General features: G+C 44.7%; 1 long non-coding RNA gene and 1 pseudogene across 1 annotated transcript; both read right to left on the minus strand.

Moving 5' to 3' along the window:
* Positions 1 to 13661: 13661 nt before the first annotated feature.
* Positions 13662 to 21631, minus strand: LOC102724066 (uncharacterized; annotated as a pseudogene).
* A 2593-nt stretch (positions 21632 to 24224) lies between these two features.
* On the minus strand, positions 24225 to 45217 carry LOC107987386 (uncharacterized). Its single transcript, NR_171660.1, has 5 exons — positions 44980 to 45217; positions 39674 to 39838; positions 38721 to 38810; positions 26284 to 26349; positions 24225 to 24514 (listed from the first exon to the last, which is right to left on the minus strand). It is a non-coding gene; the product is annotated as an uncharacterized LOC107987386 (long non-coding RNA).
* Positions 45218 to 72089: the final 26872 nt, after the last annotated feature.

A 72089-nucleotide genomic window follows, 5' to 3' on the forward strand; every position in this document is an offset into this window, starting at 1 on the left:
GAGAGTGTGGACACAGCCCTTCCTCCATCTCAATCCCAGGGAGTTCGGGTGTAGACATGACTCTTCCTCCATCCCAGCCCCGCGGGGTAGACATAGCCCCTCTTCCATCCCAAAACCAGTGGCTGAACAGTTTGGTGACGTCCCCATTGTACCTGATCCATTTTGTTGCACTGGGTCCGCAGCATGAAATCTCTATGTCTTTATGGAACCCAGGATTAACCCCCCAAAAGTTGTTTAATCTTCAGCTGTCCCATATCTGGGGATGCATCTCCTGGTATGAAATCTCTGTTGTCAAAGTAGCCTTTTTCTTTCCAGAATCCCTATTGCACTGTTTCTTTGTTGTGACCTCTGTGTTTCTTGGTGGAGCTGGAATCCTCCGGGCTCCCCTCCCAGGGAGCCTGGCTTGGCCTCCCTCCTCCTCCCCCTTGCAGCCCGTGCCAAAGACCCTTCGGTTTGCGGCAGCCCCTTGTTTTTTATTATTTTAATTGGTGCTTGAGCCCTGCAGGTTTACGACCCCCGTGTTTACACTAACTGTACTTTAATAAGTCGCCTAAGAGGTAACAGGAGCGTAGGGCTCTATAAATGTTTTAATTCACACAAACCCACCCAGCTATTTCCGTCCACACCCAGTGTGGTTGGGACGTGAAAATCAACAGGACCAAGGTGCTGGATCCGGCCCCCAGCTCCCCCGGCCGCCTCTTCCCACTTCTTTAAACGTTTCCAGCAGCCTCTCACTTTTATGTTTGCGCTTGTCTAAACGGCACTCTGAGGCCGTTCACACCCCCCGGAGCCCCATAAGCCAGCGCTTAGGACAATCTCCTTTTACCAGCAGCCCTAGGAGATGGGCAAACCCCACATATACAAACCCCACTGTCTCCAGAGCTCTCTTAGGTAAAGAAAAACGCATTTGGGGGGCTCAGGAAGACAGCTAGACGCCCAGGAATCTGTGCCTGAAGCATTTCTTCTTGCAATGTGTTTGCGTTTTCTCTGTCCGTCCTCATATTTCTTATCCTAAGACAGATTTCTTATCCTAAGAAATTACCCATCCTAAGAAATCGGGCTTGGCTGTGGGATGTTGGAATTTTACAGGACAAGGGTATGGTGCCAACTGAGGGGACATTGAATGTATTTATTATTTATGTATTTATTTTGAGATGCAGTTTCGCTCTTGTTGCCCAGACAACAAGAAGTCGGGCTTGGCTGTGAGATGTTGGAGTTTTACAGGACAAGGGTATGGTGACAACTGAGGGGACCTTGAATGTATCTATATATCTATCTATGTATCTATCATCTATGTATTTATTTTGAGACAGAGTTTTGCTCTTGTTGCCCAGGCTGGAGTGCAATGGCACGATCTCAGCGCACTACAACCTCCACCTCCCGAGTTCCAGTGATTCTCCTGCCTCAGCCTCCCAAGTAGCTGAGATTACAAGCCCATGCCACCACACCTGGCTAATTTTTGTATTTTCAGTGGAGATAGGGTTTCACCATGTTGGCCAGGCTGGTCTCGAACTCCTGACCTCAGGCCATCCACGCGACTTGGCCTCCTATAGTGCTGGGATTACAGGCGTGAGCCACCGCGCCCAGCCTCGTTGAATGCACTTATAGGATGCCAGGGATTTGGGGGCCTAGGCATGGCACATTGTTGTGCAAAATGCCAAGAACCCAGCTTGGGAGATGATGGTGCCTTGGCATGAAGGGTAAGGAGACGTGTGCAGCTGGGGACTTCCTAAATGTTGGCTTGCACTTTAACAGCGGCATTAAACATGGGCTTGGAGAGAACGTTGAAAATTGACTCTTTTAGAGATTTCAAAATGTGAAATGTATATAAGCCTATGTCAAAACGTCACACTGTATCCCATAATATATACATTATAGATCCTAATTTCAATTCATTATATATATATATATATATATAATAGGCTATATATGCGTGTGTGTATACATAATAGGGTATAATAATATATATTTATTTTATTATACATCTAATACATATAAATACATATAATAAATATGTACATGTAAATGCATATTTATATATTATATATTATATGATATATGATACATTACATACTGTATTATTTTATTAATTATGATATATAACATGTATAATTATGTAATATATAATTGTAATATATTGTAATATATTATATTTTATATATAATAATATATTATGTTTTATAATGTTATATAATATATTATAATAAAACCTAATATATAATATATTATATTTTATGATGTTATATAATGTTATAATAAAACATAATGTATAATAATATATTGTTAAATTTTACAATGTTATATAATATATTATAATAAAACAATATATAATAGTATAATATATAACATGTATAATTACTATATAATATGGTACATAGTATATAGTATGTGTATAATTATAGAATATATAATTAATATAATATATAATATATACGATTGTTATGTAATATAGTTAAATATATTACATATCTTTAAATATGTATATTTATACATATAACATACATAAATATACAATGGGTACAATGATATATATTTATTTTATTTTAATATAATAAATCAATACATATAAACATGTATTCATATGTAAATATATTTAAAATATATGTATTGATTATATTATACATATATTATGTGGTACAATAGTATTTATATTTCATTTTACATATAAATAGATGTATAAATATATGTATTATATTATATATAATTTAAATTTATACATTTTATATATTCTATATGTCATATTATGGGGTACAATGATTGCATATTAAATACATGCAATTATTATTGGTCAGTGAAAAGTAAAATATGAAAAAAGAAAGGGAAAGAGACAGATGAAACCTGTGGTCAGCTCTCGTGGGAGTGCAGAAAGCAGGTCCAGATCTCAGAAGTGTCTCTTCTTTTCTGTGGCTTCACGATGCGGCACCGCTATGAGGAAGATATGAGGAATATCTCTTGGCTCAGAGGATAAAGACAGGCAGCTGTTGGCATGAAGACAGCAAAGGCCTTTGGGTCACATCTGCAGAAGAATACATGTGTTTCACATGAATGCATTGTTCTTCTTGGCCAAAATCTATCCACAGAAGATATGGTATGAGTTCTACTCTCTGCTTCTATGAGTTTGACTATTTTAGATTCCTCATATAAGGGAGATCATGAAGTATTTGTGTTTCTGTGCCTGGCTTATCTCACGAAATATAATGTCCTCCAGGTTCACCTGTGTTCTTGCAAATGGCAAGATTTTCTTCTTTTTCAAGGCTGAGTAATATTCCCATGCATGTACATTATTGATGTCCCAATTTCTTTATCCATTCATCCATTCATGGTCTCTCGGTTTGGTCCATGTCTTGGCTATTGTGGATTATTCTCCCAATTTGTTTATCCATTCATCCATTCGTGGTCACTTGGTTTGGTCCATGTCTTGGCTATTGTGGATAATTCTCCCAATTTCTTTATGCATTCATCCATTCATGGTCACTTGGTTTGGTTGCATATCTTGGCCCTTGTGGGTAATTCTCCCAGTTTCTTTATCCATTCATCCATTCATGGTCACTTGGTTTGGTCCATGTCTTGGCTATTGTGGATAATTCTCCCAGTTTCTTTATCCATTCATCCATTTATGGTCGCTTGGTTTGTCCATGTCTTGCTTATTGTGGATAATTCTCTCAATTTCTTTATGCATTCATCCTTTCATGGTCACTTGCTTTGGTCCATATCTTGGCTATTGTGGATAATTCTCCCAGTTTCTTTATCCATTCATCCATTCATGGTCATTTGGTTTGGTTGCATGTCTTGGCTATTGTGGATAATTCTCCCAATTTGTTTATCCATTCATCCATTCATGGTCACTTGATTGGGTCCATTTCTTGGCTATTGTGGATAATTCTCCCAGTTTCTTTATCCATTCATCCATTCATGGTCACTTGGTTTGGTTGTGTGTCTTGGCTATTGTGGATAATACTTGGTTTGGTCCGTGTCTCGGCTATTGTGGATAATTCTCTCAATTCCTTTATCCATTCATCCATTCATGGTCGCTCGGTTTAGTCCATGTCTTGGCTATTGTGGATAATTCTCCCAATATCTTTATCCATCCATCCATTCATGGTCACTTGGTTTGGTCCATGTCTTGGCTATTGTGGATAATTCTCCCAATTTCTTTATCCATTCATCGATTCGTGGTCGCTTGGTTTGGTCCATGTCTTGGCTATTGTGGATAATTCATCAATGAGTATGGGAATCCATGTATTTCTTCAAGATTCTCATGTCAGTTCTTTTGTGACAAAAATAAAGCTGTTTGATATGGTTTGGCTGTGTCCCCCGACCCCAAAACCTTATCATGAATTGTGGTTTCCATCCTCCTTATGTGTCATGAGAGGGACCCAGTGGGAGGTAATTTAATCTTGGGGACAGTTACCCTCATGCTGTTCTTGTGATACTGAATGAGTTCTCACAAGATCTGATTAATTTTTTTTTTTCTATTTAGACGGAGTCTCACTCTCTCGCCAGGCTGGAGTGCAGTGGCATTATCTTGGCTCACTGCAACCTCCACCTCCCGGGTTCAACTGATTCTCCTGCCTCAGCCTCCCAAGTAGCTGGGACTACAGGTGTGCATCACCACGCCCGGCTAATTTTTGTATTTTTAGTAGAGATCGGGTTTCACCATGTTGCCCAGGATGGTCTCGATCTCTTGAGCTTGTGACGCTCCCACCTCAGCCTCCTAAAGTGCTGGGACTACAGGTGTGCACCACCACGCCTGGCTAGTTTTTGTATTTTTAGTAGAGATGGGGTTTCACCATGTTGCCCTGGATGGTGTCAATCTCTTGACCTTGTGATGCACCTGCCTCGGCCTCCTGAAGTGCTGGGATTACAGCTGTGAGCCACCTCACCCGGTCCAGACACAGTGTACTCATTTCCACTTGATTACAGTAGGATGAAGATACATGGAGGGGTTGGGACAAATGATGACTTCCTTCTCTCTCTGCCTCCTCTTAAACCTGCACACACCTGCTCTTCAGGATTATCATTTATTTGCTTGGTCTCAACCAACTGGGATGATGCCCCAGAAGAATTGAGCAGAGAAATGGACACCGTTTCAGGACCAGCATTTCTGTAGCCTTCTCAGTTCCGGGAAAAATATGGTAACAAAACTTTTTTTTCTTTGAGACGGAGTTTTGCTCTTGTTGCCCAGGCTGAAGTCCTTGTAAGAAGAGGAGATGAGGACACAGACACACACACAGAGGGAGGACCACATGAGGACTCAGGGAGAAGATAGTGTCTACAAGCCCAGGAGAGGGTCCTCAGAAGGAACCAGCCCTGCCCACACCCTGATCTCAGACTTCCAGCCTCCCGAGTAGCTGGGACTACAGGTGTACACCAGCACGCCCAGCTAATTTTTGTATTTTTAGTAGAGATGGGGTTTCACCATGTTGCCCAGGATGGTCTCGATCTCTTGACCTTGTGATGCACCCACCTCGGCCTCCTAAAGTGCTGGGATTACAGCCGTGAGCCACCGTGCCTGGCCCAGACACAGTGTAGTCATTTCCACTTGATGTAGGATGAAGACACATGGAGGGATTGGGACAAATGATGGCTCCCTTCTCTTTCTGCCTCCTCTTAAACCTGCACACACCTGCTTTCCAGGATTATCATTTATTTGCTTGGTCTCAACCCACTGGGATGTGGGAGAATCAATGTCTGTTGTTTCTAAGCCACCCAGTCTAATGGTGATCTGTAATGGCAGCCTAAGATGGACTAAGACATCCCATAAGAAGAGGAGATGAGGACACAGACACAAACAGAGGGATGACCATGTGAGGACACAGGGAGACTATGGTGTCGGCAAGCCCAGGAGAGAGGCCCCAGGAGGAACCAACCCAGCCCACACATTAATCTCAGACTTCCAGCCTCCAAGACTGTGGGAGAATCAATGTCTGTTGTTTATAAGTCACCCAGTCTATGGTATTCTGTGATAGCAACCTGAAATGGACTAAGACATCTCATAAGAAGAGGAGATAGGACACAGACATATACAGAGGGACAACCCTGTGAGGACACAGGGAGAAGACGGCATCTCCAAGCCCAGGAGAGAGGCCTTAGGAAAAAACAGCCCTTCCCACACCTGGATCTCAGACTTCCAGCCTCCAGGACTGTGGGAGAATCAATGTCTGTTGTTTTTAAGCCACCGAGTCTATGGTGTTCTGGGATGGCAGTCTGAAATGGACTAAGACATCTCATAAGAAGAGGGGATGGGCTGGGCACAGTGGTTCATACCTGTAATCTCAGCACTTTGGGTGGCTGAGGCAGGTGGATCACAGGGTCAGGAGTTCAAGACCAGCCTTGCCAACATAGTGAAACCCTGTCTCTACTAAAAATACAAACAAACAAAAAAATTAGCTGGGTTTGGTGGCACGGTCTCAGCTCACCGCAACCTCTGCCTCCTGAGTTCAAGTGATTATCCTGCCTCAGCCTCCCAAGTAGCTGAGATTACAGGCACCCACCACCAAACCCAGCTAATTTTTGTATTTTTAGTAGAGATGGGGTCAGGCTGTTCTCATGTTGGTCAGGCTGGTCTTGAACTCCTGACCTCAGGTGATCCACCCGCCTCGACCTCCCAAAGTGCTGGGATTATAGGCATGAGCCACTGTGCCCGGCCTGTCAACAAAACATTTTAAGGCTGGCCACAGTGGCTCAAGCCTGTAATTCCAGCTCTTCAGGAGACCAAGACCTGCAGATGGCTTGAGCTCAAGAGTTAGAGACCAGCCCGGGCAACATGGTGAAACCCTGTCTCTACAAAAAACCTAAAAACTACTCAGATGTGGTTGCGTATGCGTATAGTTTCAGCTACTTGGGAGGCTGAGGTGGGAGGATGACCTGAGCCTAGGAAGTTGAGGCTTCAGTGAGTCATGATTGCTCCACTGCACTCCAACCTAGACAACAGAGCATGACTCCATTTAAAAAAAATTTTTTTTGGCCGGCCACGGTGGCTCACGTTTGTCATCCCAGCACTTTGGGAGGTGGAGGCAGGCGGATCACCTAAGGTCAGGAGTTCGAGACCAGCCTGGCCAACATGGTGAAACCCCGTTTCTACTAAAAATACAAAAATTAGCTGGACATGGTGGTGGGCACTTGTAATCCCAGCTCCTCGGGAGGCTGAGGCAGGAGAATCGCTCGAACCCAGGAGGCGGAGTTTGCAGTGAGCCAAGATCTCACCATTGCACTCCAGCCTGGGTGACAAAGCAAGACTCTGTTTAAAAAAAAAAAAAAAGAAAGAAAGTTTTCACATATATTTTATAATCAGGCAGCTACCTAGCTAGGTCACCTCTTACTCCCTGATGTTTGAATTTTATGATGACCTGCAGGGACAACGGACAGAAGTTGGAAAAACCCCAACTTGAAATAATTCATTTGTTTTTATGTCTTTTTTTTTTTTAATGCTGGACCGTATGTATTACCATTTGTGTTCTGATTAGCAACCACCCCGCTAATGGAGTTAGCATCCATGGTTCATAAGCAAACCCTCCCTTTTTACTGTAGCACTTTGGGAGATGGAGGCAGGCGGATCACCTAAGGTCAGGAGTTCGCGACCAGCCTGGCCAACCTGGTGAAACCCGTTTCTACTAAAAATACAAAAATTAGCTGGACATGGTGATGGGCACTTGTAATCCAAGCTCCTCGGGAGGCTGAGGCAGGAGAATCGCTCGAACCCGGGAGGCAGAAGTTGCAGTGAGCCGAGATCTCACCATTGCACTCCAGCCTGGGCGACAAAGCCAGACTGTTTTTTTTTTGTTTTGTTTTGTTTTGTTTTGTTTTGTTTTAAAGAAAGCTTTCACATATATTTTATAATCAGGCAGCTACCTAGCTAGGTCACCTCTTACTCCCTGATGTTTAAATTTTCTGATGACCTGCAGGAACAACGGACAGAAGTTGGAAAAACCCCAACTTCAAATAATTCATGTGTTTTTCTGTCTTTTTTTTTTTTTTTTTTAATGCTGGACCGAACGTATTACCATTTGTGTTCTGATTAGCAAACGCCCCGCTAATGGAGTTATCATCCGTGTTTCATATGCAAACCCTCCCTTCTTACTGCAGAGCTAAACACATAGGAAATTAACAAAATCTGTGACCCCACAACTAGCAATTCATAAATTCATTAGATTTAAAAAAAAAACAGGAAAGCAACACAGCCATCCAGCCATCCTGTTAATAGGTTTTTCTTCTAATGTCTAATTTACATTTCTGCCTGCCCTGGTAAAGATATTACTTCATTACTTTTTTTTAAATTTTTTTCCTAAATTAGAGAAATTTTAATGACTTCTCTTATTCATTCTTTCCATATGTAAGTAGTTATGTTTCTTACAAATGGAAATGAGACCTCGAAATTACCACAAATGGGGCCAAGCTGCACAGTCCATGTGTTCCTATTTGAAGACGGCCAAGCTGCCTCCTCAAATTACTGTTAACCCTCCTGTCCATTGAATAGATGGCCCTAATAGGTGGGCTTTGAAAGTGGCTCTTGTTAAATTTATTTGGGACCGCTGAGAACACGCCAGTCCAGCTTCAGCAAATGAGCTCTGATAATATTAACCACCTGGTAAGCCCTGGCCCCCAGGGAACCCTGCGTGGCTGCATCTGACCTCTGGCCCCTTGGCCTTCTGATCCCAGGGCTCAATTCAGACAAGAAGGCGATTCTGAGAAAAAACACCTGTTGGCGTCGCTGACCCCAGAGTCAGGGTTTGGAGGGAAGGGCCGCCGGGTCTTCAGCACAGGTGTTTCCTCCAGCAGGTCCAGGGAGTTTGGGAAGCCACTGGGATGAGGAGGGAGCCGGGCAGCACCGTGTCAGGCAGAGGACGGCACCTTCCACGTCCCAGAACTCTGGGGCACTCCATGGCGGGACAAGATGTGGAAAGGAGGGATTATTCCAGGCTCTACAGAATATCTCATGGACACAGCTTCATGGCTGTGCTTCTGCTAGGCAAAAAAGTGAGAGAAAACACAAGAATAAAACATAACAACCTGCAGGTGGACACAAGGTTAAGACCAACCTTCCTTCCAAAAATGCCTTAGATTAAGACCAACCTTCCTGCCAAACATGGCTTAGATTAAGACCAAACTTCCTTCCAAAAATGACTTAGATTAAGACCGACCTTCCTTCCAAAAATGCCTTAGATTAAGACCAACCTTCCTTCCAAAAATGCCTTAGGTTAAGACCAACCTTCCTTCCAAAAATACCTTAGATTCAAACCAACTTTCCTTCCTAAAATGTCTTCGATTAAGACCAACCTTCCTTCCAAAGATGCCTTAGATTAAGACCAACCTTCCTTCCAAAAATGCCTGAGCAATGACCCTCAGCTACTCAAGGACAGTGAACGATGAAAAGGTGTATGCCAGATTGCAGGGAGAAACCCCAGAAAGTCGATGATGTGCATATTAATTGCAGAGTGCAGGTAGGTTCCCAAAACAGGGGACACTGGAAATCTATATCTATTGTAGAGTGTAGGTGGGTGCCAAGATGGTGGTCACTGGGTTTCTCTATTGTACAGTGTAGGTGGATCCCCTGATGGAGGACGCTGAGTGTGTCTATTGTAGATTGTGGATCTACAATAGAGTGTGGGTGGATCCCCAGATGGGTGTGTCTATTGGAGAGTGTAGGTGGATCCCCAGATGGGTGTGTCTATTGGAGAGTGTAGGTGGATCCCCAGATGGGTGTGTCTATTGGAGACTGTAGGTGGATATCCAGATGGGTGTGTCTATTGGAGAGAGTAGGTGGATACCCAGATGGGTGTGTCTATTGTAGAGTGTAGGTGAATCCCCAGATGGAGGACACTGAGTGTGTCTATTGTAGAGTGTAGGTGTATCCCCCAGATGGAGGACGCTGAGTGTTTCTATTGTAGAGTGTAGGTGGATCTCCAGATGGGTGTGACTATTGTAGAGTGTAGGTGGATCCCCAGATGGAGGATGGTGAGTGTGTCTATTGTAGAGTGTAGGTGTATCCCCCAGATGGAGAATGGTGAGTGTGTCTCTTGTAGAGTGTAGGTGGATCCCCCAGATGGAGGATGCTGAGTGTTTCTATTGTAGAGTGTAGGTAGATCCCCAGATGGAGGACGCTGAGTATTTCCATTGCAGAGTGTAGGTGGATCCCCAGATGGAGGACGCTGAGTGTTTCTATTGTAGAGTGTAGGTGGATCACCAGATGGGTGTGTCTATTGTAGAGTGTAGGTGGATCCCCAGATGGAAGATGGTGAGTGTGTCTATTGTAGAGTGTAGGTGTATCCCCCAGATGGAGGGCACTGAGTGTTTCTATGGTAGAGTGTAGGTGGATCCCCAGATGGAGGACACTGAGTGTGTCTATTGTAGAGTGTAGGTGGATCCCCAGATGGAGTATGGTGAGTGTGTCTATTGTAGAGTGTAGGTGTATCCCCCAGATGGAGGACACTAGGTGTGTCTATTGTAGAGTGTGGGTGGATCCCCAGATGGAGGATATTGAGTGTGTCTATTGCAGAGTGTAGGTGGATCCCAGATGGAGCGCATTTGAGTTTGTTTATTGTAGAATGTAGGTGGATCCCTAGATGGAGGACATTGAGGGTATCTAGTGTAGAGTGTAGGTGGATAAGCAGATGGAGGACATTGAGTGTGTCTATTGTAAAATGTAGGTGGATCCGCAGATGGAGGACAGTGGGTGTATCTATTGTAAAGCGTAGGTGTATCCCCAGATGGAGGACATTTAGTGTGTCTATTGCAGAGTGTAGGTGGATCCCGAGATGGAGCACATTGAGTTGGTTTATTGTAGAGTGTAGATGGATCCGCCAGAGCACATTGAGTTGGTTTATTGTAGAGAGTAGGTGGATCCCCAGATGGAGGACATTGAGTGTATATATTGTAGAGTGTAGGTGGATCCCCACATGGAGGACATTGAGTGTATCTATTGTGGAGTGTAGGAGGATCCCCAGATGGAGGACATTGAGTGTGCCTAGTGTAGAGTGTAGATGGATCCCCCCAATGGAGGACATTGAATGTATCTATTGCAGAGTGTAAGTGCATCCCCAGCTGGAGGACATTCAGTGTATCTACTGTAGAGTGTTGGTGTATCCCAAATGGAAGCCACTGGGTGTGTCTAGTGTAAAGTGTAGGTGGATCCCCAGATGCAGGAGACTCATTATTTCTATTTTACAGTGTAGGTTAGATGTCTCTTGTTGTGCTCACTGGATATTTCTTTGTAGAGTGTAGCTTGCTTCTCCAGGCAGTGAACATGGGCATTTTCTCAGGTAAAGGTTATGTTACAATGTCAGTGTGTATTGGGCTGTGGGACACTGGCTGATTCCATGACAGCCGTCTGTTTGGCCTTGATTGTGCTTAGGTGGCTGAATTTTGCCCTTTCTGAAGGTGTCTTCCATATCTGTCACAGGTGTCTCTTCTGAGCCTCGTCTGTGCTAGTTTGGCATCACCTGGAACAGCCCCTCTGTTTCCAGAGCAGCCTCCTAGGCTTTCCAGTGTGGCCATTGCAACTGACATGGAGCTCCAAATCCCATTCCTCATTTTTGTCGACAGGCTGCATTGTGAAAGACACAGGTTTAATCTCTCTTTTATTTATGGAGGGTCTATGGTGAAACAAGGTCAGAGGGTTGAAACCTAACCTGCTTAAATCCTTCCTGTAATTCCTTCCTTCCTTCCTTCCTTCCTTCCTTCCTTCCTTCCCTCCCTCCCTTCCTCCATCCCACCCTTCCTTCCTTCCCTCCCTCTTTCCTTCCCTTCCTTCTCTCCTTCCTTCCTTCTTTCCTTCCTTCCCTCCCTCTCTCATTCTTTCTTTCCCTCCCACCCTTCCTTCCTTCCCTCCCTCCTTCCCTCCTTCTCTTCCTCCCTCTTTCCCTTCCTTCCTTCCTTCCCTTCCTTCCTTCCTTTCCTTCCATCCTTCCCCCTTCCTTCCTCCCTCCCTCCTTCCCTCCTTCTCTTCCTCCCTCTTTCCCTTCCTTCCTTCCTTCCCTTCCTTCCTTCCCTTCCTTCCTTCCTTTCCTTCCATCCTTCCCCCCTTCCTTCCTCCCTCCCTCCCTTCCTTCCTTCCCCCACTTTTTTTACTTTGACGGAGTCTCACTGTGTGGCCCAGGCTGGAATGCAGTGGCACAACCTTGGCTCACTGCAACTTCTGCCTCCCAGGTTCCAGCAATTCTTCTGCCTCAGCCTCCCGAGTAGCTGGGACTACAGGCACCCGCCACCACGCCTGGCTAATTTTTGTATTTTCAGTACAGATGGTGTTTGGCCATGTTGGCCAGGCTGGTCTTGAACTCCTGACCTCAAGTGATCCGCCCGCCTCAGCCTCCCAAAGCGCTGGGATTACAGGCGTGAGCCACTGCACCTGGCTGAGAGACATTTTTAATCTCTTTTTTATTCATAGAGTATCTATGGTGAAACAGGGTGATGGGGTGGGAACCTAACCTGCTTAAAACCTTCCAGAAATTTCTATCTACACAGATCCCCAAGGTCACGCTCATACACTGGACAGGGCTGCTGCCTCCTTGTTCACTGGGGACTGGCATCACGCTGCCTCACCTGGTAGAGACCTTCCTATGACCCCGGGCACAAACCTTCCATTTCTGGCATCCTCCAAGACTCTGGCATGCTCAGATATTAAACAGCCAATTTTGGACCATTAAAATAAAAAAAAAAGAGTGGGGGGAGAGGAGAGGGGCGGGTGGCTGTGAATGTACTTAGGGAATTCAGCCTGGTCCTGTCAAAAATCATTTCTGATCTGGCCATCGAGAGCTTTCAGGGCCACATGGCTCCCCATCACTCTGGCTGAGGCGGAGCTTCTGTGTTTTGTTCCAGATGTGAAAGATCATCTTAGCAGGGCGAAGATCCTCATTAAGGCAACCAGATTCTTGAAGCAAAATAAAAAAGAAAAAACAAGAGAGAGAGAGAGAGAGATTATTGGCAAGGCCAACAACGCTAGCAATTACCTTCATCTTTCATCCAGCATTTTGGCAAGCACAGGAACTCACATCTGAAATCCATCGCCACAGCCTATCATCTTATCAAAAGCTGGTGCCATCAGGACGCACATTCATGCCGCTGTGTTTTTAAGGTTTAAACAATTTGCAATGTATTTCAGAGATGACTGAGATGCAAACGGAGGGAACACAGGTTTTGTGAGTCAGTCCCTCACTTTTCTCTTGCTGTACATTGAGAACAAGTGAAATCCATTGCTTTCACCCTGCTGGAAGCAAATCCAACTCATCACTTCACATAACACTGTGGGTATGATTCCTGCCACAGCTGATCAGCGGGTCCTGGGGTTGACGAGGCTCCATCAGCCCCAATTAGCAGTGAGGATGTCAACTTGTCTAGTATTTTTAAGGCTGGGAAGCTGCAGACAACCCTTACCAATTTCTCTGGGAAGCCAGGGGCTTGGATGCCCTCCCCTCTGCAACATCTGTACTTTATAGCGTAAGTTAATGTGAAGGCAAATGCTGGGCACTCAGGAAGCTGGGCAGGCAATTTTTTAAGATTATTCCCTGGGGAATCTAAAAGGACAACACCATCGCTGCTTTTCGGAGAAACTCCAGGCTTTTCTGCCGGCAAAATAACAATTAAATGGAAACAGGATAATGAATCATCCCATTTCAATGAGGTTGCCAGTGATGCCTGTTTTAGAGAAAGGCTCTCTGGCTGCCAGGCTACTGGGCTCTCTGTTTGTTCTGCAGGGTTAGAGCTGGGTACCTCCTTTTGGTAATTGTTCTTGCCAATGGAAGGCTAGCAAAGAGACCCTAAAAGGGTGGAAACGACCCTAAAAGGCCCACATCTCCATGCAGGGGAGTTGGAGAATATGATGGAGAACTGAGGGTGTTCAGACGTTCAAAGGCCATATACTTCCAAATCCCTGGACACCAGTGAGTTTTTGGGAGTGCAGCCAGGACCTGTGTTCCACTCTCTGTGACACACATTCTGGAAATGGATGGTTCTCACCAGGGGAGAAAGTATACTAAATGGCTGGGCCACCCCACCCCGTTTTTTTTTTATTTTTATTTTTTGTGAGATGGAGTCTCGTTCTGTTGCCCAGCTGGAGTACAGTGACACGATCTCAGCTCACTGCAACCTCTGCCTCCTGGGTTCAAGCGATTCTCCTGCCTCAGCCTCCTGAGTAGCTGGGATGATAGGCACCTGCCACCATGCCCTGCTAATTTTTTGTATCTTTGGTAGAGATGGGGTTTCATCATGTTGGCCACATTGGTCTGGAACTCCTGACCTCAGGTGATCTGCCTGCCTCAGCCTCCCAAAGTGCTGGGATTACAGGCGTGAGCCACTGTGCCTGGCCTTTTTTTTTTTTTTTTTGGAGATAGAATCTTGCCCTGTCAACCAGCCTGGAGTGCAGGGGCGTAATCTTGGCTCACTGAAACCTCCACCTCCTGGGTTCAAGCAATTCTCCTGCCTCAGCCTCCCAAGTAGCTGGGATTACAGGTGCATGCCACCATGCCTGGCTAATTATTTTTTTCTAATTTTAGTAGACAGGGGGTTTTCACCATGTTGGCCAGGCTAGTCTCAAACTCCTGATCTCAGGTGACCCTCCTGCTTCAGCCTCCCAAAGTGCTGGGATGACAGGCATGAGGCACCTCTCCCAGCTTCTCATCCCGGTTTCTGTAAGGACATTCTGGAAACCACACAGAACTCAGTGTCATCCTGCAATTTCTTACTTACCTGAGTGGACTGCTTTGGACACTTGCTGTTTTCACAGCGTGGACCTGGAAGGGACTCCTGAGTCTAACACAGACTCCAGCCACCCGGGTCCCTCGGAGTCACCAGCACTGGCACAGGTCTGAGTTGAGCATCATTGCCCGCATCCCAGGTGAGTATCTGCACTGGGTGACAGGTTCTAATAATGTGTGGCTGGGCTCCACTCATTCCCTCTGGGCTCATTACTGCAAACTATTATTCACCAGTTAGCAAATTGAAAGTAGAAAAGGCGGCCAGGTGTGGTGGATCATGCCTGTCACCCCAGCACTTTGGGAAGCTGAGGCGGACAGATCACAAGGTCGTGAGTTTGAGACCAGCCTGGCCAACATGGTGAAACCCCATCTCTACTAAAAATACAAAAATTAGCCAGGTATGGTGGCAGGTGCCTGTAATCCCAGCACTCTGGGAGGCCGAGGCGGGCGGATCACAAGGTCAGGAGATAGAGACCAGCTTGGCTAATACGGTGAAACCCCGTCTCTACTAAAAATACAAAAAATTAACTGGGCGTGGTGGCAGGCACCTGTAGTCCCAGCTATTCGGGAGGCTGAGGCAGGAGAATGGAATGGCGTGAACCTAGGAGGCGGAGGTTGCAGTGAGTCGAGATCGCACCACAGCACTCCAGCCTGGGCAACAGAGTGACAGAGCGAGACTCTGTCTCAAAAAAAAAAAAAAAAAAAGTATGCCAAGGAGTTTTACTTCACCCATGAAAGGAAGAAAATGGTCCAGGTAAGACGGCCATCGGGATGTAACAAAAAATTGTCAAAGATCACACCCTATAGAGGTGGCTGATTTGATACAACAGCCAGTGAACTTTTTGACGAAAAATATTGCAGATTGCAAGAGACACTTCTTGTTCACGGAAATAGAAATAAAGCATGGTGTCTGCGCCCGGCTTTCTGCTCTAAGCTGAAGTATTTCACGGCAGCAGGAATTCGGCAACCCACCGTTTACACTCCACCCTTTAAAACGGCTGAGTGGGGTGGGGACCTGCCTTTGGGGAGAAAAGCAAATTTTATTTAAGCCCCTGAAAGAGGAGTGGGTTGGCCAGGCGCGGTGGCTCACACCTGTAATCCCAGCACTTTGGGAGGCTGAGGTCGGTGGATCACTTGAGGTCAGGAGTTTGAGACCAGCCTGGCCAGCATGATGAAACCCCGTCTCTACTGAAAATACAAAATTAACCAAACGTGGTGGCACATGCCTGTAATCCCAGCTACTGGGGAGGCTGAGGCAGGAGAATAGCTTGAACCCGGGAGGCGGAGTTTGCAGTGAGCCAAGATCATGCCATTGCACTCCAGCCTGGGTGACAAGAGCAAAACTCTGTCTCAAAAAAAAAAATAAAAATAAAAATAAAGAGTTGATCTCCTAGGAATTAACACCACAGTGGTGATTACCAGAAGCTGGGGAAGGGAGGGAGAAAGAAGGGATGGAAAGAGGTTGGTCCACGTGTACAAAGTTACAATTAAATAGGACTAAATTACATAGTTTTATTTCTCTTCAGGGTGACAATATTTAACAAGAATATATTGAATATTACAAAATAGTCCAAAGAGAGATTTTCTTGGAGGGAAGTGTGGGAATGGGGTGAAGGATAAAAGACAACAAATTTGATACAATGTATAGTGTTCGGGTGTTGGGCACACCACGTTCTCACAAATCTCCATTGAATAACTTACTCATGTAACCAAATACCACCTGTACTCCAATAACTTATGGAAAAATAAAGTTTTTAAAAAAGATACATATTGCAGAGCATGGTGGCTCACGCCTGTAATCCCAGCACTTTGTGAGGCTGAGGGAGGTGGATCACTTGAGGTCAGCAGTTCAAGACCAGCCTGACCAGCATGATGGAACCCCGTCTCTATTGAAAATACAAAATTAACCAGGCGTGGTGGCACACGCCTGTAATCCCAGCTACTTGGAAGACTGAGGCAGGAGAATCGCTTGAACCTGGGAGGCGGAGGTTGCAATGAGCCAAGATCATGCCATTGCACTCCAGCCTGGGTGACAAGAGCGAAACTCTGTCTCAAAAAAAAAAAAAATGCATATTCCTCAGCCACTGGAAAATGAGATTTCTGAGCAGCTGGATCTGATAATTACCATGAGGTGTCATTACATGATATACACGTGCTTGGAAACATTATATGTCATAAATGTGTACAATCACTATGGAGTTTTTTTCTTGAGACAGGGTCTTGTTCTGTTGCCTAAGCTGGAGTGTGCAGTGATGCAATCATGGCTCAGTGCAGCCTCAACCTCCTGGACTCAAACCATCCTTCCACCTCAGCCTCCCCAGTAGCTGGAAATACAGGTCTACACCAGTCGGTCCAGCTAACTTTTGTACTTTTTTTTTTTAAGAGATGGGATCTTGCTATGTTGCCCAGGCTGGTCTTGAACTTCTGGCCTTGTGATTCTCCCACCTCAGCCTCCCAAAGCGCTGGGATTACAAGCGTGAGCCACTGTGCCTGATCTGAACGATGATTCTTAAAAATAAAATAAAACTTTAGAAGAGAAGAAAATCTAATCGTGGTTTTTGTCTTTTCATTGGCTCTGTGTTACTTTGTAGCTGCAATTTTTCTTTCCTTCATTAAGTCAGCTCCAAATTTGCAAACTCAAGTGAAGGGTAAGTGAGTATACTGTGTATCTTCTTGGCATGGGGTGGTGAGTGTGTGTACGTGTGTGTGTGTGTGTGTGTGTATTTGTATGTCCAGGGTTCCTCCACATCCCTGAAGAGACTTGGGGCTCCTTAATATCCATATAATTTCTATTTTGAGCAGAAAGAGGAAAAGTCAACGTTTTGGAAACTCCAAACTCCACCAGGGGCTTGGCTGAAACAGGTGTGTGTCGTTTCTCCAACCAGCCAGCTCGCCTGCGAATCTCAGAACTTATGTTAATGAGAGTTGCCTGCCCACAGCTCTTCTATGAATAATGTTTTTGTATGTAAAGGAGAAGCAAAAACATTTTTTTGACCTCTTGGAGCACGAAAATCAATAAGAAGTTGATAAAGCAAAGTCTGTGCCTGCTGAAAATAAAACAAGTGTGGTTTATTTACCCACCGAATCCTTCACGTTGTCAGACCTGCATCGAGATGATTTATAGACCAACACCCCACGAAATCATTTAAAGCAGATTAGATTCCTAGGACAATCCTCTCTAATATGACAAGCTGATAGAGGCTGACAGGTAACTAGTTTGTTCAGGATGGCAAGCCAGTCCCAGAAATTCTGATTAAATTAAAATATTAATGGTACCACCAGGAGAGGAAGATTGAGTTGAGGTGGGCGAATTCTGTGAGGACCGAGGTGCAAACACCAAGTCACAGTCGCTGTGCTGGAAGCAGAAGCCTGGGGGTGCCAGAGGAAGTTACCTTTGCTAAATCTGAAAGCAGGGCCTGCATTGCGGTGCTGGGGGCAGGGTGGGGACAACGCACCTGCCAGGCTCAGAAGGGAACACGGAGCTTCCCTAATCACCTCCTCTCTCCTACAGCTGCAAAGGTGATGGCCGGAGACCCTCGTCTCTGCAGCTCTTAATTCTCCAGTAGCCTCTCCCATGCCCTCTGCAAATGCCCGTTTGCAGGGCACTTTAACCCAATCTGAAATTGAGCCTCCAGCACCGTGACTGTGTACAGACTCTCTAGGAAACTGTCTTGTGCCGGCTGGATGAAAGCTTATTGCTGTGTGTGTGTAGTGTGTGAGTGTGTGGTTTTGTTTTTTCCCTGCAGAGAAAAATGCAAAGAATCTTGCCCCGGCCACAGGAAAAGGAGATTCCTGAGCAGTGTACCTTTCTTTCTTTCTCTTTCTTTCTTTCTTTCTTTCTTTCTTTCTTTCTTTCTTTCTTTCTTTCTTTCTTTCTTTCTTTCTCTTTCTTTCTTTCTTTCTCTTTCCTTCCTTGCTTCCTTCTTTCTTTCCTTCCTTCTTTCTTTTTCTTTCTTTCTTTCTTCTTTCTTTCTTTCTCTTTCCTTCCTTCCTTGCTTCCTTCTTTCTTTCCTTCCTTCTTTCTTTCTCTGTCTCTCCTTCCTTCCACCCTTCTTTATTCCTTTCTTTCTCTCTCTCCTTCCTTCTTTCTTTCTCTCTTTCTTTCTTCTTTCTTTCTCTCTCTCCTTCCTTCCTTCTTTCTTCCTTTCTCTCTCTCTCCTTCCTTCTTTCTTTCTCTCTCTCCTTCTTTAGTTCTTTCTCTCTCTTTCTTTCTGTCCTTCCTTCCTTTCTTCCTTCCTTCCTTCGCTTTCTTTCTTTCCTTCTCTCTCTCTTTCTTTCTCTTTCTTTCTTTCTCTCTCTCTCTCCCCTTCCTTCATTCCTTCCTCCCTCCCTTCCTTCCTTCCTTCCTTCCTTCCGTCCTTCCTTCCTTCCTTCCTTTTCTCTCTCTCTCTTTCCGGCTGGCTGGGTGGCTTGGCTGGCTTGGCTGGCTTGGCTGGCTGGCTTGGCTAGCTGGCTGCCTTGCCTGGCTTGGCTGGCTGGGTGGATTGGCTGGCTGGCTTGGCTGGCATGGCTGGCTGGGTGGCTTGGCTGGCTTGGCTGTCTGGCTTGGCTGTCTGGGTGGCTTGGCTGGCTTGACTGTGTGGCTTGGCTGGCTTGGCTGGCTGGGTGGCTTGGCTGGCTTGGCTGGCTGGCTGGCTGGCTTGGCTGGCTTGGCTGACTGGCTGACTTGGCTGGGTGGCTTGGCTGGCTGGGTGGCTTGGGTGACTTGGCTGGCTTGGCTGGCCGGGCGAGCTTGGCTGGCTTGGCTGGCTGGCTGGCTTTGGCTGGGTGGTTTGGCTGGCTTGGCGAGCTGGGTGGCTTGGCTGGCTTGGCCGGCTGGGTGTCTTGGCTGGCTTGGCTAGCTTGTCCGGCTGGGTGGCTTGGCTGCCTTGGCCGGCTGGATTTCTTGGCTGGCTTGACTGGCTGGCTGGCTTGGCTGGCATGGCTGGCTGGCTGGCTAGGCTGGCTTGGATCGCTGGCTGGCTTTGGCTGGGAGGCTTGGCTGCCTTGGCTGGCTGGGTGGCTTGGCTGGCTTGGCTGGCCTGGGTGGCTGGGTGGCTTGGCTTGCCTGGCTGTCTGGCTGGCTTGGCTGGCTGGCTGGCTTTGGCTGGGTGGCTTGGCTGGCTTGGCTGGCTGGCAGGCTTGGCTGGCTAGCTGGCTTGGCTGGCTTGGCTGGCTGTGTGGCTTGGCTGGCTTGGCTGGCTGGCTGGCTTGGCTGGCTGCCTGGCTGGCTTGGCTGTCTTTGCTGACTGGCTGGCTTGGCTGGCTGCCTGGCTGGCTTGGCTGTCTTGGCTGACTGGCTGGCTTGACTGCCTGACTGGCTTTGGCTGGGTGGCTTGGCTGGCTTGGCTGGCTGGGTGGCTTGGCTGGCTTGGATGGCTTGGCTGGCTTGGCTGGCTGTGCTGGCTTGGCTGGCTTGGCTGGCTGGCTGGCTGACTGGGTGACTTGGCTGGCTGGCAGGCTTGGCTGGCTTGGCTGGCTATATGGCTTGGCTGGCTTGGCTGGCTGGCTGGCTTCACTGGCTTGGGTGGCTTGGCTGGCTTGGCTCGCTGGCTGGCTAGGCTGGCTTGGATGGCTGGCTGGCTTTGGCTGGGAGGCTTGGCTGCCTTGGCTGGCTGGGTGGCTTGGCGGGCTTGGCTGGCCTTGCTGGCTGGGTGGCTTGGCTGGCCTGGCTGGCTGGCTGGCATGGCTGGCTGGCTGGCTTTGGCTGGGTGGCTTGGTTGGCTTGGCTGGCTTGGTTGGCTGGCAGGCTTGGCTGGCTGGCTGGCTTGGCTGGCTTGGTTGGCTGTGTGGCTTGGCTGGCTTGGTTGGCTGTGTGGCTTGGCTGGCTTGGCTGGCTGGCTGGCTTGGCTGGCTTGGTTGGCTGTGTGGCTTGGCTGGCTTGGCTGGCTGGCTGGCTTGGCTGGCTGCCTGGCTGGCTTGGCTGGCTTGGCTGGTTGGCTGGCTTGGCTGGATGGCTGGCTTTGGCTGGGTGGCTTGGCTGGCTTGGCTGGCTGGGTGGCTTGGCTGGCTTGGATGGCTGGCTTGGCTACCTGGCTGGCTGGCTTGGCTGGCTGTGTGGCTTGGCTGTCTTGGCTGGCTTGGCTGGCTGGCTGGCTTGTCTGGCTGGCTGGCTGGCTTGGGTGGCTTGGCTGGCTGGCTGGCTTGGCTGGGTGGCTTGGCTGGCTGGGCCTCTTGGCTGGCTTGGCTGGCTGGCTGGCTTGGCTGGCTTGGCTGGCTGGCTGGCTTTGACTGGGTGGCTTGGCTGGCTTGCCTGGCTGGGTTGGTTGGCTGGCTTGGATGGCTTGGCCGGCTGGGTGGCTTGGCTGGCTTGGCCGGCTGGGCCGGCCTGGCTGGCTTGGCTGGCTGGCTGGCTTGGTTGGCTTGGCTTGGCTTGGCATGTGCAGCAGCCGAGGCTGGGGATGTGACTTCTACAGAGGTTGGCACGACGGGGGGCATCCCTGCCCTCCCAGGGTCTGCCTGTGGGTCATGGGGAACATGGTTCGAGGCCCCTCCTGTAGCCACACAGCAGTGTGTTGCCGCGTGAGTGGTCTTGTCTGCAGGCTTTAGACTCAGCCGGGTCGTTTGTGCCACGTGGGGTCTGCGCCGCCCCAGGGGCCGCATCTCTTTCAGCCACAGGATGTGCATCTTAGGGTTGCAGCAGACGGGGCTCCTGTGCCATGTGGGGTCCAACCCCTTGGCCTGAGCAAGGCGGCCAGTGGGCATTGTGCTGGTGACGACCTCTGGCCTCTGCTCCTTCCCCGGCTCTGAGTCATAAAGGCCTCCCAGTCCCACCTGGGAGCCGTGTCTCCTCTAGGAACTGCTGGGCATGGCTGGGTCCTGTCTGCCTCATTCCTGCATCTGATGCCCACCAGTTCTTCCCCAACTCCCCCGTTCTCTATCTCCCCCTTCTCCTCCATCTCCTCCATCTCCCCCGTACCCTCCGTCTTGCCCATCTCCATTTCCTCCAACTCCCCCTTCTCCATGTCATGGCTGTCCAGGCTCCATCCCTCCGCAGGCTCGGTCCCCCCTTGTTCTGGGCAGGGCTCTGGGTGCTGGTCTGGTGCCAGTGCTGGGAGCCTGTGGTGCCCGTCACTCCTGCTCCACCTTGAGGAGCTGTGTCCTGTCCCACGAGGAGGTGCCCCGGGACCTCAGGGCTGCAAGCCATGGCTGGGTCCAGCTCTGCCTCATTCCTGTATCTGATGCCCCCCAGTTCTCCCCCATTTCCCCCTTCTCCATCTCCTCTGTGTCTCCCGTCTCATGGCTGTCCAAGCCCCATCCCCCACCCAGGCTGGGTCCCCTCGTTCTGGGAAGCCCGTCTTGCCATGCCCATCCCGGCCGCCACTCAGGACAGCACTCTGGATGCCAGTCTGGTGCCAGTGCTGGGAGCCTGTGGTGCCTGTCACCCCTGCTGCACCTTGAGGAGCTGTGTCCTGTCCTACAAGGATGTGCCCGGGGACCTCAGGGCCATGGCTGGCATCGTTGCCATGGAGTGGCTGTCACCTTTCATGGTCGTCCTGCAACAGAGCTCCTGCTGCTTCTGGGTGAACCTGGGGCTGCCCCCGTGAACACTCTTGGGTCTGACATGAAGGGACCCGTGAACACTCTTGGGTCTGACATGAAGGGACCATGCGAGGGAGGGGTGGGGTGGGCTGGGTCCCTGCGTGGGGATCGCCAAGGGGTGATGGCCACGAAATGCCGGGGACCCAAGGTTGTCATTCACAGAGGGTGAGGTGGGGATGCCAGAGGCGCCTCTGCCTGGAACACCCTGGCTTCTGTCCTAGCAGGACGCTGGACGCTGGCCACGGTGAGGGTGATGCAGGTGCTTTTCTTGTGGGGTCCCTGGCCCACCTCACACATGAGCTCTCAGGGAAATGGACCCCCAGAACACGTGGAGGGCACGACCGCTGGGCTCTGGGTCTCCCCACAGCGCTGCCGTCCACGAGGACCCCCCACTTCTCCAGCAAAGGTGTGGGTGTGCACGCCCGGCCCTGGCACAGCCCAGAGCATCTGGGGCCGTGGCTGGGGAAGGACGGGGTGCTTGGGGAATGCAGTGGGTATGGGGATGTCGGAGGACACTCAGGCTGTGCAGGAGCCTCACCAGGGATGTGGGTGGGGGACGCTGTCTTTCGTTTCACAGCCCCAGGGAGGCTTCTGATGTCTCAGCCTTGAACCCCAATTGGGGGGCTCCTAGTGTCAGTGTGGGAAGCTGAGGGTCCCAGTCAGAGGTGAACCCCTCACTTCTGGCCCCTCACTCCCATGACCATGGGCTCCAGCTCATAGGTGTGTGTGAGGGGTGTCCTGAGGTGGTGTGGGGCAGACATGCTCTCCCAGATGGGCTTCCCGGAGCTTGGGGCAGGGTGGGCCCTGCAGGCCGTGGCTCCCAGTGTCACTTCCCTGCAGCAGCCACAGTCAGACTCTCCGGCCCTGCACCTGTCCTGTTGTTGGGGACCCTGACCCTTCGCAGACCCAGGTGGGGGCATCCGGGAATTCAGGGGAGCACCTGGTGACAGAGGACACCTTGGGGGCAGCAGCCATTTCCCTGGGAGGTGCGGCCAGTCTACCCACTGCCTGGAGCCCGCACCGTCTCTCCTCAGGGGTCATGGGACCACCCTGTGCATCTACCTCCTTCACAGCCACAGCTGCCAGTAGATTAACGGGGCGTGTGTGCTGCTCTTGGGGTGGTCCCGGCCCGGCCCGGCCCTGCCCTCCCCACCAAGTGCCCAGGGCCGCCCTGCCCACCTGTGCCCTGCCCTGTAGATGCTGCCACCTCCCTTTCCTGGGGGAGCATTTTGTCTTGTGTGAGGACGGGGTCATTCCCATGGTCACCACCTGTGACCCTCCCCTGCCTGCAGAGGGAACAGAGCTGGGCCTGGGCTTATCCATGTCGGGTGCCCCTGGGGGACCTGGGGGCTCGTGGCCTCCCCTGCACACAGGGCTCCTCCTGGCGGGGCCTCCGAACCCCCTCATTTAGGTGTCGCTGCACGTGGCTCCCAGGTGTGGACGTCCTCACTCTGGCAAGGGCTCCTTCCTTCTGGGGTTGTTTGTGGAATGTGGCCTGGGTCCGTGGCTCTGGGAGGGAACAGCCCAAGGGTGGGGCCCCCCTGGCTGGGGAGGACGCCCCTCAGAGAGGCCCAGCCTGCATCCCGATGCATCTGGCGTGGCCGCGGTCCCCCTCCAGCACCGACGTTTGTAAATTCTGAAAGGAGCCATGCTGTGGCTGAGGGAGCCAAGCCCGTGACTGAAAAATCCTCCAAACATTCATTCAAAAATACAAGTGTGATCGCCAGAAACGCTTTTGTACATTTACACAAAACATTCATACAGGCCATGGCGGAGACTCCTGTCTAGGACTGGCAAGGCGCCCGGGAGCCGCCGGTCACCCTTGTGCCCACACAGACCCTTTCCAGAAAGACGCAGGCCCCGGAACTGAGGCCGGGTCAAGTCGGGAACGGCAAGTGCCGGAGGGTGTCAGTGTGGGAACCTGTCCTGTTCACGAGCGGCCCTACGTGTCCCCTGGGCACAGAGCTCTAGGCAGGTCCAGCCACGAACCCACAGCGGCAATCAACACGCTTCTGTGAATAAATAAAAATTTATCATTCCATGCAAACACACTCATTTTCCACAAAAGACAACAGTTTTTACACAAGCGGCGGTGTCCCAGTGGTGGCCGTGGCACGTGTGGAGCGGCCCCGCAGCGGCTTTCTCATGGGTGGCGTCACAGTGGCTCCAGGTCCTCATCCCCGCATGCATACTCGTACAGGTCCACGGCGCCCAGGGGTGAGGGCACCTCGAAGAAGGGCCTCTGGGCCAGCGGGGACTGCAGCGCACTCAGCTTCTGCTCCACAGGTCTGAGCTTGGCCTCAAACCTGCAACGAGGGGATGGTGAAGACGTGGACAGCGGCGTGGAGCAGGCCCTGGGCCCTGTTTTCCGAGAAATGCAGGCTGCTCCGCAGCCAACCTCCAGCACGAGAAAGTCCCCTGAGCCGACCTTGAGCTCCAGCCGCTGACCCCGCAACAGGCTCCTGGCTGAGAAAGCCGGCTCCACCAACACTCCCGGGGGAGGGGCCAGCGGTGCAGGTGAAAACCCACCCAGGACGGGACGGAGCCCCAGGCATGAGGTGCACAGAGAGGAACCGGGCGGGCTCATCTTTTCCCCAAAGCGACACGACGGTGACTCTCAGAGGGCAGCCTCTGAGCTGCAAGGGGCCTGTGTTTACACAACTGGGTCATGGTGTCCACACAGGATTGGAGAACAAACGGGACCACGGTTTGGACAAATTCTCCCAAAGCACAGAAGCTCCTAGTGGAGGCCACCACTTCCATTCTGACCAGAACACACAGCAGTGCGAGGACTGGACGCGCACCTTCCATTAAGGTCTCGGCAGTGACATCGGGCGCTACTCCGGGGAAACCAGCGCGGCCACCGACAACACAGAGTCTCATAGAGATCCTGCGGGGACACCTCTGCTTTCCAAGATGCCCCCCACAGCCTGGCACTGAGCTCCCACTGCCGGAGCAGGCATGGACACGGTGAAGGCAGTCAACCCCAGTGTGGTGCTGGCCACTGGTCAGGTGTGGAGCAGAGGTGACAGACGGTGGTGGGGACAGGTGCACACCCATCCAGGCTATGTCTGGGGGACACAGCTGCCTCAGGGTGTCTGGCAGGAGAAGGCAGACTGGGAAGTTCTGGGGAAGTGGGGACCCAGAGGTGGGCTGCCAGGTCAGAGCCACTGTGCAAATAACTGATCACAAGGAGGACAGACACACAGGACAGACGGCCCAGGGTAAGAAATTTCCTCACGAAAGGCTCTGGTAGAGGAATCACAGTTAGATGAACCAAAGCTTCAAATTCTACATTTTCATAAATATATATATATATATATATATATATATATATATATATATATATACACAACTTTAGCAATAAAAAACAGGTAGACTTTAATACTCGTATACTTTATAATTCATTTTGGAACTGCCTCATTCTCCCTTTAGCTGGTCACTGTGCACCTCGTGTTCTCAGTCTCTCCACCAAAAAAAAAATTTCCTCAGGAAAGGCTCTGAGAGAGGAATCGTAGTTAGATGAACTAAAGCTTCAAATTCTACATATATATATATATATATATATATATATATATTTAGCAGTAAAAACAAGTAGACTTTAATACTCTTATACTTTATAATTCATTTAGGAAAAGAAGGAACACCTTTGCAGCTACTCCTGCTAAGTTACCAAGAGTTTTTTCAATACTAATCTTCACAATTCATATTCAAATACTAAGAATCCCTAATCCCTTTAAAAATACATTTGTATTTCCAATAATTTGATATAGGCTCTCAAAAAGTCATTACATTTTGAGGGTAAAATCGAAACAACCTAAACATTAATGCCAAGTAATGAATATAATAGTTCACACATATTAAACAGTTAATTCATATGTGTAATACATTGTTACATATATACTTATACACAAAAACAAACATGTATGTGTATAAAATCTCAACAAATCCGATAAGAATTATTAGAACTAGTAATTAGACACTGTTGTTCTACTTCTGTAACCCATGATCTTAAACCATTATAGAATAAACCTTAAAAGCAATCATTATTTTCAAAGACAATTTTGAAACTTGCCTTGTGCGAGTTAGTAAATAACTGTGCTCCTTGGTTTCCTCATCTGTTACATGGGTAGAACCTACACTGTTACATAAAGATTAGAGCAGTTAATAGATAGAATATTTTAGTATTTATAGATCTAGAATATAAAAAGGAATTAATAAGTTTTAAGGAGAAAAAATAAGGGAAAAATAGTCTCATTTTCAAGCCTACTAAACATAAAATGTTTCTTACATTTAATTTATACATGCAGGGTAGGTCACTATACTAAAAATAAAGCACATTTAATTTGAAATTTTAGAAAGGGTAGATTGTTCTTATTTAGAGAATTGCAATACATTTTAATTTGTGAGCAGGAGGTCATGGTGTTATTTAGAAACAGTGACAAGAAACTTTTTTTGGCTATTATAAATGGAAATGGAAAAAAAGAAAGAAAAGCCAAGAGTAGTCATTTGACTCCAACAAGTAGTTTTTAAAAACTATTTCATTTGATTATCAGCTTCAGTTTCAAACGTTATATATCTGATAAACAAAACACAAAGGAAAAGCTTGATAATTAACAAAAAACTCTATAGTATCTCCTTTTTTTCATCTTTTTCCAGGTCAGATTCTTGCAAGCACTGGGAAATTAGTGTTTATTTAAGATTTAATGACAATGTTAATGCCACTGTCAATCTGTATTCTTTATCTAGAAAGGCAAATCTGATTTACATTAACCTGAACACCTTAATAACTAATTAAAATCTCAGCCTTCTGGCTAAGTTCTTAGACATTTATTCTGTTTAACTCAGCAACAAAATATTATTAGTCACTTTCTTTTGAGAAAGGTGAGTCTAATTTATTGGTACTATTTATTACCAATACATTTTATAATCTGCAACCTAATTAGCCTTAACAAAGTATTTTGTACTCAGCATGACTCAAATATTTTACTGAACTTACTGAAAAATAATGCTGCCGTTGCATTTCCACTCTAATATACTGCAGTGATTTTGTGTTTGCACATATTTGTCCATGTCATATGTTTGCTTGAAAGAATGTAAAACAAAGAATGCATATAGATTATTAAAGAAATCCTCCCAAATTTGTTCACATATATTAGATCCTAAAACTAAATAGGTGTTTTTTCTGAATTGAAATAGATTAACAGAACATATTAACTGAAATAACTGTCCTATTATTTATAATTCTTACCAGACACGTGCAATTGAGCCTATGACCGAGGATGAAGACTCTATAAAGGACATCGCTCAAGTATACAATATGATTTTCTTTAATTTTGATCTGAAAGACTTGTTAATAGAAAGACTGAAGTTCTGTCAAACAAATTGATTACATTTCTACTGGATTTCGGAAATACGTAGCATCTGTGATAAATTAAAGTACTTAATCATCACTTATTGTCTTTAGTGTACAATTTATTATATCTCTATTTTTATACCCCTCAAAGTATTTGCAAAATTAATAGAACTTTCTTAAGAATACAGTGACTGTCCTCAAAATCCACTTAAAATTGGTAGCCTCAAATTTATATTTCATCTACTCTTCCAAAATACTTATTGTATTGTTGGTTTTAAGTCTAACATCTCACTATTTTCTATTTTATCATATGCTTTTCTGATGCATATTTTTTTCTGCTTTATATTGATTTTTATGATCTTTTTTTCTTTATTAGGTTTTAGGTGTAACTCTTTTTATTTTTATAGTTACTTCATAGTTCATAATATGCAGCTTTAACTTATCACAGTCTACCTTCAAATGATATTACATCACTCAGACTGATTTGTGAGTACAGAGAGACTGGGCAGGGACATATATGATGAATCAGAAGCACCTGACTCTTTTAAAAGGCTCACTAATCTTAGTAAAATAAATCCATACAGAAAATTCTTTTATTTTAAGGTGAGTAAACATGCACACACATGGCCCTTCAAGGTCATTCTGTCAGTCAGCCTTAATCCAACCCATGAGATACCAATTTGCTAGTTTATGATCATTGCCATAGAACAGTTTTTTTAAATTCTAAGTTTAAACTGAAGATTCAATGGAGGTGGAACTAGTTTTCTTTTTGAGCAAGAAAATAACTCAATTAAATGTACTATGTCTCAAAATATGCAGTATACACACCATCATGAAAACGAGACAAGAGTAAATAAATTATGACATCTAGAAAATTAGGTAAGACACTGTTCAATAATGAGGCAAAATAGGATGTGAATGTCACCTACGCTATCAAATAGAGAGAAATGTGGGGTTTCATCGAATAAATCTGAGGTTGAATGTATAGAACATTATTTCAAATATGTCTTGATTTGTATTTAAACTTATATCCTATAAAATCATGCAGAATATGAGGAGTCGTTATCTAATTTTAAGTAGGAAAAATATGAATCAGTACTAATAATAAAAACTAATAATTTACTCAATGCCAGGCAATGTTTCTAGTGTTTTACATTTTCAGAAAACAATTATAACTGTGAAGAAAACAATTCTTCACTTTTCAAGAAAGAAAACCAAAGTAATGAGAAACTAAGTAAGTGGCCCACCCAAGGTCGTATAGTTAAGAAATGACTAAGTTGTAGACCTTATAGACCTTAACATGTTTTATTTGTTTGCTTGTTTTGAGATGGCATCTTGCTCTGTCGCCCAGGCTGGAGTGCAGTGGCACGATCTCGGCTCACTGCAAGCTCTGCCTCCTGGGTTCATGCCATTCTCCTGCCTCAGTCTCCCAAGTAGCTGGGACTACAGGCGTCCACCACCACTCTCGGCTAATTTTTTTGTGTTTTTAGTAGAGACAGGGTTTCACCATATTAGCCAGGATGGTCTCAATCTCCTGACCTCGTGATCCATCTGCCTCGGCCTCCCAAAGTGCTGGGATTGCAGGCATGAGCCACCACACCCAGGAGACCTTAACATGTTTTTAAGTAAAATGTATTATTTTTCATGTGTAATGTTTGCTCTGTCTCTCATATATACATAAAAATATAATCATGAAGAGAATTATAATAGCCAACTTTATATTTCAGAGATATTGGCTTGGCATTGCTTTCAGCAGGTATTTCGACATTAGCCTCTGGAATGGAGTTGGGGACAGGTTGATTTCAATGTTTCAAAAATATATGAGAACTGTGAACCTATGTTAGTGGATTGCCTATTCGTGACTTCTAGTTGAACACTATCAAAATTGACAACTAAAAAAAAAAATGAAATGAGAGAAAATGTTTATAGCACTTAAGAGGATAAATTAGTTTCTTTATGTCTAGATTTTATATTAAAGAGCTTTCAGGAAAAGTAAATGACAGTTAATGATTTTGATTATAATCAGTCAGACTTTTTCCATATTTGAGCAAAAATTGTAATTGACTTATCCACTGCTTTCAGTGTAGATTAGCTGAATCATCTAACTTATGTCATCTCTTATAAAAATATTGAGATGAAAAATGAATAAATGATTTATTTATCTTAAAACAGTTCTATGTTGATAATATAAAAAATACTGACAGTTTCATCTAAAATATGTTTGGATAAGCTACATTATATATGATTCATATCTTATGTATAATTTTTATATGATATTTGATTTGGTTCATACACAAAGGAACAAATGTTTTTATGTAAGAAAGTTATTTTGCTTATTACAGAATTTAAAACTAAAATGATTCTTCCACGATGGCCATTTAACAATTTAAATTTAGGAAACATCTGGCATGTTCAACTGAGTATTTACTTTGCATAATTGTGTTCCATATCTTAATGCATTCCCTTTAGCAGTTTCTTTCAGCAAGCAACACATGTAAACTTGTTTCTCGCTAAATATTTTTTATTTAGCAAAGTTTTAGACCTAGAGATTTAAAGAAAAATTGAAAAGATGTTACAAAGATGAACTCTTGAACCGAATCTTTTATTTTTAAGCATGCAAAACGGTGTGGTTTTTTAAAACCCTGAAGACATAAATGTACAACTGAGAACCCAAAGAAAATTGGACTGTTTTGTTTTGTGATTTGATGTCTGAAAAATAAAATCCTTTAGTTTCCTTTCATTTTTCCTGAGAGAATATAAACTGTGTTGTGATGTCAAACTCATTCTGAGTTTAGATGCCCCATGGGCAAATCGTTTCATCTAATTAAAACAAAATGAAGACAAATCTCTTACACATAAATCTTTGATGGTGGGAAATGTAGCTTCATGTTTTTAAAGCCTTCACAGAAGACAAAGTACCTCTCAATCTTGTAACTCTACTTTTTATAGCTACCTAATTATTAAGGCATATTTGATATACTGTAATCAATTTATATTTGTGTTTTGTTTAATAATTGGGATCCTTTGGACCGTTTGCTGCAAATATCCTATATTTAAAAAAAACTTTGTCTAAATATATCATGTAGAAAAATATTTATACCTAAAAATATAAACTCCATTAACAAAAATTGTTCAGCAAAACTCTATTAATTCAATACACTGTATGGTTAATTTTTGTAGCCAATTTTTCCTTTTCTTCTCTCTAATGATGTGATGTTCTTCAATGTCTTCTGAAAACTTGAGCATAGGAAGTTGGAAGTGTATAAAGCAAAACAAATAGTAAGGAGATAATTTAGAATGCTAATTTTTGAAGGGGAAATATAAATTTTACAACTCTTAGATTGCATTTTAAATTTATATTATCTGTATTTAAGTATTTAAGTTGATTTTCACCAGTGTGTTAGTGTGTTTGTGTTGTTGTAAAACAAATAACTAAGACTGGGTCATTTATAAAGAAAATAGATTTATTTGGCCCTTGGTTCTGCAGATTGTACACAATGCATAGTGTCAGCATCTGCTTGTGGTGAGGGCCTCAGGAAGATTACAATCATGGCAGAATTTGAAGGGGAGCCAGCATGTCATAGGGCAAGAGAGGGAGCAAGAGAGAGAGAGGGAAGGTGCCACACTCTTAAACAACTAGATCTCCTGTAAACTCTTTACCACTTATTACCCAAGGGAGGGAACCAAACCATTCATGAGGGATTTGCCCCCATGACCTAATACCTCCCACTAGGCCTCACATCCGACAATACAGGTCACATTTTAATATGAGATTTGGAGGGGATAAAACATCCAAACCATATCAACTGTTCACTGCTAACTACTAAATCAAAGAATTAATTTTTTACAGGCAATGTATTTTTTTCTTCATTCAAAAGAAAAATACTTGACTGGACCTTATGAGGAGAAAATGTTAATCTCTTGCAGTTTTTAATTAAATAAAATAATTTGAGGCTATTTTTGCAAATTAAGGCCATTGAGAAGGACTCTAGACTATAAAAAGATTCCAGACATTTTCTATAAACATATTTCATTATATATATATATATAGTTGTTATCATAGTAGATTTACACCATTGCCATCTGGAAGTAATTCCCTTATTCAACACAGAAGGATTTCTCATCCTTCTCCTAAATATTTTCTTCTAGCTCAGAGTGCCTGTGGCCAAAAACAAGAGATTTTAAAACAACAACAAAAACAAAAAATTCTGCTATCCCCATATGGGTTATCTTTCTTTTGTAGTCTTCTTTTTACTTGAGTTAAAATATTTCCTTTGAATTCAGACTGACAAAGATATTGAAGGACATCGAATGTCGTTTAGAGCACTGTTCCTGCGCCTGTTTTCACTAGATCAATAGTGGAGGTGACTGGAGATATTGGAAGAAAGAAATAAACTAGGGTAGCTCATATCACCCATTCCATGTTTTTTGTCTTTAGGATGTCCCAGCCTGCAGTGAAAATGAATTCTGTTCTGCCTCTGCTATGCGGTAAATTTAGCAATAAAGTTTCTGCTCTGTGCCCTGTACTGGAGTGTAGTGTAGGAAAATCCCTGTTGCTAAGCACCACGCCAACAACACCATGAGCTACAGAGCTCACATGTTTATTTCATTATGCTTTACTTCTGTTTTTTTTTGTTGTTGTTGTTGTTGTTTTGAGATGGAGTCTGGCTCTGCAGCCCAGGCTGGAGTGCCATGGCGCAATCTCGGCTCACTGCGAGCTCCGCCTACCTGGTTCACGCCATTCTCCTGCCTCAGCCTCCGAAGTAGCTGGGACTACAGGCGCCCACCACCACGCCCAGCTAATTTTGTATATTTTTATTAGAGACGGGGTTTCACCGTGTTAGCCAGAATGGTCTCGATCTCCTGAGCTCATGATCCACCTGCCTCGGCCTCCCAAAGTTCATTATGCTTTATTTCTATGTCTATCTTGAATTGTTTCATATTCAGAGAAAACAGGAAGGTAAGTTGTTAACATTCTTCATTGCAACAAATTTTTAGAACTAATTCTATATTGAGGAATGTCTTACATTTTAACCAAAACCTTTTGATAAATTACAAAGTTGCTGAATATATCTAGATCTAAATCTTAAACTATATCTATAGCTATTATATAGATGTATATGATTTATCAAGAGCTATTATCTGGAATATATACTTGATTCCTTTTACAATTTTCATAATGTAACCAGAAAATGACCCTTGAGATCCTTGAGAGTGATTATATAAACATACCCTTGATTTGCTATCTCTAGCCTAATTATCACAGTTAAAATTTTGGTATCAAAAATGGAGCAAAGATAATAAGACTTGTAAAGCAGCAGACCTTACAAAATGTTAAAAACAATTTTATTTACATAGTGCATCCACACAGACCTAATTATATGTATTAAACCTAATGTTTAACATTATTAACAAGTCAGAGAATTTAGAAAAATCAGACATAATTTTAGATAAAATAAATATTAATACTAGTCATTAATATAATCCCTGTTTGATAAAATGACTATATGAAAATAACTGCCCTCAAATTATTTTCAGCTCACATATTTTTAATGAAAGGAGATGGTGGCTGGAGGCAGTGGCTCACGCCTATAATGACAACACTTTGGGAGGCCAAGGCCGCGGATCACTTGAGATCAGGAGTTCAAGACCAACCTGGCCAACCTGGTGAAACTTTATCTGTACTAAAAATACAAAAGTTAGCTGGTTGTGGTGGTGGGCGTAATCCTAGCTACTCAGGAGGCTAAGGCAGGATAATCACTTGAACACAGGAGGTGGAGGTTCTAGTGAGCCAAGATGGTGCTACTGCACTCCAACCTTTGTGAGAGATCAAAACTCTGTCTCAATGAATAAATAAACAAGGAGATGGTATGGAATCATTATTAATTTTGGGCCCCTCATGTTAGCTAATATGTTTAAACCTAGGTCAAGATAGAAACTGACCCAGATTATTACCATGTTTCAGTGCATAATATTTTAAAATAATTCAACACTGACACATAATACTATGCTATTCCACCTAGATATAAAAAAATGGTAAGAGAAGTCTCATGTTCTTGTCCCGGCATGGTCACTTACACCTGTAATCCTAGCACTTTGGGAAGCCAAGTGGGGAGGATCCCTTGAGGCCAGGAGTTTGAAACCAGACTAGGCAACACAGTGAGACCTATCTCTACAGAAAATTTAAAAACTAGCTGGGCATTGTGGCAAGCACCTGTAGTCCCAGCTACTGGGGAGGCTGAGGAGGGAGAATTGCTTTGCTCAGGAGTTCCAGGCTACAGTGAGCTATGATCACATCACTGCACCCCAGCCTGCGTAATACAGTGAGACCCTGTCTCTTAAACAAACAAAAAATAATCCCAGAACTCTAATGTTCTTATATGATATAGGACTTTTAAAAATTAGCCAGGCATGGTGGCGCATGCCTGTAGTCCCAGCTACTTGGAAGGCTGAGGCACGAGAATCACTTGAGCCTTGGAGGCGGAGGTTGCAGTGAGCCGAGATCATGCCACTATACTCCAGCCTGGATGATAGAGCGAAACTGTCTCAAAATAAATAAATAAATGAATGAAAGTACACCGAAAGTTTTAACTTAACAAATTTTATTTACGCCTCACATTGATGGAGTGATAAAAACAAATAAGTAATACTAATGAACGTATAGGATATTTTACAATTTTTTAAAAAATTAGACCCTTATATATACAAAGTAATTTAATTTTTTTTGTTGTTTTTTTGAGATGGAGTCTCGGTCTATCACCAGGCTGGAGTGCAGTGGTGCGATCTCAGCTTGCTGCAACCTTTGCCTCCTGGGTTCAAGCAATTCTCCTGCTTCAGCCTCTCCAGTAGCTGGGACTACAGGCACGCAGCACCACACCCGGCTAATTTTTTGTATTTTTAGTAGAGATGGGGTTTCACCATGTTGGCCAGGATTGTCTCGATCTCTTGACCTCATGATCCACCCGCCTCGGCCTCCCAATGTGCTGAGATTACAGGTGTGAACCACCATGCTCGGCTGCAAAGTGATTTAAATTTATCAACAATTTTATCTTAACGCAAAATTTTTGTCATTTGTGATATTTTCCAATAGCTTATCCGAATTCCTTAGGATCAGATTTCAAAATAAGATTTCCAAGTCAGATTCTTTGAAATTACAATCCAAAAATATTTAGATTTTAGAAAGGTAATGTGGTAAATATTCTGCCTATTATGGAATAACTCTAGTGGCAAATCATATGAATAATCACATGAACTGGGATCAATAAGACTATAAATACCCCTGGTCGGGTGCGGTGGCTCACACCTGTAATCCTAGCACTTGGTGAGGTTAAGGTGGGTGGATCACAAGGTCAGAAGATCGAGACCATCCTGGCTAACACAGTGAAACTCTGTCTCTACTAAAAATACAAAAAATTAGCTGGGCATGGTGGCAGGCACATGTAGTCCCAGCTACTCGGGAGGCTGAGGCAGGAGAATGAATGGCGTGAACCCAGGAGGTGTAGCTTGCAGTGAGCCAAGATTGAGCCACTGCACTCCAGCCTGGGTGACAGAGCAAGACTCCGTATCAAAAAAAAAAAAAAAAAAATTAGCTGGGTGTGGGCAGGTGCCTGTCATCCCAGCTACACGGGAGGCTGAGGCAAGAGAATTACTTGAAACCAAGAATTGGACGTTGCAGTGAGCCAAGATCATGCCATTGCACTCCAGCCTGGGCAAGAGCAAAAACTCTGTTTTAAAAAAAAAAAAAAAAAAAAAAAAAAAAAAACTATAAATGCCCCTACATCAGCATAGATCAGATTTTCCAAAACTTAGGTTTAGGTATTCATAACTGTTGAATTTTGTATTTCCACATGAAGAATTGTAGATCTGCATATATTTTCAAATACTAATAGTTATAATTACATAGTTTATAATTTATAAGTCCAATTTTTGGTTATTTTCATTATTAATACTTTTCCAGTCATCTACCCTTTCTAAAAGAGAATACAAAATGCTTCTTTTCCTTTTTTTTTGTTTTCAAGGCTAGAACCAAGATGGGGCAAAGGCCGGGGCAGATCTAGGGCACAAGCAGGGCAGGCTAGGGCAGGGCAATGGCAGGGCCAGCCATGGCAGGGCACAGGCGGGGCAGGGTCAGGGCCACGGCTGGGGCAGGACAAGGATGAGGACCGGGGTCCAGGCCAGGGCAACGGTATGGCCAGGGCAGAGGTAGGGCCAGAGCCAGGGTCTGGGCAGGACCAAGGCAGGTCCATTGCAGGGCCAGGGTTCAGACCAGGGCCAGAGCAGGCCTGGGACAGGGCCAGGGCCAGGACCTGGAAAGGGCAATGTCAGGACAAGGGCCATGGCAGGACCAGGAACGGGGCTAGGGCCAGGACAGGGACAGGGAGAGGGTCAGGGCTAGGGCCAGAATAGCATGCCAGGGGAGAGCCAGGCCAAATTAGGGCCAGGACAGGGTCAGGACCAGGGCTGGGTCAGTGTATGGCCTTAAGTATTGAAGGGCCAGGGCCAGGGTCCATGCCAGTGCCAGTGCCGGTCTAGGGCAGAGGCAGGGCTATGGCCAGGTCTAGGACAAGGCTGGGGCAGGGCCAAGTTCTGGGTCAGGGTCAGCACAAGACCAGGACAGAGCCAGGAGAGGGACAAGGCTGTGGTCGGGCCAGGTTAACTCAGGGACAAGACACCTGCAAATCCACTTCAGGGCCAGGGTCAGGGCAGCACCAGTTCAGGGCCAGGGCCAAGACAGGGCCAGGGCCAGAGCTGTCAGGGTCATTGGCAGGGCAAGGGCCATGGCAGGACCAGGGTCAGGAGCAGGGGTCAATGTCAGGCCAAGGCCACAGATAGGACCAGATCTGTGCTAGGGCCAGTGTGAGAGCCAAGGTAGGGTCAGGGCAGGGCCAAAGGGAGGGCAGGGCCAGGGCAGGGTGGAGCAGGCCCAGGGTAGCACAGGGTTAAGGTAGGGCACGACCAACCAGGGCAGGTCTATGGCTGGGGCTGTGGCAGGGCCAGGTCCAGGGCAGGGCCAGAGCCAGGGCAGGGCCAAGATAGTGGCAGCTCCAGGGCAGGGCCAGGGTTAGGACCACGGACATTTCCAAGGCCAGTGCCAGGGCAAGGGCAAGGGCAGGGCAGGGCCAGGTTCATCTAAGAACCAGGGACAAAGCCAGGCCCACAGCAGGGCTAGCATCTGGGACAGGGCCATGGCAGGGCCAGGGCCACAAGCAGGTCTGTGCTATGGCCAGGTCCAACACAGTGCCCAGGTAAGGCTAGGGTGAAGGTCAAGGTAGGGCCAGGGCAGGGTCAAAGCCAGGCTAGGGCCAAGGCAGGGACAGGGCCAGAAGGCAGGGCCAGGAAAGCATAGGGCCAAGGCAGGGCAGGGCCAGGCCAGTGCCAAGACCTGGGCAGGGCCAGGGAACAGCCAGGGCAGGGCCAGGGCCAGGGCCATGGCCATGGCCTGGGCAGGACCAGGTTTGGGGCAGGAGCAAAACAAGAGCAAGGACAGTGCAGGATCTTGGCACAGCCAGGGTCCAGGACAGTGTCAGGGCAGGGCCAAGGCAGGGTCTGGGCCATGGTAAGACCAGCAACAGGGCTGGGGCTAGGCCAGTGACAGGACCAGAGTCAGAGCAAGGGCCAGAGCAGTGCAAGGCCAGGGTAGGGCCAGTCATTTCAGGGTCAGGGCCAGGGGAGAACCAGGACAAGGTCTCAAGCAGGGAAGGGCCAGGGCCAGGGCCAGGACAGGTCCAGGGCAGGGCCATGACAGGGTCAGGGGCTGCGTTAGGGCAAGGGCAGGGCCAGAGCAAGGTAAGGGTCAGGGCCAAGGCCGGGGTAGGGACAGGGCAAGAAATATGGCAGGACCAGGGGCAATGCCAAGGCCAAGGCTGGGCCAGGGCTGAGCCAGGCCAGAGTCAGGGCAGGGCAGGGCAGGGCATGGTATGACCAGTGCAGGACAGGACAAGAGCCGGTCCACAGAGAGAGCAGGGCTGATGCCAAGAAAAAGCCAGGCTAGTGTCAAGGCTGAGGAAGTGTCAGAGCATATCCAGGGCAGGGCCGGGTCCAGGGCCAGAATCGAGCCAGGGCACAGCCAAGGCAGGGTAGGGCAGGGAAATAGCAGCAGGGCCTAGCAAGGACTAGGGTGAGGGCTAAGGTAAGACCAGGGCAGGGTCAAAGGCAGAGTAGGGCCAGGGCAGCATGATGACACATCCAGAGCACAGCAGGGCAGGGTGATGGCAAGACCAGGGGCAGACCACTGTCAGCTCAGGGCCAGGGAAAGGCCAGTGCAGGGCCAGGAAAGGGTCTGGGTCTGGGTCAGGGCCAGGAACAAGGCAGAGCAGGGCCAGGGCCATGGCAGAGTCAGGTCAGGTCCTTGACAGGACCAGGTTCCAGGCCAGGGCCAGGGCAGCAGCAGGGGCAGGGCCTGGATAAGGGTAGGGCCAGGGATATGCCAGGACCAGGGCTAGGGCCAGGGACAGGCCATAGTGAGGGCAGGGCAAAAGCCAAGGCAGGGTCAGGGCAGGTCCAGGGAGCGGCCAGCACCAAGCGGGGCCAAGGCACAACCATTGGGTAAGGCAGGGCAATGGCACCACTGGGCCATGACAGGGCAAGGTCAGTGCCAGGAGAGGGCAGAACAGGCAGGCCCATGGTGGGGCCAGGGCAGGAATGGGCCAAAGCAGGGCCAGGACATGTCCAAGGCCAGGTCAGGGCCAGAACAGGAGCAGGACCATGACCATTGGCAGGGCCAGTGCCACGACAGGACAAGGGTCAGGACAAGGGGCAGGGCCAGAGCCAGGGCCAGAGCCAAGGTCAGGCCAGTGCAGGTTCAGGGCAGGGCCAGTTTCAGGGCAAGACCAGGGCAGGGACAGGGTATCACAGGGCCAAGACAGGGTCAGGATGGGACCAGAGCAGGACAGGGCCGAGACAGTCCAGGTAACAGTAGGGCAGGTACAGGGCAAGGCAGGGCAGTACAGGGCCAGATCCGTGGCAGGGGCAGGACAAAGCCAGGCCCATTGCCAATGCACCAGTCCTCCCTACAAGGCTCCTACCACCTGGCCACTGCTGCAGCCCGTCCATCACTGCAAGCCTGACCCCCAACCCTGGCTGCAGCCGCCTGCCCTCCTAGTGTGGCCGCTCTCCTACCGCTCTGGCGCACTGCAGTCTCCGTTGCTGCCACCCACCTGCAGCGAGGCGAGCCACGGTGTCGCAGGCTCTAGGTGTCTCCTCCTCCTCCTGGCATGGAGCAGCTGGGCGGGCAAAGCCAGAAAAGCCTAGAGGAAGATGTGAGGGGCGGAAGGGTTAGAGCCTCAACTTGTCATGCTGGCCACTGGGTGGCAGGGGCCAGTTTCAGCAAAGGCACTCTCACCCACCCTCCAAAGTCCAGCCTCTCCTTTTGGCCCAAGCTGGCCCGGAACTGGGGTCTGGGGTGGGTGCTGGAGATACCACAGCACCCAGCTCCCCACTCCACAGGAATCATTGGGCCCACTGGGGCTGCACTCCTCGGGGAGCAGGAGAAGCAGAAAAATTCAGACCCAGCCAACCCTCCGCACCTAGGTGCCAATTCCTGTTCCGGACGCCTCCACGCACAGGGCCCTGTCCCCCGTGGTGTCCCCAGGGGTGCCTGGCAGCCTCTGAGGCACAGACCCAGAGTGCACAGGCCCAGGAACCACGGTGGGTGTGGGGGTTCTGCCATGCTCAGGATTCCAACGCAAACGCTGCATGCCTGCTGCACTCCAGTATGACCAAGAGTGGGTCGCCCTCTGGAATGTGGAGTCAGGGAGAGGAGAACCACTCCTTCCTTGGATGCCAACTCTCCTGACCGCCACCAGCAGTGCAGCCACTGATAGCACCAAACTCGCCCCCCCTCCACGGCTAGTCCTGCCCTCAATAGCGCCCCCCACCTCCGTCCCCCAATGCCACCAGTAGCGTATACCCAATAGTGCCCTAACGTGTCCTCCTCCATGGGCATTGCAGCCCCAGAAAGTGCCCATAACCCACCCTCCCTGCCGTGGGAAGTGCAGCCCTGTACAGTGCTACCAACCAGTACCCCTAATGCAGGCAACGACACCCTGCATAGCGCCCCCAACCCACCCCACACTGCGAAAGGTGCAGCCCTGGATAGCCCCCGTCCTACCACTCTGGTCGTGCTGCACACTCTGTCACCGCCACCACCAACCAGTGAGGCAAACCAGTGGTCCACAGGCTCTAGCACCCAGCAGCCAGGCACGGAGCAGCTCTCACTGATGGCCAGCTCCTACCACTCTGACCATGCTGCTGTCTCCCTGGCCATCTTCTTTGACTACAAAGGAATAAAACTAGGTATCAGTAAGAAGAGTAATTTTGGAAACAATACAATCACATGGAAGTTAAACACTACCCTCCTGAATAAATGACTAGCGGGTCAATGAAGATACTAAGACAGAAATTCAAAAATTTCATGAAACAAAGGGTAATGAAAACACAGTATACCAAAACTTGTTACGCAGAAAACAGTACAAAGGCAGAGATTTACAGCTATAAGTGCCTACCATCCAAACAAAAGAAAAACTTCAAATAAACAATACATCTTAAAGAACTAGTAAAGTAAGAACAAACTAAACCGAAATTAAGAAAATAACTAAGATTGTAGCAGAAATAAAATTGAAATAAGAAACACACAAGATTAAATGAAAAGTTGGTTTTCTGGAAAGCTAAACAAAATTGACAAACTTTTAACCAGGCTAACTAAGAAAAAAGAGACAAGATTCAAATAAAATCAACAGATTAAAAAAAAGGAGACACTACAACTAATAACTTCAGAAATTCAAAGGATCATAACTGGCTATTACATGCCAATAAATTGGAAAGCCTAGTAGAAATTGGCAAATTCCTAGATGCATAAAACCTACTTAGGTTGAATAATGAAAATATCCAAGACCAGAACAGATTGGTAACAAGTAATGAGATTGAAGCCATCAGAAAAAGTCTCCCAGTAAAGAAAAGCCCAGGAACTGATGTCTTCACTGCTGATGGCTTCACACCAAACAATTTAAAGACCTCGTACGAATCCTACTCAAACTATTTTGAAAAACAGGAGGGAATACTTCCAAACGTATTCTATGAGACCATTATTACTGTGATACCAAAATCAGACAAAGGCATCAAAGAAGGAAACTACAGGCCAGTATCTCTAATATTGATGCAAAAATCCTCAACGAAATACCAGTGAATCAAATTCAGTAAAACATTAAAAAGATAATTCATCATGATCAAGTGGAATGTATCCCTGGGATGCAAGGGTCACTCAACATACAATGTGATGCATCATATCAACTAAATAAATGACAAAAACAGTATGATCATGTCAACTGAAACTGAAAAAGCATTTGATGAAATTCAACATCCCTTCATGCTATTAATCCTCAAAGAAACGGGTACAGAAGAAACATACCGCAACATAATAAAAACTACAGGAAAGACACCCACAGCTAGAATCATATGGAGGGAGGTCCAGGCTGCAGTGAGCTGTGATCCCACCAATGCACTCCAGCCTGGGCAACAGAGTGAAACCCTGTCTTAAAAAAATATGTAAAAAGAGGTATGAGCCTCTTTTATAGGTGCAGTGACTCACATCTGTAATGCTAACATTTTCTGGGAGTCTGAGGTGAGAGGATCTCTTGAGGCCAGGAGTTCAATATCAGCCTGGGCAACATAGCGAGACCCTTTATCTACAAAAAAATTTAAATATTTGCCAGGTGTGGTTGCATGTGCCTGTATTCTTAAACAATTATAAGATGACCCAGATAGTCTATTCCTTAGGGCTATACCCAAGGGAAATGAAAATATACATCCACACTAAAATTTGTACACAAATGTTCATAGCAGCATTGTTCATAATAGCCAAAAATTGGAAAAAAAACTCAAGTGCCTATCAACAGAGGAACTGATAAAATATGGTATATCCATTCAAAAGATTACTCAGCATTAGAAAAGAGTGAAGTGCTGATATACGCAACAGCATGGATAAACCTTGAAAACACTGTGCCAAGTGAAATAAGTCAATCACAAAAGACCATATGTAGTAAGATTTCATTCTGTGAAATCTCCAGAAGAGCTAAACTCAGAGACAGAAAGTAAGCTAGTTATTGCCAGGGACGAGGGGAAAAGGGAATAAGGATGACTGCTAATGGGTGTGGGATTTCTTGTGGACTGATGAAAATGGTCTGAAAGTATCTAGACACCTGTCTTGTTTGTGTGATTCTGTGAACATATTATAAACCATAAAATTCTGCACTCAAGGGGTTGATTTCATGGTAGGTGAATTTATCTCATTTATCTTTATCTCAATAAAGCTTTCTAAAGAAACTTTAAAAAGACATCTGTATAACCTACAAAAATAACACACTGAGAGACTAAAATGCCTAATTTTTCCATTTTTCTTCTTCAGCGCAATCTCAAGTCAAAAAGTCTTTCCTTCCTATATATGCATATTTTGTCCAGTGAAACAAGAAACTCTATTAATTTTTTTATTAGAAATAAAAAAATGCCATGTGTGCTGGCTCACAGCTGTGCTTCCAGCTACTCAGAAGGCTGAGGAAGAAGGATCACTTGAGGCCAAGACTGGGAGTTCAAGACCAGCTGAGGCAACATAGCTAGATCCTGTCTTTAAAAATATTTTTTAGGCCAGGCACGGGGGCTCACGCCTGTAATCCCAGCACTTTGGGAGGCCAAGGAGGGCAGATCATTTGAGATCAGGAGTTCAAAACCAGCCTGGAATACATGGTGAAACCTCATCTCTACTAAAAATATAAAAATTAGCCAGATGTGGTGGTGGGCACCTGTAGTCCCAGCTACTTGGGAGGCTAAGGCAGGAGAATTGCTTGAGCCAGGAGGGTGGAGGCTGCAGTGAGTCCAAGATCATGCCAATGCACTCCAGCCTGGGTGACAGAGCAAGACTCTGTCTCAGGAAAAAAAAAAAAAAAAAAAAAAAAAAAAAATATATATATATATATATATATATATATATATATATATATATACACACACACACACATATACATATATATGTATATATATATTTTTAAGTTAAAACCCTACTGAAATGAAATAAAATAAAATTCGACTTAATTAAAAAATAGTTCCTGAAATATTAATTTTCAAACAATTCTATTTTAGCTTTGACTCTGAACAAAATATAAACGTCAATTTCAAAATATCACAAAGATTGGCTGGGGGCAGTGGCTCATGCCTGTAATTCCAGCACTTTGGGAGGACGAGGCAGGTGGATCACTAGAGGCCAGGAGTTCCAGAGCAGCCTGGCCAACATAGGGAAACCCAGTCTCTACGAAAAAAATACAACAAAAATTACCCGGGTCTAGTAACCCCAGCTACTCAGGAGGCCGAGGAATTAGAATCGCTGGAATCTGGGAGGTGGAGGTTGCAGTGAGTGGAGATCATGCCACAGCACTCCAACCTGGGCGACAGACTGAGTCTGTCTCAAAAAAATAAAAATAAGGCCAGGTGCCGTGGTTCACGCCTGTAATCCCAGCACTTTGGGAGGCCAAGGTGGGCAGATCACTTGAGGTCAAGGAGTTTGGGACCAGCCTGGGCAACACAGTGAAACCTCCTCTCTACTAAAAATACATAAATTAGCTGGGCGTGGTGGCACACACTTGTAATGCCAGCTACACCAGAGGCTGAGGCAGGGGAATCGTTTGAATTCGGGAGGTGGAGGTTGTAGTGACCTGAGATTGTGCTACTGCACTCCAGCCTGGACGACAGAGTGAGACTCCATCTCAAAAAAAAAGAAAAAAAAAGAAAAATTTAAATTTAAAATTTAAAAAAATCACAGACTACAAATACTCAGGTTTAAGCAAATTCCCACCTTTCTCGAATTAACAGTAATTCATATTTGCTTTGTCAAAAATGTTGATATTTACCTGCCTCAACAGAATGAAATCCTAAAAGCCTAGTGTTCTCAAATGATGAAGAGAAAGACACATGCATATTTTAATTTAGAATTTTGATTCAGAATTAATTTTAATCTAGCTGGAGTATACATAATCGTTTATGTATTTATTTACTTATTTAGGAGACTGGGTTTCACTGTGTTATCCAGGATGGAATGCAGTGGCACAAGTTGGCTCACTGCAACTTGTACGTCCTGAGCTCAAGCAATCCTCCCACCTCAGCCTCCGGAGTAGCTGGGACTTCAAGTGCACGCTACCACACCCAGCTAATTTTTGCGGAGACGAACCTCGCTATGTTTCCCACACTGGTCTCTAAGTCCTTGGCTCACTACAGCCTCAAGCCCCTGGGCTCAAGCAATCTGCCTCCCAAAGTGCTGAGATTACAGGAGTGAGCCACCGCAATCGGCCTAGTGGATAGTGTATACTAAGCAACATATACCCTGCTTTTGCCTAGAACATACTGAAAACATGGCATTAAAACAATCACAAAAGTTGGGAGCTGAGAAAAATCATATACTGTAAAACAAATCTGACAGATATTAATCTCAGGAAGCTCCTGAAAATGTTTCAAGAACTCCTATGCTGCACTCTCCCTAATAATTTAGACTTTCTACAGATATTTTCTGATCATCTACCGTGTGCCAGGCACCATGCCAGGTACCAAGATGCCATGGTGAGGTATACACAAAACCGGCTCCTGCTTGCGGGAAGCCTACTCTCTCAAACAGTGCTTGCCAAGCTCGACTGATCACAACTTGGGAGCTTGTTTAAGTTCCAAATCGGCTTCCCTGCTTAGGTGAGCCACAATCCGTGGCATTTTTATCAGGTGCTCCCAATGATTCCTACGCTCTAACGGGTTTGGGAGGAAAGGGTGGGGGTTAGCTCGAGAGCCCAGAGCCATCCGTTCCAGCAGGAGCCCCACCTCTAAAGTCCATGTCGCTCAGCATCCTTCCCCCTGACTAGTGGCCTAAACACAGCAGGAAGCTGAGGTGGGTGGAACGCTTTCCAAAACAGCACTCTGTGATGAGCCACCGACAGACTTGCTCACCTCCGGGGACGAAGAGCTCCCTCCTCACAAACCCCACCCAGGAAAGGTAGCACCTGAGCCTCCCGGGCTGCGCCGACACCTGTCTCCCCGCGGGTGCCGCCTACTGCTCCAGTGGACTCCAGTCCCCAGGTTCCGCCCCACGGGGACTGGGGAGAGTGGGGGAGGCGCCGCGAGCATTAGGCGCTGACTGTATACCGACAACCCCTCTCCGGTGTGCGCAGGCCAACACCCATACACACCCTCATACACCCACACTCTAGCGGAAACTGAGGCAGGCAGGCGTTGGACCAGGTCCCGCCGCCTGACGGCTCGCAGCTGGGATCGAACCCGGACTGCGAGACGCCTTCCGCCTCACAGGCGCTCCTCAGTCTCAGGCCCGGCCTGGCTCCCACCGCCGGAGTTTCACAAAGAAAGTCTCCGGGCCCGAGCCCCTCACGCACTCACCGGCACCGACGCCGGCGGCGACTCGGGCTCCCGCCGCCTTCAGCTCCTTGCGGTGGTTGGCCCTTGGGTGGGCTCCGGCGCCAGCGGCGGCGACTGCTCCATATCCACGGGGTCCAGGCCGCGTCCGCCTCGATCTAACGGTCCCGCCAGCTAGGCGCGCGCGCCAGTTCCGCGCGCCATGTTCCCGCCGTGCTGCGCACCGCCCAGGCGACCCTCGCTGCCCGCTAACCGCGCGCGCGCCCCCGCGGGCCCACACATGAACCGCGCACGCGCGCGTTAGCCGCACTCCCTCCCCGTGCGCCCCGCCTCACGCCCTCTAGAGCTGGCGGCTGTTCCCAGTGCCTCGCCCACCCCGGCCGGGCCCGTCGGACTCGGCGGGTGAGTGCGTGGTTCCCGGCTCCGCACCGCCGCCTGCCTCTCTGCAGACCACCCGGGACCCAACCCCTCAGCCACTTCCCCACACTGCCCCTTTCGCTTCCCCCACCACGCGGGGCCTAGGAAGAGTGTCTGGGCCAAGAGGAACTTCCCCGCAAGAAGTACCGAGCTAAGGACGCTACTAAGGGGGCGGGATCGCCACCGTGGAGGTGTGCGAGCACATGCCTGCGTCAGGGAGACAGCCAGAGTCAACGGAGAAGCTGAGTTCAAGTCCCACATCTCCACTAACCCTTGCGTGTTAGGGTCAGGGCTTCGGGACTTGTTTCTCCTAAATCTTTTTTTTTTTTTTTTTTTTTTTTTTTGAGACAGTCTCGCTCTGTCACCCAGGCTGGAGTGCTGTGGCGCGATCTCAGCTCACTGCAAGCTCCGCCTCCCGGGTTCACGCCATTCTCCTGCCTCAGTCTCCCGAGCAGCTGAGAATACAGGCACCTGCCACCACGCCTGCTAATTTTTGTATTTTTAGTAGAGTCAGGGTTTCACCGTGTTAGCCAGGATAGTCTCCATCTCCTGACCTCGTGATCCTCCCACCTCAGCCTCCCAAAGTGCTGAGATTACAGGCGTGAGCCAGCGCGCTCAGCCTGTTTCTCCTAAATCTAAAGACTCAATATAATAATCAAGAGAACGCCTCAGCACCTCGCCTAGCACTTAGTAGGTAGTGATCAAGAGAGAAGACCTCTTAAGTGGTTTTAATGGTTAAGGACCACAGGTTCTCAAGAAAGGGAAATCTCAATTCAAGTCCCACCTCCATCTCTTGGAAACTGAGAAACCTTGAACAAGTCACTCAGAGGAGCCAAAGATCCTTGATTTCTACATGTGCAAAAGGGGAGTGTGGCAGTAGCACTGCAGAGGGTTGACTGAGCTTTCAGGGTGATGATGACTGTATGATCATGCCTCTCTTAATCATGGGATGGTTCTGAGAAATGCCTCCTTAGGTGACTGCAGCATTGTGCAAACAGCAAAGTGCATTTACCCAAACCTTGTATAGCCTACTACACACCTAGGCTGTATGGCGTAGCCTATTGCTCCTAGGCTACACACCCTTACAGCCTGATACTTTACTGAATATACCATAAGCAGTTGTAACACAATGTAAGTACTTGTGTACCTGAACATAGAGAAGATACAGTAAGAATAGAGTATAAGAGATTTTAAAATGGTACTCCTGTATAGGGCACTTACCATGAAATGAGCTTGCAGGACTGGAAGATGCTGTGGATGAGTCAGTGAGTGTGAAGGCATAGGACCTTACTGTACACTACTGTAGACTTTATAAACACCATATGCTTAGGCTACACCAAAAATTTTTAAAGCTTTTCTTCAATAAATTCACCTTAGCTTACTGAAATGTATCTTAAAAAATTTTGCCGGTCATGGTGTCTCACACCTGCAATCCCAGCACTTTGGGATGCCAAGGCAGGAAGATCATTTGAGGTCGGGAATTCAAGACCATCCTGGCCAACGTGGTGAAACACTCATGTCTACTAAAAATACAAAACTTAGCCAGGCATGGTGGTGTGCACCTGTAATCCCAGCTACTCAGGAGACTGACACAGGAGAATCACTTGAACCCAGCAGGTGGAGGTTGCAGTGAGCCGAGATCGTGCCACTGCAATCCATCCTGGGCAGTTACATGCACGGAGATGTCATCTCCTGTGATAACAATGCCTTCTTCTTCCAGAATACTTCCTGAAGGACCTGCCTGAGGCTGTTTTATAGTTAACTATTTTTTAATGTAAGTAGAAGACATACATTCTAAAATTATGAAAAACACTAAATACACCAGGGCTGGGCACAGTGTCTCATGTGGGTAATCCCAGCACTTCAGGAGGCTGAGGCCGGCAGATCATTTGAGGTCAGGAGTTTGAGACCAGCCTGGGCGGTGTGGTGAAACCCCATCTCTGCTAAAAATACAAAGATTAGCTGGCCGTGGTGGTGGGTGCCTGTATTCCCTGCTACTCAGGAGGCTGAGGCAGAAGAATCGCTTCAACCTGTGAGGCAGAAGTTGCAGTGAGCCAAGATCGCGCCACTGCACTCCAGCCTGTGCGACAGAGCAAGACTCTGTCTCAAAAAAATAAAATAAACCAGTAACATAGTTGTTCATTATCAAGTATTATATATTGTATGTAATTGTACATGCTATGCTTTTATAGAACTGGCAGCACAGATTTGTTTACACCAGCATCACCAGAAACACAGAAATGCTTTACCCTATCATTACAATGGCTATGTCACTAAGCAATAGGAATTTTTCAGCTCCATAATCGTCTTATGGTACCAGTGACTTACATGTGGTTTGTCATTGACTAAAATGTCATTATACAACACATGACTGCATATCCCAGGGCCCAATGTCTGGCACACACAAAGCTGAGTTTCACTGGTGTAATTCCCACCCTATCCATCCAAGAATCCTAAAAGTTTAATGAAAGGGGCTCTGCTCCCAAAACCCTGTGGTATAAGTAGCTGGGAGGAGTTCGCCCGACTTGGGGTTTCAAGGACTCTTTCGTCCCACCTGTTTGCTTTCCTTTCTCTCCCCAAAACTTCTCTGAAAACCCTAAAGTTGGCAGAAAAATGGAGAATGTTTTCCCTACTAACAAAAAGAATCTTCAAGAGTCTCTTGGGATTTGTAAATGGTTGCATTTACTAGTCTGGTTTTTTTGTTTTGTTTCTTTGTTTTTGTTTTTGTTTTTTTTGAGATGGAGTCTTGCTCTGTCACCTAGGCTGGAGTGCAGTGGCACGATCTCAGCTCACTGCAACCTCCGCCACCCAGATGCAAGCAATTCTCTTGCCTCAGCCTCCTGAGTAGCTGGGATTAAAGGCACGCACCACCACGCCTGGCTAATTTTTTTGTATTTTTATTAGAGACAGGATTTCACCATGTTGGTCAGGCTGATCTCAAACTCCTGACCTCATGATCCACCTGCCTTGGCCTCCCAAAGTACTGGGATTACAGGCATGAGCCACTGCACCCAGCCTTCTAGTTTGGTATTTTTCTTATTCAAGTAACAAGGAAAAAAAAAATAACTCCACCAAGAGTAAAACAGAAAAAAGGAACAAAACTGATAGCATGACTGAAAAGGCCTGGGGTGGTACCTCACTTCAGGCATAGCTGGATACAGGCACTTATACAAGATAAGTCTCTCTAATCTCTCAGTGCTTGCTTCCCTTTGATTACTTCATTCTCATGCAATTCTTTCCACATAGTGGCCTGAGCAGCTCCTAACTCACATCTGCACAAGAAAGCAGAGGCTGTTCCCCAATAGTTCCAGCCAAAGTCCCAGGACTGACTTTCACTGGACCCGTTTGGGCCACATGCCCCTGCCTGAGCCAACCACCACATCCAGCCTGGCCAGACCTGGCTTTCAGGAAGCTCCTTCAGGAAGCGGTTGGGGTCATCCCCTCCAGAAGGACATGGGGAAAACCAGAAAGTGGGAGGAGGGATGCTTCCTTCTGGAAAATAGGGATGCAATTACCACAAGAGGTATCAGGTACAGGGCTGGCACAAACAAGAGCTATCCATGGCACCATCATGTAGGCATGCAGCAGGTCCACCATGAAGCAACCTGGCTGCTCCACAAAACGGAGTCACAGTTAATTCAGCCAATGAGAAATATCCCTCTACTTGGGTTCCCACCATTCACCCCAGGCCTGGCACGTCCCAAATTTCCTTGGTCAAAGGCAAGCAAATTACCCGCCTTTTATGCTGCACAAAAAGCTGAAAAGATTGTCTTACTTCTCTGGCTCAAGAACTTTCTATGACTCCCTCTGGCTACTTATGTGGCTCCCCCACCCTTAATGATAGAAGCCAACATTCATGAATCCCTTACCACATGCCAGGTACCTAATGGACCTGCCTCCTCCAAACAGCATAGAAGAGGTTGGTACTCTTACTGCACCTATTTTATAAATATGGAAACAAAGGCTCAGCAATTTGAGGTAATTTACCCAGAGCCAAAGTTAGGAAGTGCAGAGTTCAGATTAGCACAATATTGTTCCCGCCATTACCATCCCAGCTCCATTTGTTCATGTTTCAAAGTCTTACACCCACCTCTAGCTAGGGGCCAGTGGGAACCGCTCCACGGCAGAAGAAGCCTCTAGGAACCCCTTCAGCTTCTGCAGTGGTGGGGCTGGGGAGTAGGTGCAAAAGATACTTAGCTTTACCATCCTCTCCCATGACTTTTTTTTTTTTTTTTTGAGATAGATTCTCACTCTGTCACCCAGGCTAGAGTGCAGTGGTGCGATCTCAGCTCACTGCAACCTCTGCTTCCTGGGTTCAAGCAATTCTCATGCCACAGCCTCTGGAGTAGCTGGGATTACAGGTGCCCACCACCACACCTGGCTAATTTTTGTATTTTTAGTAGAGATGTGGTTTCACTATGTTGGCCAGGCTAGTCTCAAACTCTGGACCTCAAGTGATCCACCCACCTCAGCCTCCCAAAGTGCTGGGATTGCTAAGCCACCATGCCTGGCCCCATCTCCCATAACTTAATGGGATAGGGAAAAGAATTCCTCCAAGATAAAATTAAAGTGAGGTTAGGAAAGGAAGTAGGTGTTTGTTAGCCTTAAATCAGCAGCTGATTTCTCCCATTGGTGAGTCAATTAGTTTTCTATGGCTGCTGTAACAAATTACCACGATCTGATTGGCTTACAACAACACAGACTTAATATCTTATTGTTCTATAGGTCAGAAGCCTCAAATCAGTTTCACTTGGCTAAAGTCAAGTTGTAAAGTACTGATTTCTTCAGGAGGCTCTGAAGGGAAAACCCATTTTCTTGCCTTTTTCTGCTTTTAGTGGTTACCTATATTCCCTGGATTGTGGCCCTTTCCTCCATTTTTAATGCACACCACTCCAATCTCTGCACAGTGCTATGGTTTGAATGTGTTCCCCAAAGTTCATGTGTTGGAAATTTAATCCCCAATGCAACAGTGTTGAGAGGTGGGACTTTTAAGAGGAGATTAGGTCATGAAAGATCTGCCCTCATTAATAGAGTAATGATGTTATCTCAGCAGAGGGTTAATTATCATGGGGTTGGGTTCCTAATAAAAGGATTGAGTTCAGCCCCCTTTCTCTCTTGATGTGATACCTTCCATCATGGGATGACACAGCAAGAAGACCCTCACCAGATGCAGGCCCTTTGATCTTGACCTTCCCAGCCTCCAGAACTGTAAGAAATAAACTTGTTCTTTATAAATTACCCAGTCTCAGTTATTGCATAGCAATACAAAAAAGACTAAGACACTCAGTCACCATCGCATTGGAATCTCCCCTGACTGCTGAGTCCCTCTTAAAAGAGCACTGTAGGCTGGATGTGGTGGCTCATGTCTGTAATCCCAGCACTTTGGGAGGTCAAGCTGGGCAGATCACGAGGTCAGGAGTTTGAGACTAGCCTGGCCAACATGGTGAAACCCCATCTCTACTGGAAAAACAAAAATTAGCTGGACATGTTGGCGAGCACCTGTAATCCAGCTACTCGGGAGGCTGAGGCAAGAGAATCGCTTGAATCTTCGGAGGTGGAGTTGCAGTGAGGCAAGATTGTGCCACTGAACTCCCGCCTGGGCACCAAGAGCAAGAAACTCCGTCTCAAAAAAAAAAAAAAAAAAAAAAAGCACTGTGATGGGATACTGGGCCCACAGGCAACATAGGATAAGTTCCCATCTCAAGATGCTTAATCACATCTGCAAAGTCCCTTTTGTCATGGAAAGGAACATAGTCACAGATTCTGGGGATTAAGTTGAGGACACTTTGGAGGGGCCATTATTCAGCCTATCATGGAAGATATCATGAGAGGGAGTTAATACAAAATGCTCTGGAAACAGAGAAGGGCGGCCGGGCATGGTAGCTCATGCCTCTAATCCCAGTACTTTGGGAGGGAGGCGGGCAGATTGCCTGAGGTCAGGGGTTCAAGAACAGCCTGACCAACATGGTGAAATCCCATCTCTACTAAAAATACAAAAATTAGCTGGGCATGGTGGCAGGTGCCTGTAATCCCAGCTACTCGAGAGGCTGAGTCAGGAGAATCGCTTGAACCCAGGAGGTGGAGGTTGCAGTGAGCTGAGATTGCACCATTGCAGTCCAGCCTGGGTGACAAGCATGAGACTTCATCTCAATCAAAAAAGAAAAAAAAGAAAAGAAACGGGTTCCGTTGGCCAAAAGGGGGTCTGCTAAGTCGGGTGGGGGGCTTAGGATTTTATTTTTAGTTCTCAAGGGAGATAAAATAATTTAATCCATTGGCCCCTGTGACTGTGGGACTAACATGGCTATGATCTGTCGGACAGACTTCAGGCTGGCACCCAGGCAAAATTGTATGCTGTAGTAAATGCATCATGCACATTTGTAACAACACGTACATAACAATGTCACAAAATACTTTCATGGTGACACCTAGATTAGTGTTTTATTGAATAGCTGATGATATAAACTGGCTCATTTGGTGCCAAGACTGACCATCACCACCATACCAAGGTCATCACCGATCAGAGGCCTAACCCAAGGAGGGGGTCATGTGCAGGCCCAGCGGTGGGGAGGAAAGATGCCGCAGAGGAGACGGATGCCCACAGAGGCCCCTGAGCGGATACCATGCTCACTAAGTGGTAAGTATAGACTCAACATAGGCTGTAAGCTCTCCCCCTGTGCAAATGGGACCCCATCCACTTGAGAGTCAAGGGTCTGTTTGGGTGGCAGGGTTAGCCACTTCTGAAGGTAGAAAGGAAAATAAGCCACCAAATTGGTACCTTTCTGTGAAATGGACATCGTGCTCAGAATCTCCATTTTCCCCACAACCTGGAGGAATAAGTACTGTCATCTGCATTTTATAGCTGAGGAATCTGACTGAACAAAATTGAATTACTCGCCTAAGCAATTAGCAATTAACCAAGTCTTTCTGACTCAGAAACCCAGCTGTTGCCTGTTCATATCCAGCCCCTGTATTGGTGTCAAGATCTGTCCTGTTCTCAATGCAGCAAGATCCAGGCAGATCACACTGGACTCCCAGCACTGAATCTGGCTCAAGGGGACATCAAATTTGACTGGGTCATGGGGCTCAGGAGCATCACTCTCAAAAATAGCAGTACAGGAAGAGGCGATGGCCCTAAACAGCATTTGCAGGCAGATCCCATGTTAATCGTAAGGGTCAGGACCCTCTCACTTTTCTGTCTCTCTCTCTGTCTCTCCTCTAGGGCTGACCCCACATTGGACACCACTGCTTCCATGTCCATCACACACCACAGCTGCCTTTTCTTCTGCCTGCTTATGGGAAAGTCCCCTCCTCTCCTCCGTTTTCTTCTCTTCCTGCCCTGTCACACCGTGCACTTCTCCCTTTCCTTAAAGAACCACCATCAACTTTAGGAGGAGGGAAAGGGGTGGCTCTGGCAGGAAAAGCCAGAATCCCCTCTAGCCAACAGAGAGAGAGAGAGGAATGGCTGCATGTTTTCTCCCCCAATCCAAGGCACTGGGTCTTGGCTGAGTTGCAGGTTCCAAGCTGCTCTCCTGCTGTGTCGGTGAGTTCTGGTCAACCTGCAACCTCCTGACGTGGCCACTGCAGTTCATCGAGTCTTCAGGGACTCCCCATGGCCTAGAGTACTTTGCCTTGCTTACACGGGAGAGGAGAATGGATTTATAGAGAACATCATCTAAATCCAACTTGACCATTGTGTGGCCACACTTGCTAGATTGCTATAGTCTAAATCTAGCATTGTAGAAAGACGGGGGAGCTTGGAGCTGCACAAACCCAGGTCTGGAAATGGCTCCTTACCTTAGAAGGTGAATGATCCTGGCAGGACTTAGCCTCCCTGGGCCTCAGTTTCTTTATCTGTTTCATGGGAATGAGGATCTCTGCTGGTTGGTTGGGTGATGCGGGGGCTGTGTGAAAACAGCTTGTCAATACAAGCCGAAATAGAAATATTTCTCCACAGAGTATGAAGGTCAAATGAGAGAATACATTTAAATTAAATGGAAAATTAAAATGGCAAAAAAGGCAAAGCTGTATTCAAAGTTCCGAGCTTCTCTATAAGGAGCTTTTTGACTATGTAAGAATCCTGTACTCGTTCCCCCTAAATACAAAAAAAAAAAAAAAAAGTTGAAGGAGGCAGAAGGGAGAGTGATGCACGATGGGCGAGGACTTCACCTGCTGTTGCTGGCTTTGAGGATAGAGAAAGAAGGCCACAAACCTAGAAGCTGGAGCCCCCAGAAGCTAGAAAAGGCAGGGAGCCGATTCATCCCTTAAGCCTCCAGAAGGGACATAGCCCCGCTAGCACCTTGATTTTAGCCCAGTGAGATCCTCTTAGGAATTTTGGCAACCAGAACTATAAGACAGAAATGGAAGCCACTGAGTCTGTAGCTGTTTGTTGCAGCAGCAATAGAAAACTAATGCAGAGCCCAAGAAATCACTGGTGATGAGATGGGGAAAGTGGGCTCAGGAGGTCTGGATCTGTGATGAGATGGGGAAAGTGGGCTCAGGAGGTCTGGATCTGTGATGAGATGGGGGAAGTGGGCTCAGGAGGTCTGGATCTGAGGTGCGGATCTGGAGTGGAAGGGGAATTCATTTGTTCATTGTCTATCCTTTTGCATTGATTGGGTTTTTTTCTATATATATGTGTGAATTTTCACAATAACAGTTTTTTCCAAAATAAAATAAAAGAACAAAAGGGGCTTTTTGCAACCCAAATCCTATCTATGTCTGAGTCCACTTGTATTGAATGAGTCTTTCTGCTAACGTCCTTATATTTGGGTGACAATCTGAATGGCAGTGACCAATCAGAGCAGAGGCAAACCTTGGAGTGGGCAGGGCATCCTGAGGGCCCTGATTCCTGCCATGAGTCATAACCCTTTAGGTGCCAGACCATGGGGAGGTCCAGGGGTTGCAGGGGAGGGCTGTGCATCTGCAATGACTCTCAGGGGGCTCCTGGTGGTGGCAATTGGTGAATCTGCACAGTGGTGTTTCAATATTGTCACAACCCTGCTGTCTCTCATGCTCTCAAAAAGCATTTCTCTTACCTGTGACAGACTTCCTATACCTAACAGCTTGCAAAAGTGTTCCAGGTTAATGAGAATAATCTCTCGGAGCCATACCTTCCTGCTTGGCGTCTCAGTTTCCCCAACTGTCTCCAGACAAGTTAGGCTAGAAGGCCCCTGAGCCTCAGCCCCTCTATACCCCTCCTGTCACCGAGACCTGATCTGGGTCTTGCACCCTGGGTGCAGCATGACAGGGGTGGGCAGGGGCTGGCTCTGGGCCAGAGGACCCTTTCTGATGGACTTCAGCTGTTGGCCTTGCAGGGGAGACAGATCAACCTCCCAAGAGTCATACGGTGAGTAGCGGTGGGCAAATCCATCCCCCTCGTCTTAGATTTATGGGGAGACAGACAAAGAGGAGACACTCCAGGAAGACCTGCAGGTGGGAGTACCAGGTTGAAACCAAGGACACCTTCCTGGAGGAGCTGCTGCTTGAGCCAGCTCTGAGAACAGGTGGGGACAGGACTGGAGAGGAGGAGGGGGTCCCCTATGAGCAAAGACTGGCCACCACCCCACCTAACACCCCCACAGGGCCCCTGTGGCATCCCTGTCCAGTCCCTGTCACCACCCAGTTTTTCCCTCTGGACCCAGGAATTCAAAGTAAGCAAGGAGGTCTGCTGCTCCAGTTGGCTGCAAATAATTACAACCTTAAGCCCAAGCAGCACTTTGGGTCCTGGTTTGGGACCATGAAGCGGCTCGGTGAGACTGAGAGGTAAGGCCAGGGCAGGAATTGGGACAGTAGGATTGAACTCTCCCTGGGGGCCAGCCTCAGAAAGCCTGTGGCCATAGCCTCTTGGCCAACATCAGATCCTGTGGCCTGGCAATGCCTGGGGTACCCAGACCTCACTCTGGACAGGCCCTGGGAGGGGGCCCTGGTGAGATTCCTGGCAGCCTCACAGCCACTCTTCTGTCCGTAGCTACAACCTGTCATGCCAGCTGGAGGCTCCATCCCAGTTGGCTGGGAGCACAAAGGCCAGGAAGATAGACATCACCCACCACAGGGGCCAGTCGGGGCCTGAGCCAGGGCGGGCAGAGGTTGGCTGCCTTGGGATATGGGTGGGCTCAGGGAGTCAGACAGCAAGGGACTAGCCTCCCATCCTACTCCTGACCAGACCTGTGACTGGGGAGAGTCACCTTACTTCTCTGGGCCTCAGTTTCCCCCTCTGTGGAGTGACGCTAAATGATCTCTCTGGAGACGGGGATCAATAGGGCACTGGTGATTGACCAGGCACTCAGCACATGCCTGGAACACACAGTGCAGGACTGTGGTGGGGAGGTGGCCTGAGATCCTGGGGAGTCACCCATGTGTGCCTGCCCTTCCGACCAGCCACCAGGCCCTCAGGGCAGAGCCCACTACCAGCAGCAGCTCACACCCCGAGACCAGCTCAGAGGCGGCCCCTACCTCAGCAGCAGGGACATCACGGACACTTTAAGCTGGTACTAGGGTGGCTTCTCCAGCTCCCACGTGGAGAGGGGTCCCAGCTGAGTCCCACTCACGTGGAGTCTCATGCCCATGAAAGTGCCATTCACCACTGGCCAGGCTCATGAGGCCGCATGAGAGGGGGGTCACTGGGGAGGAGATATTGGGGGAACAGAGAGGATGGTTGAATTTTTGTATAATAGGCAGTGCAAGTATTTACCGTTTGGGAGGGGAAAGGTTTGTTATTATTAGCAATGCTACACTTGAATATTATACTAAAATCCAGTCTCTCTATAACCTGGGAGTTGCTCTTTTGTTCTTTCTTTTCCTGTCTTAATTAAAATGAGATGCAGACTCTCACGGTCCACAGTCAATTAAGAAATCTTGCACGGCCATCAGGTTATGTCTTGGAGAGCAGAGTTTCAGTACCATCAGCCTGGCAAGGAGCTGGGCCTGCTCCTCAGAGCTCCCGGGACTGCGAGATTTGGCATGTTCACAGGGCACCGTCACAGCCTCTGAAACATGCTGTCTTTAAAGACTTTTGCTGTGGCTCACTCACTCACAGTGGGACACGGTGGCTCACTCCTGTAATCCCAGCACTTTGGGAGGCAGAAGCGGGTGGCTCACTTGAGGTCAGGAGTTAAGAGACCAACATGGCCAACATGGCAAAACCCCATCTCTACTAAAAATACAAAAAATTAGCCAGGTGTGGTGTCAGGTGCCTGTAATTCCAGCTACTCAGGAGGCTGAGGTAGGAGAATTGCTTGAACCCAGGAGGCGGAGGTTGCAATGAGCAGAGGTCACACCACTGCACTCCAGTCTGGGCAACAAGAGCAAAACTTCATCTCAAAATAAAAAAACAAAACAAAACACAAAGACATTTGCAAGGACCATGTCCTCACCCAGAATGGTGCCTGCCTTTCTACAGTTTTTCAGGAAGAGGAAACATTTTCTGCTTCTCTCGCTGAGGTTTTTTTTAACCACCCATTAGGAACCTATAGATTTCAGGATCGAACACTGGGATTCCCTCAGCACTAAAGGAGGAAAATTGCAAACAGAGCTGGAAGTGCAATGTGGAAAGGTCAGGCTGAGGAAGGTTCTTAGCCAGTAGACCAAGGGCAGGAAGGACACTGCCTCCTCAGTCTCCCACTAGGGAACTTGTGATTCTTGTCCCCTGATGTCAGAATTCCTTGTCATGTTTGTTTTGTCTCCAAGGGAAGGGTTTGAATTTCAGAATTTAAGGCTAGAGTGGGCCTCGTGCAGTTAACATTAACCCTCTCTCTCCTTCGCTGGCCGAGGTGAGGTCCAGGACCATGTAGTTCTGACGTCCACTCTCTCGGGGGATCACCAGTTCACCCATCTCACCCGGCAAGCTGGGCCCTAGTTTGGCGACAGGCATCTTCCACCCACCTGGGAGGCAGGGTTCAACACTCTGCCTCTGACCTTGTTTCCTTCTTCTGCCACCTGCTTAGGCAACCAGAAGGGGTTGTCCAGCCAGCACCTGGGCTTTAGCGCTCCTCAACCAGGTGGAGGAAGTTTCAGGCACCTGGCTCCTCAGGTGTCTGCCATCCAGGTGCTCTTCAGGCTTGCCCAGCAGAGCTCTCTTGATCCAGCTAGAACTGGCCAGAACTGACTCACTCAGGAATGTGTAGACTTTGGCATCAGGGGCTGCTTTAATTTGCACAATTTCCAAATACCTCTTTTTTCTTCTTTTTCTGATGAGTCATCTCCCTAGACTTGCATTTTAAAGAGATAGATAGTTATCAGGTTCCAGAGAAGACGTGGTAGAACATTTATATCTCAAAGACACAGAGCTGAGACTTCAGGTTTAGATATGATAATTTGCCTAAACCAAAAAGGAAGGTGTAGGTAAAGTTCTAGTCAAGACAGGATGGCCAGGAAAAACACCTTAAACCAAGAGATGGCTTGCTTTGCTGATTTAAGCCAATGGCTTCTTTATCATAAGACTTCCCAGTGATTTAGTCCTCCCTCTCTTCCAGTGCACAGAGACATACCCCTCCTTACAAATTAAAAATGTTCTTTATAGATGGAAATTTATTTTACAAAAATGTTTCAAAATAACCAGATGAAAATCATCCTTATGCCAGAAAGACTTTATTTTTTTATTACTAGAAATGAAACAGTAAGTATTTGTTGTATTGACATACTTGGGCTTAGACCTATGTTTAACAAGAAAGCCTAATAATAACACTGTGGTTAGACTCTAGCCTATTTTTCCAAACCATCATTTTATTATTAAGGAAACAAAGGATCAAATACCTTTCATTCATCTGATAGGATCCTTTAAAACACATTCCACCAATAAGTCCTATTTGGAACAGCTGAAAATCTTTTAATAAAACTTTTTAAAGATGAGCTCATGGCTTAGTGTAAATTTCACAAGCTTAATTAGGTCAAGTGGAAGGAACTCAGATGAGCAGTTGCCCAATCAGAGCCCATTATTTGTAAGTCATCAGCCCCCTCCATGACCTTAAAACTCCACTCTGACCTAATTATTGCAAACCTATACACAACAAAGTGAAAGGATTAATTTTCATTCATCAACCTCTCAATCCCAGATTTTCAAAGAAAAACCTGTGTAAGGAATACTTACCAAAACCAGACAGAAAAATTAGAGCCTGCATACTTAAGAGTCAAATTTGTTCCACTACAGCCAGGTCGCATACAGTTACATCATTTGGTTCTCCATACACTCTAGAACTGACCAGGACAGAGTTTAGCGTAGAAAAACTGTAAGAAATAGGTTCTGAAACATAGAAATTGCAAAGTTCAAAAGGCTCTGAAAAAAACTAATGTAAATGAGACTTCCCTCCCTTTGTTTTAAATAAATAGACCCATCAGAGAAATGCAAATCAAAACCACAATGAGATACCATCTCACACCAGTTAGAATGGCGATCATTAAAAAGTCAGGAAACAACAGGTGCTGCCGAGGATGTGGAGAAATAGGAACACTTTCACACTGTTGGTGGGACTGTAAACTAGTTCAACCATTGTGGAAGACAGTGTGGCCATTCCTCAGGGATCTAGAACTAGAAATACCATTTGACCCAGCCATCCCACTGCTGGGTATATACCCAAAGGATTATAAATCATGCTGCTATAAAGACACATGCACACGTATGTTTATTGTGGCACTACTCACAATAGCAAAGACTTGGAACAAACCCAAATGTCCAAAAACGATAGACTGGATTAAGAAAATGTGGCACATATACACCATGGAATACTATGCAGCCATAAAAAATGATGAGTTCATATCCTTTGCAGGGACATGGATGAAGCTGGAAACCATCATTCTTAGCAAACTATCACAAGGACAAAAAACCAAACACCGCATGTTCTCACTCATAGATGGGAATTGAACAATGAGAACACTTGGACACAGGAAGGGGAACATCACACACCAGGGCCTGTTGTGGGGTGGGGGGAGGGGGGAGGGATAGCATTAGGAGATATGCCTAATATAAATGATGAGTTAATGGGTGCAGCACACCAACATGGCACATGTATTCATATGCAACAAACCTGCACATTGTGCATGTGTACCCTAGAATTTAAAGTATAATAAAAAAATAAAAAAAGAAAGAAATAGATGTTCTGTAAAAATATACACAATTTTTACAGACAAATACATTTATAAGTTGTTTTTATCTTAAAAATTGGGGATATTTCATATTTATAACTAATTATTGAGCCTTAAGTTTTCTTGGCCATTTCTAGGCTAATAAACTAAGAATCATGTAAACTAAGCCAAAGTAGAATAGACATAAAAGTCCTGAACACTTCAACTTCCTATTCTTCAAGAAGTATACTTGGCAAATCTCATTTGAGAGAGGAAAAGCTTTCCTCCACCCTCTGTTTTACAGCGCTGAGGCTTCTCATCACATTTCTATGACTTGTAGCTTAATCCATGTTACATGGTCACTGGCATTATTAGTGCTTCTCTTTTAACACTGTAGGAATTAATCAATTTGGTGGTGTATTTAATTAATTCTATCACTAGAGGATTGTAAAATTACATATATGAATACCTCACTTTAGAGGCCACTTAATTTTTTTCCAAGGGGATATTTGACTATATTTCACTTGTGTCTTAATGATTTTATAATTTAAACCCTAAATTATAAATCTAGAATTTAGAAAGTATATTTCCTCACTGGATTACATTTTTGGAAATATTATTTTATATGTGCACAAATATTACAAAATCACTGTAGACACCTGAAAACTATATTATCTTTTAAAGGCAATATTCTACATTAAACTGCCATAACAAAATTGTTTGGTGCATTTTTTCTAGTACATTTTGTATATATTACATGTTTAACCTTTTTTTATCCAGCAAATAATTTTTGAGTATCCACTAAGTGCTAGGTTCTGCATGACTAACTGAATTTAAAGAGTGAAATAACAGACATGGTCTCAGACAATACAAATTAACATTAGGTCACCTATTTATATATTTTTAAATGGTAATTATGAAAACTTTTTGAGATTTTTAACTAGATAACATTATAATAACACACTTGATGTTGTTAATATTTGCCAGTGAGCAAAAAAGAAAATAAAAAGATGGTTTTATTCAATATACACTTTAAAATTGCAGGAAATAGTTGAGTTTCTCTGCTTTGCAGTTGAATGTCTATGTGTTTTTCTCTGCAACTTGGCTTTTGTGGAGTGAGAGAAACAATTATTCTTCCAGCCCAATGAAGGCAGAAGAGTAACAATAAATCTAATATTTTAAATGCTTATCAAAATATAGTAAACATATTATTTCAGAATACTGAGATCAATAAGTTGACCTAGAAAAAAAGCCAAACTGACAGTATTACTGAATAAGGAAAGGCCCAAAGAGACAAAATACTTATTATTTTGTAACCTCGGTATGACACAACTTACCCTAACTATAAAGACCCTAAATTACCAAGATGGGTGCTTATAATATGGAGAGTAAAAAAAGTCATTTCACTTTTAGCTTTTTTATTTCTCTCAGAATAAAAAGTGTATAAGGAGTTGATAAAGAAGTTGATACTATAAGTTAGTACTACAATGACAGCACTTTTCAAGAAAAGACTTTTTTCTCTCTTACAAATATCATGTTAGCAGTATTTGTTTTCTCCAGAAATAATGAGGAAATAAAAACATAAGTATGTGGGTAATTAGTGTAGTTTCTTAAAGAAATTAGTTAGGCAACAGGCTAATAATGTATACTTCGCTGGCTTTTGAATGCCAACAATCATATTCTTTATAAGGCACAGGGAAGATTTTTCTAAAGAACAAGTATGTGAACCTGAAAAGTAATCACCACTTGGTAGTGACAATATGGATAGGGTGAAGGGCGTCACCAAGAAGCAATGAAAAGATACATTTGCAGTTAAATTTGAAAACCATGATGTTTAATACATATAGTAATAAAGAATACTTTCTCCTGTTTCAAAATTATTTTAGAATTTAAGATAGAAGCTAAAATACCTAGGGATAATGATATGACTATTGAAAATTAAAAATTAAAGGACATTTTGAGTATTAGAAGTTAAGAATGAGAACTTATTACCCAATGAACAGGGGATAATTCATTATGCTCCATATCCATTGAATTAAAAGACAGGCCCATTACCTGGATAATTTGAAAGTTTAATTTTATTTAAAAGTCTTGTTTCATTCATCAAGCTAAAGGATTAGCTCCCAGAAATATTCTAGGATTGCATATCCCCAACTCTGTAGGAAGTATAGAAAGAATGTTATAAGGGCCACCACCTAAACATTATTATGTAAATAATTTAGTACCATTCCATTTGCCTTTGTAGATTTAAAAATGTAAATGGCTTTCTCATATTAGGAAACATCATTTTTCAAAACCCAGATAAACGTAGTATATTGCAAGAGAATAATTATTTTCTTTATTAAAAAAGAAATACTGGATGCTAAGTCCAAAAGACATAAATTATTTTATACTAATAACTACCAACATTTTATTCATTAAAATATAAAGGTCAAAGATTTTAAAATGATCTTTAAATGATTAATAACATGTTGATCTTTTTCTTCTTTCTGTAAACCTTTTTGAGTCTTAAAAATACTAAACTATACAAGCAATATTAAATAGTATATAAACTTGGATTAAAATATTCAAATTTACTAGAATGTGGACATTGGAAAGAATGAAAATAAACAGAAGCATAAAGCAGCAGATATAAAATTACGAAAGCAACTAAGAGTGTTTAAAGTACATATTCATCTGTAGTCTAATGTCTACCATAAACAATGACTCTTCTCAGTAAAACACAAATCGTTCATGAAGGGAAAAAGCATGTTGTATTAGAGAATATTCAACATAACTTTTTTAGTACTAACTTGTGCCTGGAGTATTATTGGTTTTTCTATTATGAACTTATGCACTTGATATTTTTTTTCATAAAGATTGTATGTACAACTCCATTCAAAAGCAGTTTTTGGTGGTTTTTTTTTTTTTTTTTTTTTTTTGAGACAGAGTTTTGCTCTTTTCACCCAGGCTGGAGTGCAATGGTGCGAACTTGGCTCACAGCAACCTAGCAACCTTTGCCTCCCAGGTTCAGGTGATTCTCTTGCCTCAGCCTCCTGAGTGGTTAGGACTACAAGCATGTACCACCATGCCTGGCTAATTTTGTGTTTTCAGTAGAGACATGGTTTTGCCATGTTGACCAGGCTGGTCTTGAACTCCTGACCTGAGGTAATCCGCCCACCTTGGCCTCCCAAAGTGCTGGGTATGGGCAAGAGCCACCATACCCGGCCTCAAAAGCAGTTTTTAAAAGCAAACACAATATAACACCAAAGTTGAAAAATCCATGCTCACCCAAGGATGCCAGGTTTAATAAATTATTTATAGAACACTGCATCAAAAATAAGACAATAACCCAAAATATACCATTAAAGATGTATCCACTCCTACAACTAGAGATAATTAATCTATCTGGTAGCAAATGATACTTCAATCAGTTTCAGCATGTCTGAAATCTTTAAGGACAAAAGTGATAAAACATGACTTCATTCTTCATTAGACTCTTAGAACACTTGAAGGAAAATAATTTCTGAAGCACAAAGAGGTAAAGAGGTGTAATCTCTCAAAAAGATATTCAGTGTTCAAAATCCAAGAGTGCAATATCAGGCTGGGTGCGGCGGCTTATGCCTGTAATCCCAGCACTTTGGGAGACCATGGTGGGTGGATCACCTGAGGTCAGGAGTTTGAGACCAGCCTGGACAACAGGGTGAAACTCTGACTGTACTAAAAATACAAAAATTAGCCAGGCATGGTGGTGTGCACCTGTAGTCCTAGCTACTTGGGGGGCTGAGACAGGAGAATCGCTTGAACCTGGGAGGTGGAGGTTGCAGTGAATCGAGATCATGCCACCTCACTCCAGCATCAGTAACAGAATGAGATTCCATCTCAAAAAAAAAAAAGAGTGTAATATCATATCGGTATACACAGATAATATACTGAATGAAATAAATAGAATAATTTGAAGAGGTATCTTGATGAACAAGGAGTCATTAGAAAGGTTGTATTCATGTCTTTGAAGGAACTTTGCAATGTGAGAAATTAATACTTTGACTACTATACTAAAAGTTTATTGCTAACATGTATTGAGTTATTAACGTGTGTTAGGCAGAGTACCATATAATTTGCAAGTGTTATCTCATTTATTGTAGGTAAAATGTAATTTCGAACTCTGGGAGTATAAACGAATTAGATAGAATAAAATTCTATTTAAATTGCTATCAGTAAATCGGTATCTAGGAACAGGGTGATACAGTGCCCAAGTTTTCTATTCTTACTAAATGTTGTGTTTCATTTTCAATGTTTTCTTGGATATTGCTCTTTTTTGGCGACTTTGATTTTTTTTATTTTAGAAAACTAATAAATTGACTCTTCTTGGTACTGACTCTTGGGTTTTATAGAAGAAAAAGTAATTAAATTCTGTACATTTACCTTTACCTCATTTTTTCTCTTTTAAATTTACTTTGACATATAATAAATGTACATGTTATGGGGTACAGAGTGATATTTTGATATATTTATGCAATGCATAAAGATCAAGTCACAGTCATTATCATATCCATTACCTAAATCATGTATTATTTCTTTGCAGTGAGAATATTCAAAATCTTTTATTTTAGTTATTTGAAAACACACAATAAATTCCCGCTAACTACAGTCACCCAACAGTGCTGTAGAGAACTAGAACTTCTTCCTTCTCTCCACCTGTAATTTTGTATGTATTAACCACATTTTTCTTATACTCTTCTTTCTCCTACTCTTTCCAGGATATGGTAACCAAAACTCTACTATCTACTTCTACGAGATTAAAAATTTTAGCTTCCATACATAAGTGAGAACACGTAGTTATGTGGTGTTTATGTTTCTATGCCAGGCTTATTTCACCTAACATAATGCCCTCCACTTGCATTCTTGTTGCCACAAATAACAGGATTTTGTTCTTTATTACGACTAAATAATATTCCATTATATATGTATGTCACATTTCTTTATCCATTCATCTGTTGATGGACACTTTTGTTGATTCCATATCTTGGCTATTGTGAATAGTGTTGTAATAAACATGCAGGTGCAGGTAACTCTTTGATATACTGATTTTCTTTCCTTTGGATATATACTGAAAACCATATGATCAAATTAATAAACACAATAAAAGCATTTGGCAAAATTAAATATTCTTACATGACAAAAAACCTCTTAACAATTTAGTGTAGAAAATATATGCCTTAACACAGAAGGACATAAAGGACAAATCTACAGCTAAGATCATACTGAGTGTGGAAAAGGTGAAAGATTTTACTGTGAACAAGAAAAAGATTTTACTGTAACAAGAAAAGGATGCCTATTTTCACCAATCATATTTCACATAGTGAAAGTCTTAGCCAGGACAATTAGGTGAGAGAAAGAAATACAGGATATCTGAATTGGAAAGGAGACAGTCAAATTGTCCTTGTTTAAAGACAATGTGATCTTATACACGGAAAAAAATAAGATGCTACCAAAAGCTTCTTAGGGTGATACATGAAATTAATAAAGTTGCAGGATATAAATCAACATACAAAAATCAGTAGCATTTCTATATATTGATAGTAAACTAGCTGAAACAAGAAATTAAGAAAGCAATTCCTTTTACAATAGCTGCAAAAATGTACTTAGAAATAAATTTAACCAAGGAAGTAAAAGATTTCTACAACAAAAATGACAAATATTAATGAAAGAAATTAAAGAAAACACAAAAAAGGAAAGACATCCACGTTTATAGATTGAAATAACTAATATTCTTAAAATGACCCACTATCCTATGTGATTTACAAATTTAGTACAATCACTAGCTTGTATTTTTAAAAGCACCTTTGCTGCATATTCCTAAGATATTCAATGACAATGCCTGGATTTAAGTTTGAGGTATTATTATATCTATTTTATATTGGGCACAATATAATGTTATCAGAGATAACGGTTTTGATTGGTCCTAGGTCATACAGTAATATATACATTGTGATTTATAGACGTTATCTTTTAATACTCAGGCATTTAGAAAGTTCATTTAGACAAAGTTATAAAAACTTGCCCTCCTTTCTGCCTATATCACCTAAAAATCCTAAGAGGTAATAACATTTTTTATTTGATATACAATTTATCAACACAATAAAAATCTAACAATTATCATGTGCAGAGTGTGAAAATCTCATCAGATTAAGAAACGCAAAGACATCTTTTTCATATTTTGAATGTAAAACTCTTTTGGAAACTTATTTTTAGAAACAGTTAAAAACATTTTTTCATTAGTTTTTCATGTAAAATTGTGACAACCAGCATGAAATAACTGTCATCACAGAAGCATGGTATATTTGATTCCAAAACGTATTCTTTGTAAGTTTTAATATATTTATGTATTATTTATACTTAGATTGTAACCCATAATGTAGATATTATTTTTCCTTCAACTCTTAAGAATATTCTTAAATAATAAAATTAAAATGAATTATAATTTTTGTTGGTTGGGAAAAAGAATAGACACACACGTGACAGTGCATCACTTCACCTCATCATTTCATCTCATTTCATCATTTCATCTCATCATTTCATCTCATTTTATCTCATCTCATATCATCTCATCATTTCATCAAATCTCAACTCATTTCCATTTCATTTTCATTATTTCATTTCACTATTTCATTTAATTTCATCTAATTTCATTTATTTCATTATGTCACTTCATATCATCTCATTTCATCTCATCATTTTTCATATCATTTTTCATCTCATCATTTCATCTCAATTCATTTCATCTCATCATTTCATCTCATCTCATCATTTCCTCCTTTCAACATTTCATCTCATCATTTCTTCTCATCTCATTTCAATTTCATTTCATTATTTCATTTCATCTCATTTCATTATTTCACCTAGTCTCATTATTTCATCTCATCTCATCTCAATTCATCTCATCTCATTTCATCTCATCATTTCATCTCATCATTTTTCATCTCATTTAATCTCATTTCATTTCATTTTGTCTCATCATTTCAGCTCATCATTTCATCTCACCGCATCTCTTCATTTCATCATTTCATTTCAACATTTCATCATTTCATCTCATCTCATCTTTCAATTTCATTTCAATATCATTTCATCATTTCATCTCATTTCAATTCATCTCATCATTTCATCTCATCATTTTTATCTCATCATTTCATCTCATCATATCTCATTTCATCATTTCATCTCATTTCTTCTCATTTCATCTCATCAGTTTAACTCATTTCGTCTCATCTCAATTTCATTATTTCATTTCATTTCACTTTATTTCATTTCATCTCATCTCATCATTTCATCTCATCTTACCTCATTTCATCTCATTTCTTCTCATCTCATCATTTCATCATTTCATCTCATTTCATCTCATTTCATCTCATCTCACCTCATCTCATTTCGTCATTTCATCTCATCCTTTCATTTCATCTCATCATTTCATCTCCTTTCATCTCATCTCACCTCAGCATTTCATCATTTCATCTCATCATTTCTTATTTCATCTCATTTTATCTCATCATTTCATCTCATCTCATCTCAATTCAATTTCCTTCATTATTTCATTTCATCTCATTCATTTCATCTCATTTCATTACATCTCATCATTACATCTCATCTCATCTCATCATTTCATCATTTCATCTCATCATTGCATCTCATCATTCATCTCATTTCATCTCATCTCATCATTTCCATTTCATTTCCATTTCATTATTTCATTTCATCATTTAATTTCATCATCTCATTTAATTTCACCTCATTTCATTATTTCATTTCATTATGTCATTTCATTTCATCTCATTACATTTCATCTAATTTCATTTCATCTAATTTCATCTCATCATCTCATTTCATCTCATCTTTTCATCTCATCATTTCATCTCATCATCTCATCAACTCATTTCATCTTATCATTTCATCATTTCATCTCATCATTTCATCTGATCTCGTATCTTCTCATCTCATTTCAATTTCATTTCATTATTTCATTTCATTATTTCATGTCATGTCATCTCATCATTTCATCTCATCACATCTCATCATTTCATCATTTTATTTCATTTCATCTTATTTCATCTCATCTCAATTTTATTTCAATTTCATTTTATTTCATTATTTCATATCATTTCATCTCATTATTTCATTATTTCATTTCATTTCATCTCATCAGTTCATCTCATCATTTCATCTCATCATCTCCTCTTATCTATTTCATCTCATCATTCATCTCATCATTTCATATCATCATTTTATCTCACCATTTCATTTCATCTCATCTCATCATTTCATCTCATTTCATCATTACATCTTATTTCATCTCATTTTATGTCATTTCATGTCATCATTTCATCACATCTCGTCTCATCTCATCTTTTCATCTCATCATTTCATCTCATCATTTCAACTCATTGCATCTCATCTCATCATTTCCATTTCATCATTTCATTTATTTCATTTCATTATGTCATTTCATCTCATCACATTTCATCTCACCTCATTTCATCTCATCTCATCATTTCATCTCATCATTTCATCTCATTTCATCTCATTATTTCATCTGATTTCATGTCATCATATCATGTCATCATTTCATCTCATTTCATCACATCTCATCTCATCATTTCATCTCATCATTTAATCTCATTTCATCTCATCATTTCATCTCATCTCATCATTTCATCATTTCATCTCATCATTTCTTATTTCATCTCATTTTATCTCATCATTTCATCTCATCTCATCTCAATTCAATTTCCTTTCATTATTTCATTTCATCTCATTCATTTCATCTCATTTCATTACATCTCATCATTACATCTCATCTCATCTCATCATTTCATCTCATCATTGCATCTCATCATTCATCTCATCATTTCATCTCATCTCATCATTTCCATTTCATTTCCATTTCATCATTTAATTTCATCATCTCATTTAATTTCACCTCATTTCATTATTTCATTTCATTTTTTCATTTCATTATGTCATTTCATTTCATCTCATTACATTTCATCTAATTTCATCTCATCATTTCATTTCATCTCATCATTTCATCTCATCTTTTCATCTCATCATTTCATCTCATCATCTCATCAACTCATTTCATCTCATCATTTCATCTCATCTCGTATCTTCTCATCTCAATTTCATTTCATTATTTCATTTCATTATTTCATGTCATGTCATCTCATCATTTCATCTCATCACATCTCATCATTTCATCATTTTATTTCATCATTTCATCTTATCATTTCATCTCATCTCATTCCAATTTTATTTCAATTTCATTTTATTTCATTATTTCATATCATTCATCTCATTATTTCATTATTTCATTTCATCTCATCAGTTCATCTCATCATTTCATCTCATCATTTCATCTCATCATCTCCTCTTATCATTTCATCTCATCATTCATCTCATCATTTCATATCATTTCATATCATCACTTTATCTCACCATTTCATTTCATCTCATCTCATCATTTCATCTCATTTCATTCATTACATCTTATTTCACCTCATTTTATGTCATTTCATGTCATCATTTCATCACATCTCGTCTCATCTCATCTTTTCATCTCACCATTTCATCTCATCATTTCAACTCATTGCATCTCATCTCATCATTTCCATTTCATTATTCCATTTCATCATTTCATTTATTTCATTTCATTATGTCATTTCATCTCATCACATTTCATCTCATCTCATCTCATCATTTCATCTCATCATTTCATCTCATTATTTCATCTGATTTCATGTCATCATTTCATCTCATTTCATCACATCTCATCTCATCATTTAATCTCATTTCATCTCATCATTTCATCTCATCTCATCATTTCATCATTTCATCTCATCATTTCTTCTCATCTCATCATTGCCATTTCATTATTTCATCATTACATTTCATAATTTCCTTTCATTATTTGATTTCATCTCATTTCATTATTTCATCTCATTTTTCATCTCATTTCATCATTTCGTCTTATCATCTCATCTTATTTCATTGTTTCATCTTATCGTTCATCTCATTTCATCTCATCATTTTATCTCATATCATCTCATCTCATCTCAATTTCATTATTTCATATCATTTCATTTCATTATTTCATTTCATCTCATCATTTCTTCTCATCATTTCATCTCGTTTCATCTCATCATTTCATCCATCATCTCATTTCATCTCATCTCATCTCCTTTCAATTTCTTTTCAATTTTGTCATTTTATCTCATCATTTCATCTCATCATTTCTACTCACCATTTCATCTCAAAATTTCATCATTTCATCTCATCTCAAGTAATCTTATCATTTCATCTAAGTGAAATGATGTAATGGAATCATGAAATGAAATGGATAGGATGCCCTCAGTGATGTTAAATTTAAAAATTGTTTGTTTTCATGTATTCATTTTTATATTTATATGTATTTATATTTATATTTACTTATATTTCTTTTTACTTATTTTTATTTATATTTTTACTTATTCATTGGTAGACAAGGTCCTGTTCTGTGGCCTAGGCTGGAATGCAGTGGTGCATTCACAGTTCACTGCAGCCTCAAGCAAACCTCCCACCTTAGCCTCGCAGGTAGCTGGGACCCCAGGTGCGCACCACCACACCTGGTTAATATTTTATTATTTGTAGAGATGGAGTCTTGCTATGCTGCCCAGGCTGGTCTCAAACTCCTGGGCTCAAGCAATCCTCCTGCCTTCGCAACCCAAAATGCTGGGATTACAGATATGAGCCACAGTGCCCATCCTATTTATTTACTTATTTATTTATTTAATAAAGAAAAGGTCTCAATATGTTGCCCAGGCTGGTCAACTCCTGGACTCAAATGATTCTCCAAACTTGGCCTCTCAAAATGTTGGGATTACAGGTATGAGCCACCATGCCTGGCCTAAAAATAGTATTATATTTTTGCATTATATAATTTTCAATTAAGTAATATGAATATTCTGTACAGGAAATATGCCCTTAATTACATAGGAATAAACATTTGTTACACTGAGAAAAATCTAATAGAGCTAAAAATAAAAATTAATTTGGAGAGGTCATTAGATACTCATACATTCTTACGTTTATATATTCTTTCATATATTCATATAGTCTTTTAACAGTATCAATGGTTTGGAGTTATGTGTACAAAACCATGACCTACATGTAATACAACTAATAACAAGCACTTACAATTCAAGGCATATTATATACAAAGCTTTAACTTCTCATCTTCAGATTTTGTTTTTTTTCTTTCTGTTTTGGCAGATACTATGAACACAACATTCAACTCACAGACACTATGGAGCCCTTACTAAGCATAAAGTACTGTGAAAGGCCAGGGCTAGGACAGAACTGAGACAGGGCCAGGGATAGGACAGAACCAGGGCAGGGTCATGGCCAGAGAAAAACCAGGGGCAGGGTCACAGCCAGGGACATAAGAGGACCAAGGCCAGGGCCAGAAGTAGGGCAGAACCAGGGCCAGGGCAGGGACATGGCAGGGCCAGGGCCATGGCAGGATCAGGGCCAGCAGAAGGCCAGGGCAGGGCTAGGGTAGCACAGGGCCAAGGCAGGGCAGGGTCAGTGTAGAGCAAGGAACGGGCCAGGGTATGGCAGGGCAGGGACAGGGAGGTCCAGGGCCAGAGTCAGGTCCAGGACATGGACAGGGCAGGGCCAGAAACATGGCAGGACCAGAAAGGGGAAAGGGCAAGGGCAAGGCCAGAGAAGGACCACAGTAAAAACATGGCCAGGGAGGGTCCAGGGCAAGGGCAAGGCCAGGGCAGAACCAGAGCCAGGGCAGGCCAAAGGCAGGGCCAGGTCAGGGCAAGGCCAGGGTAGGGCAGGGCCAGTGTAGGGTGAGGGTAGGGCCAGGGCAAGTTCAGGGCCAGGGCAGGACTAAGATAGCACAGGGCCAAGGCCAAGGCCCTGTACTAAGATAGCACAGGGCCAGGGCAGGGCCAAAGGAGGGGCCAGGGCCAAGCATGGCCAGTGTGGGGCCTGGGGATTGTCAGGGCCAGGGCCAGGGTCAAGGCTGAGCCAGGAACAGGGCCAGAGCAAGGGCAGGGCCAGGGAGAAGGCAGAACCAGAGAGCATCCAGAGAAAGGGCAGGGCCAGGGCAGAACCAGGACCAGGATAAGGCAAAGCCAAGGCCAGGGCAGGGCAAGGCCAGGGCAGGGCAAGACCAGGGAAGGGCAAGGCCAGGGTAGAAATGGCCAGTGTACGGCCAGGCCAGGGTAGGAAAAGGCCACGGTAGGGCCAAGGCCAAGGCGGGGCACGGCTAGGGTAGCACAGGTCATGGCCAAAAACAGGGCAGGGCCATAGCAGTGGCAGGACTAGCAACAGGGCCAGGGTAAGCGCTGGACCAGAGCATGGTGGGGACAATACAGGGCCAGGACAGATGATGGCAAGGCAGGTCCAGGGTCATTTCATGGACTCGGTAGGCCTGGGGTCAGGCCAGGGCAGGGAAAGAGCAAGGCCAGGGAGAAGGCAGAGGCAGGGCCAGGGCCAAGGCACTGCCAGGGCAGGGCAGGACCAGTGCAGGGTGAGGGAAAGGCCAGGGCATGGAAGGGCAGGGCAGGACCAAGGAAGGGCCAGGAGAATGCCACGGCAGGGTCAAGGCCAGAACAAGGGTACGGGTGGGGTCAGAAATA

The sequence above is a fragment of the Homo sapiens genome, assembly GCF_000001405.40.
Source record: "Homo sapiens chromosome 16 unlocalized genomic scaffold, GRCh38.p14 Primary Assembly HSCHR16_RANDOM_CTG1".
In the NCBI taxonomy this organism is placed as follows: Eukaryota; Metazoa; Chordata; class Mammalia; order Primates; family Hominidae; genus Homo; species Homo sapiens.